Below are 72,089 nucleotides of genomic sequence, written 5' to 3'. Positions count from 1 at the left end.
CTGAGCTGCCCAAGGCTCCTCTGTATTTAACCATACATCTCTCATCACACGTGTGGGATTTGCCTTCCTAAGGTCCCCTCCAGTTTGACAGCAGCACTCATATCACCATCATTCTGGCTAAAAAGACCTCTGAAAATACATTGATTACAGGTTTTTTCCCCACTGATAATTTGCCTCTCCAAGTGGCAGGGAGTAGTCCTGTTTGCAGTTGGTAGGTCTGTCTGGCATGACATATAAACCACCTAAGATGTTTGCTTCAATTCCCAGCAGTCAGGACAGGGTGTATTTGAACTTCTTGGAACATGCCAGGCTTTCTTGCATGTAATGGTAAGTGAGCTTCCTTGCTTTGATTTCTGCACCAAGTCATGGGTGACAGAAATACTCTTCATTTTTCACTTACGTAGGTAGCTCCACTCTTAGATATAATTGCATAAGTTTATTTGGACGATTCAGACAGCCACTTTGCTCTGTTAGCATCTCTGCCCACACCCATCCTCATAAGTTTGTGACTTGGCTTGGTCTTTTCTAAACAGACCATTAAGGATTTGTTAAATCTAGTCTCTCAATAAAAAGATTATATATGATATTATAAAAATCAACTGCCTGGCTTTGGTTTTTTCCAGTATGTTGATATTAGAGCTACATCATCCAGTCTACTGTCCCTTACAGTCCGAAGGCTGTCTGGGTGTAACTGATGCTACAACTTGGCACATGGTCTCTGTTACCACTGGCTACTGCAGAGGAGGGTGCAAGTCAGTTATAGTCTAGAAACGCCAAGCCTTCTTGCCTTACCATTAACACTGAAAGCTTTATTATTATAAAACATTTTCACTACAGCACTGCCAAAAACCAAGAATGTGACTCTTTGGGCATTATACATCACAGGGAGGTAGACAGTCACTGCCTAGCTTGTAATTTTGAAAAATAAATTAAAAAAAGAAAAAAGAGACAAGGCAGGAGAAGAGGTGTTCTGGGTCTAATTCTGAGACTATACAAAATATTTGTGAACTCCTCTTCCCCCTGAATGTTTCTTGAATAGCTTTTACAGGAGATCTCTATGTCTGTATGATCTATAATGGGTAATAATAATTAAGGCACATCTTAAATAGAAGATAAGAGTATACTTTTCAGAATCCCTAGCAGGAAATAGGATGGTTTGGCTTGCCAGAGTGGGAAAAAGCCTGGCATATTGTGTCAATATCACAGGATCTGCCTTTCTTTAAATATATAAAATCTCTCATGGTTACAGTTAACATATAACCATTCTTTTTCAAATTCTGCTTTCAAAAGTTTCTCAACATTGAAAACCAGCTTCTTCTATTCCAGTCCTTTTCACAGCAGCCAAGTCTACAAAAAGATTTTAACACTTCACATTGATAATTACTTTAATCAGAGAACTTTCAAGATCTCTGCAAACATTCATTAACACTTGCAATAGCTCCCCAGGCCTTTTATAGGGGGTTCTGATTTTATCCCCAATGTATAGACAGAGTAACTAAGGTAACAGCAGGCAAAAAGTATTTGACTTCCCACTTCCAAGCTGTAGTGTGTTAACTATTAGATAATTATTCTTCTACTGAGAACAGCTTAATGCTGTAACGTACAAATATTGACTGCTTGTGCTCAAGTGCCGCTCTCAAAAATCTTCTTCAAAGGTGGCTGCATCAATCTAGTTTCATGCAGAAATTATGGTCTATTTGCAGTTTGTACAGGGATTCTGTCTGCCAGACTGTGGAAGACCAGACTGAGAATGTCAGTTCAGGCCCTGCACAAAAGCAGTCCTTAGCTTTGAGGTTCAAGCAGTAGAAGACCTCCCTCACTAAAAAACAAGGACTCCATACTCCATGCTCCCCCCAAATTAGTACGGGGAACCAGGGCACGGAGGGGTGTCACTCGGGTCACCGTGCCCCTCTCCACTGTCACCAAACACCCAAAGGCCCTTTCTGAGCAGGAGGTGTCGGGAGGGGCAGCCCCAACCTCACCCCAGTACCTGCCCCTGCTCGCTCTGCCGCCTTTGGAGACACGGTTTTCTGACAATGGAGAGAGCTGTGAAAACCACAGAACTGTGCATCTTTTCCAGGCTGGGAAAACATCCTGGGCTGTTGCCACCCTTCCACCCATTACTAATCACTGGAAACAGCTGTTCCCTTTTTGGTTTTTGCTGCTATTTAGTACCATTCTGATCAACTGTTTCTGGAAAAGAGAATAAGAGAAAGAAAAATCTACATAGCACTCCACACAGCTGAGAAAGGTAAAGGCAGCTAAGTGTTGTGATTCTTCAGCTCCCTAAAAACTGATCTGAAGCACCCTAAACTCATCTCGGAAACTGCGATATTCAGAACATCCTGTATTCAGATACACACCACTACCCAAGAAAGGAAAAAACTATTTTTCATTTCCAGTCCTCTGACCCATCCAGGTTTCATGAAGTAATACGTTCAGATTTTGCCAGTACCCACTAGGGTAGGTCAACCTAGAACAGCTTGAAGCTATTAAAGCAGTTCTCTATATGTCTGTGAACACATGCATCAAAGTCAAAATGACGGAATGCCTGGTACAGATAGATTTTTTAAAACAGTCAAGAACTGTTTGTTCCCAGCTCTGGAGGAGTTATGGATTCCTGAGATGGACCAAAGCTGCCAAATGAATCTAGATATGAGAACGGCCTTTCATCTTCATCACCTTCAAAATTCAGGGGAAGATGAAAGTCCATTTTGGTGTCTCAGTAAAACCTTCAAAGCTGAAGGTGATGCAACCCATGTACTGTCTAAAGAATTAATCACCACACAGATGGCAAAATAAATGTAGAAAGGAAGAGCCAACTGTGAGTTTGCATGTATACAGGCCAGCTCCTCAGCTGTTAGGAGTGAGCCCAGTTTATACTAGATGACAGCCCAACTCCCTGCTTAGGGGCTTTTTTTTTTTGTTTGGGATTTTAGAGCTGTTGATTGGTTTCTTTTGTTGTTTTGGGGTTGGATTTTCTGTGGTTTTTGTTTGTTGGGTCTGGGTTTTTTTTAAGATTATGCTAAAGCTATTCAGAGGTATTTTCTTTTCCCCCATTACATCCATTCTCTTCCTCCCTTGATTCAGTTCCCATAAAGCTGAACAGACCCCTATAGTCTCAATGGGAGTAGAGATGGGGCTTTACACCTGATGGTGGCAGCTGAATCCTGTGGTGAGGAGCAGGGTAGGTTGGCAGTCCCATATGTCTGCCCTTCCATACTCTTCAGCAGCCTCATCACCATGGCAATGGATAGAAGGAACATCAGTTGGAGGAAAGCCTGGGGCAGTAACATAATGCAGGGATTCAACCTGGGAACGCTGCCTGGTTAGCATATACGCAACCTAAATCCTCCTCCACAGGTAATCCTCAAGCAATTTCTAATTAGCCTGTTGTACCCAATTTCTGGGATGACATAGGAGATTTGCGTCTGCTATCAACCACCACAAGCACTGTATGCTAAGGAAGACCAGGCAGGCTGCACCAAGCAGATGAGATATAGGTGAGATACTTCCAGGTGTTTGAGATATAGGTATACAGGGAAGATACTTCCAGGTGTTTGAGGCATGATCAGCTTTTTAAGCGTCTCCATATTGCTATTTTCACTCCTAGGAGGACAGTGAAAGAGCTAAGTTCCCCTAATAAGTGTTGCCACACCAAAATCGGAATGATTTTGACTAGATCAATCCATGTCCCTGAGTGCACAGTTAGATTTGCTTTGTTCCCATTAATGCTAACACTACATAGCTACTATGGCTGAACCCACTCTGAGAGTACTATTCAGTCAACCAACATTGGCTTATGATGACACTATATTTCGACATAACTACACAGACAAATGGAATGAAGGAAAATTCGTATGACACACTGTTTTAAATCAATTCTTAAATTACTTGGTCAGGCCAGCACATTGGCCCAGAAAGGGAAGAAATCTGTTCAAAGAAGGAACTGTGAGACCTGTTAGAAAAAGCACGACCTCTAGCTCCTCTGCATGAATACATCTACCAGGACAGCACCATTGGTGGCCACTGTTATGAAAAACTTTGCAGAAAAAAAAACGTATAACAAGAATGAAATATATTTAAGCAATAAATATAGCCCAGTTCTTAGTTTTACTGACTAAGCAGGACTCGTGATTTCAGGTCAGCATTAGAACATATAAACCCTTATGTCATCAAGCCAAACAGCCTTCCAAATATCAGTTCTCCTCCCACCACCTTCTGGGTTTTGCAGGAACCGTCTCTTGATGGTCAGCCCTCGATTCCATCTGTTGTATCATGACAGCCCTTTGCACACAAGAATAGAAAAGGAGAGTCTGTGTGTGAGCCAATAAAGGAACGTGGAGGTATTTGAAAATGAAATAAGCCGAGTTTCAAGATCAAGCCTTGCAGACAGGGGGCACTCAAAAATTACAAAGGGAGCAGAGCTCCTGAGGGTCCTTCGGGCTTCTGTTGGTTGGCAGTTTTGGGGTTGATTGGGGATTTTTTTGCACTGAGCAAGGAACAGGTGTTCAGCTGTTTCACAGCCAGGAGCATCATTCCAGTCAGAGATGCCTCTCCAGCATCAAGGGTTTTCCAGGAACACATTTGCACTCATTAGCAGTTATTGCCACAATGGTACAAGTCAGCACAAGCTCAGGGTGCTGGCACAAATATAAACTTGGTTGCTGTCCAGTAAAGCATATTAAGTTTGTTTGAATGAGGTAAAGGGAGCGATAGTAGAACAAAGCATCCTTCAGCTAATCATAAAAAAAAGTAGAGGAAAAGGGAAACAAAAGTAATTGTGTATTGACTTGCATGTCCAAATATCGTCATTAAAAATACTTCGCCAGGCCTAATGCTCACACTCACACATCAGACTTGCCTATTCAAGCACTGGGACTATGGGTATATACCAGGTTCCAGTAAGGAAAATACACCTAATTAACCTTTTGCACATACCTCCACATTATGTGCTCAGACTACCAGCCCTTGTGCTCAGAAATATTCCTCCCAGTTGCGCACTCCAGACTATTTCAACAACTGGGCCTGTATTTTCACAGATCTTGATGTCTATTCAATGACACCGTACATATCTCATACTCGCCAGCGGTTCGCTTTCCATAGCTTTCAAACAGAAATCACTTTTCAATGCATATCCGAAGTTATCATCTTATATCACTCCTCAGCATACTATATTAACTAGGCTTTAACTAAGTTTATTTAAGCATTAACTCATTACATTAGCAAATCTGATCTATGACAGTAATTACTCTCCAGCAGCTACTGTCTGGCCACCCTCAGCTCTGCATCTCCTCAGCAGCAGCCTCACGGGAGAGGCTCTGATCCTGATGGACATCAGGACCAAACCTTCCTTTCCTGCCAAGAGGAAGCGTTTGTCCACATCTGCCAGCTGGAAGCTAGGCCAGGAACTATAATGTAGAGTGACACATCAGAAGTAACCAGACTTTCTGGAATATTTATCAAAGAAGAGTTTGTAAAACCAGCCTTTGGGGTAAATGAACGAACCACTTCTGGACAAGCTACTGGTTGAGAGCGTTAACTCCACGTTACCTGCAGCAAGTACTCCTGTTTTCCATCTACATCCTGCTTCTGAACATCAGCTCAGTGATGGAAACAACAGCCGCATCTTTCACCTTCCTCAATGTCCAGGGAGATAGCTTGCTTTCCTCGGTCCCTCTGGGACTTCAGCGGTACCAAATCCTGACAGTAAGAAACAGGGTTGATTTGTCCCAGAAGCCTGTGTCCAAACAAGCATTTTGTTTGCCAGTCTGCTTGCTGTTGTGATGGCACATGTAAAGGTCGTGTAGAGCTTTGTGAGAAGCCAAGCAGAGTGTAGCAAAATGTCTATGCTCTTAATTGTACTTTTGATGACACAGGAGGCACGGAGTGTTAACGTTAATGGGGACTATGAAGGCAGGAAGGAAATATCTTGCTCAGAAGCTCAACAGCTTCCTGCAAAGGGCTGTGATGGAAAAGAGCAAGACCTCCATGCCATGGTCTGATGATACACTGAGTCCAGTTTGTATTCTGACCAAAAACGCCACAGCCACATGGAGCAAAATGCAGCACAAGAATAAGCTGTGCTAGTTCAAATTTGTTGCAAACATTTCAACATGTCAGCTTTGTAACAGCAGGCTTTATTCTAGATCAAATGTCACTTGCCTGCACCACTTCATCCTGGATCAAGTATTCTTCATCTTCCTGCTACCAGTATAAAGCCAAAATATAATGACAAAGCTAGCACGAATTCTTCATCTTGAGCTCAACAGGGAGGCAACTGCATTCCCATCCTTGGCCTACAGCAATTTACTACCTCTGAATGCACGTATCTGGTACTGTGAAGATGTAATTACACGACCACCTTTCCAGGAACAAACAGTTTAAGAAGTTCCCACTTTCCTGCCTGACCCAGGTCTACCGTTCCCATCCCTACCTCAGTGTACCTCATTTACTTGTGCTGATGCAACTGGTTGTGGGGCTATGCAGTAAACTGGGTCAGGGAAACATTTCTTGGATGGCATTCAGACCGTTGTTGGGTTTTTTTAATTTTGATGCATTGCATGTCTCCACAAAGAGCTGCCCCAGCACAACCAAGGGGGCAAATGAACGGTGTGGTACAGTGCCAAGAGCAAGTGGCCAAAGATGGGGGCAAAACTTCTAAATTGCCTCTGCTGCTGGGGAAAACATTCATGTAACTGCACCCAGAGTAAGTTAGCTGCCAACCTCCTGAGCAAGATATCAGCATAGCATTTGCATTTGAATTGAGAGAAAAATCCCCAAGAAACATGTCTAGGCAGGTGCTTAGTCTAGAGTTGGTCAAAGGTGGGATGGAAGGAGGGCAATCTTCATGAAAACTGGGTAAACAGCTCCCCAGGCTGCTTCACACTACAAGGATTTTAGGTTGTTTCCAAAACTTTTGCCTATCTATTTGTACCTTTGCCTTGGGCTTTAATAGATAAATCTTCCCTTTGCTTTGCAGTGAAGCCTGTCTAGGGTCATGGAACCAGACTCTGTGTAACGGAAAAGCTCATCTAGCTAATTAATTACTGCTCCTGCCTCCCTCAGCATCAGTGAAGGAATCCAGCTCTCTTGGGTCAAGCTACACAAACTAATAGGAAGGCACTTTAAAATACAGCTGGGGACTGCATCCTCTGTGGAGTTTGCAGTCATCGAGCTTGGTCCACAGCAGGGAATCTTCCCTGCTGTAGCTTGTGGAAAATTGATGGGAGCCACAGGAGTGGGCCAGGCTGTGGGAAACCTGCACTCCCAAACAGATCCTGAATCTTGCCAAGGGTGGTAAATGCGCATACCTGCTGCCAGCCAAGTCTGCCTAACACTGCGTTTGATACTGTCTGCTGCTGGATTTTTATTTGCTTGCCTATTTCAGGGGGAAAGGGGTGAGAAAGGTGAGTGTGGTAGCAGAATTACCCCATATAGTCATTATAACCATTAACCACAGCGCACTAAATGAATCACTGGGCATCGCAACAGATCCACACATGCTTTACTTAAAGCTTCCTGACTTGAATCTCTGTTTTCTGTACAAATGCCCAGCGATTGTTTCAAGCAACCAAGCACATTTCCAATGTTACTGCCGCAACTCCTTCCAAAAAAAATTACTAAACAGATGCAGCTCTGCTGAAGGAACAGATCTGTTTATAGAACATACTTTTCTTTCACTAGACCAAATATATTCAGCCCTCTCAAATAAATGTGTACATTAAAAACTTCAGAACTTGCTAAATCAGAAAAAGAAAAGAAATAGCAAATGGGAAATTATGTAACGTAGAGCAACTTCAGCAAGAACGTGCATTTTAAAATACTTTATGCATGCTCCTTCAAGGCTAAATCCGAGAGTGATTTTTTAAACATTCGAATATCTAAGACTGAATAAATGGTTCCGTTAGGGACAGACAGGAGTGAAAATGCAATGAAAGAGATTATATTTTTTAATTAAGTCTCCAGTCTATAGCATTACAACCTAAATGTTGTCTTAGCCTGGAATTTAAGAAACTGAAAGAGAATCTAACTAGGCAAATAAAGCAATACTGACTTGTTTGGTTTTATTATCCATGCTAAAAGAAATGAATAAATGTTGTAAATCATAATTTTTCAAATCCTGTTGTTCTTATTACTCGAGCAGCTATTTCCACAATCATATGCTTGCAACAGTACCTGGCAGCAGTTTCAATAAGTTATCTGAGTATTACAAAACGGCTTTACGACAGCAGACAAAACCACTCCATTCAGCCCTGCTAAACTGATCCCTTTTTGGCTTCCATTCTGAACCTACCCCTCTGGAAGTGCCCTCCCCATATCACAAGGCAGCTGAGATCATGCCAACTGAATCAAAACCCCAGGAAAACACAATAGGATTAAAAAATCCTGAGGAGAGAAGCCAACCAGCAGTTTTTCCATGGACATTAATAAAAGCAGGATCGGACCATACACACAACACTATAATCTCCCAACCTTTACTCAGGTGTAGAGGTCTGGACTGTGGCTTCACATATGTTTGCACAGTACTTAGCAGGCTGAAAGAAGCAAGTAATTATGTAAGTAACAGTTGGCTTCATTGATTCAGCTTCATTGAATAAAGGTTGCAGGAGCAGGCTCGAGACTGTGTGTCATATATTCTTAATCCTCTATTAAATCCTCTGATTTAATAGAGGGGACACGTGCAACACACATCAGCAGAGCCCTGAGTGCGCAGGTATGCCAGCAATAATCACTACAGCTATATTGGTCCAGATAATATCATCTTATCTATCAGCTGTCTCCGCAGTTTATATGAGCTGCTTATCTCAAAGAGCTATTGCATCTGAACTTTAGTTCAGGCTTTTGTTTGATCTTGTTTTCTTTTGCATTCATTTGGAGCTCTGCATATCATGCTTTCAATTTTACACTGAAATGCATCAAGGCCTTTAATTCTGTTCCTGCTACTGATGCAATATGGTCTTAGCAACAATGAGAACAGTGAGCAAGTCATGAAAATAATAAACCATGCTAGGTCTGGAGGCTATGAAATCAGTTCAAACATACTGCGGGGAGCTGTACTGCCTGCACTGAGACACATGGCTTTCCATGGGCACCAGCCCATTTATGAGTCATGAAACATAATGGAGTATTGTTGAAAGCTTTGGGACCATGAGAAATTATCTACTGCCCGGCATGGGGAATGGTATAAACTGGCAAGGAACTGGAGTGACATTCTTTTACAGAAATGAAATCAGACAGCCTTGGCCTGCTTTCCAGTGTACAAAACCACAAATCATGAGGACAACTCCTTAATTAGGACTAATTTTTTTTATTTTTTTTTAAAGCCTTGCCACTGTACTAACCAACCAGGGAAGCCAACATTTGCTCTGCCCCTAGCCAGGCTATAATGAGGCAGAGAACATAGGGAAGACAAAAAAGAGGAGGGGTGAGGCTAGTGTCCCAGCATGAGCTACAAAAGCAGAGTACCTTTCTCTCTCTCACACCAGGTGAGATCCCCTTATGCCGAGGGATTTGGTACACACAGGCAAGTAGAGCAAAAGCTATTTGCTTAATATTAAGGTGTAATAACAACACAGTGCTATAGGTGTATATATCTCCATGCAGAGGAGAGCTGTCAGTGTGGGAGGCAGTGTGCTCCATAAGGGAGAGCACAAGGCTGGATGTCGTTTCTAATCCAAACCCCACCCTCCTCCTGGTTCCTGTGGCTTCAGAGTAAATATGTTACATGGCCCTCTGACTGAGAAAGGAAAAATCCTATTTTTAAATGAACAGTGAAGTGCTTAGGAAATCGCATAACTGCAGGAATACAGAGCTTAGTGGAGAAATACCTGATGGGCAGAGAAAAGAAGACAAAGTCAGAACCTTCTCAGTGGTATCCAGTGAAATCACCAGGGTGGGACAGCCCACCGTGTCAGTACAACTTGCCTAAGTCAGCTGTCTCCATGAAAGCATGTAAGGGTAAAGCCAGACCATGACAGGCATCTAAACCAGATGTTTTGCACAGACTAAATGCCTTCCTAATAAAAAAAAAATTACATAATTTAATACATAATCCAGGAAAGGTAAATGAAGAGTTAACAGTGTGAATATTCATTTGAATATTTATATAGATTTACTCTTCCATGCTTACACATCTTTTGTGCTAGCTTGCTTGGAAAGCTCAGATTTTATTGGCAGAAATGCTCATGGAAAGCCCATTTGCATTTACTTTGGAAATACTTACACACTCATCCAGTCAAGGCGACAATAACAATATTATGTTTTCTCTAACAAATCTCAGTTAACTGATATAATCTGGATATTGAGTTTTTATTATGTGTTCAGTGAACCCAGAAAGGTAAATAAAATCCCAAAGATTAACAGCTCTTAACAAATCACTTGCTAACCTGGAATTAAAACACGCTAGAGGAAATTATGGTCTGTGGCATCAGCGATGAATGAGCAGAAAAGGACAAAACTAAATGGATATTCAATTAGGAATCATTCAGCCTACAAGTGCAGCCTCATTTTCCATTGTGTAGCAGTTGCAGCACGTTACACACAGCCAATAATAAATCAGGAGCTTGCTTCCCTCCCTCTGCCACAGATTATCTGAGATGGGATCAGGAATGGATAGGCTCCATTCTACTCCCTTCCCCCAAAGAAATCTCAAATTGATCAAAGACTAAATGCTGCCTGAAGCATTTGATTACATTGAACATTGGTGATATTTTTTCCAAGTTCAAGAACATATGAGTGGCCATTAGAGACCACAGTTTGGCTCCAGATTTTCAAATCCCCATGAGATGTATAGGCACAGTATGTCTGTGAGGCTTCAAAATAGAGTGCATGCTTTGCAAAGGGGGTGGGAAGGTGCAATTCTGGAAGCTGAGGACAGACATAATTTCTGAAAATGACACTCCTTAATATGGAAAAATATAAATGGATGCATTTCACTTCTGGCACCCAGGTTTAAAAAGTTGGGTTTGAACTACAGTTTCAGCAGAATGTTGTTCTTTTGGGAGATCATGAAGTCCTCTACCTTTCTCTAGAAGTGGGAAGGAAACAACAATAGGCAGAGCATTTCACTGGGAATCAAGAGACATGGACTCAATTCCTCTCTCAGTTCCAGCTGTCTGTGAGCCCCTGAGCAAGTTGTTTCAGCCAGCCTGGTTTTTGGCTCACTGTAAAGCAGAGGCTGCAAGTCAAAAACTATCAGGACCACATGCCTAAAATAGAGATAAGGTATTCAAAGGTCATGGTCCCAGCTAAGTGGGCAGGAGGGGAGATATGATCTAGTGCAACACCTGAAATGAGTCTGAAGAAAGATGGAAGAGAAACCGCTATGAACGGCTTCAGCTTTAAGCTGAGGCACTGCCATTCCATCTAAATCCACAAAAAATATCTCTCTGGGAGGTTGCATACAATCTTTGAGGAAGATCTCCATACGTGCCTATTACTCAAAGCAGTACTGCTTTGATCCTAGCTACAGGAACTTCTGAAGATGCATTTATAATACAATTCCAAGTACTAGCTACGCTCTTTTAGACACCCCCAAGGTAGTGTTATCGATAGCTGATCTAGTTGGCATAGAACTATGGCTAACAGCAGTAGGAGTTTCAGCTCAGGTTCAGTATGCTTGCTGAAGACCTGGTGAATATATTTGGCAATGAAGCATCTGCCAGTGCCGTTTCACCACTATTGGTATGGATACATGAGGTGGAGCAATCACACCTTCAGCTGGATGACAGACATATTCTGCAAGACACAATAAATGCTGGAGACCCAGCAATCAGGCAACTATGAAAGACAGAAAAAGGAGAGTGTGAGTTCAGGGAGGTCTTAAGTAAATTCTTTGGATGGGTGAATGTCTGAGTTTCACTCCAAGAGTGAGATATCTTTCCTTTTAACCATCACTACATAAAATTTTATATTCTACCCATACACATACTTAATGAGAACTGAGAACTCTTGCACATTACTGTTGTTCCTGGATAACCAAAATGTCACCTTCGTACCTACCTGTGGGTTGTAGTTCCACCTAACACTGCCCAAAAGGGCAGCTGGTCCATTAAAAAAATTAAAAACCTCAGTATCTGTGACAATATCATCTACCTTCATGTCTTCCAGGTTCTTGGCTGGGATGACGCATCCCAGTAACACTGCAAAAGAAAATGCCCTCTTTCATACAAGCTAGACTTTTGTTTTCCACAAAGCTTTTCTGAGTCTTGGACACATGGTCATAGTAAATTCAACCTTTCTGACTTCACCTCTCTGATCCAGCAATAACTGGGAGGCTAGTTTGAAGCAGAGTTTAAACCACTTCACCACCAACCATCTTTGAAGAAAGACTGAGAGAGGATACAGAAAGGATTTGGTCTCTAACCTACCAAGTAGGGTTACAGAAAAAAAAATGAAGGCCTAGAACTCTGTGAATTTGAATAAGTGGTAAGCTTTGGCCAAGGAAAGCAATGAAGGTGAAAGCAGGACTTCAAAACAAATATTTTCCTGCATTCCTAAAAGGCCTTTAGTTTTAAAAAAGCACTTGTAATAAAACCTAAAACAAGTTTTAAAAACTTCAGAAGCCAAAGACACAAACAAGTTCCAAGACAGTCGGAGAGCTGTACCATTGCATAAATTGTGGGGAGAAAAAAAAACACATTAACTTAATGACACTGGTCAAAAAGTAAAGTATGAAATGTGTGGGGTTTCTTTATTTGTTTGAAGAGGGCACACACATTCTAAAGTGGCTTTGGGATTTTTTTTTTGAAGGAGGGGAAAGGGCGGTGGTATCTTCTCTTTTTAACGTCTGCCTTCTTTTTCTTTAGCTATTTTGTGCCACTGATTGTTCTGGAACAAAATCTCACCTTGCTGAATTATAACACTTTTATTAGTTATGCAACATAGAAAGTAATAGCTCAGTAATTGCCAATATTCATCCCATCTTGTGGGAAACCAAAGAAAATTATAAAAGTGAAAAGCAATATATGAAAAGAATGTCCATTGCATCAGCCAGTCCATCTGTGAAATCTTGTTCATTATGTAGATTATACCACTGACATATGGTAGAAACATTTCACTGTTGTAGCTTAGATGAAAGAAGTTTGAAGTGCTTTATTTCTCAACTAGGAAATCATATGGAGAGCCTCACAAGTTTGCAGGGACTCCTGATATGGTTTTGTCTTTGTCCTTTTGTATACCCTTTTTTTTTAGCCCTCTCCATATGTAGACTAATCAGAAAGATAAAACTACTCACGTAAGGTGTGACTCACCCAGCCCTTTAGAGAACAATACAGTACTAACCTCAGACAGGGAAACAGCCCAGCTCACAACAGGCAATAACTTCAGGCCTGGGGATTATTCCCACGGATGCTTAGATATCGAGCATAATTACAAGGTCAGGTTAGGTAAGTCTAATTTTAGATTGATTTCCTACCCACATGTCCAGGTTCAAACCTACTTGGGAACTGCAAATAAAAATGGTTTTGTGCTTTGCATTTGTGTGTGTAACACTGGAAAAAAACAACCCCTGGTGTTTTCGAGAAAATTCTGGCCCTGGGTGTGGCTGCCCCATGCCTTCTGCATGGAATTTGCCCAGAGATATCAACCAGACAAGATGTAACTCATTCAGTTCTTAGAAGAGGAATACAAACTGTAAGTGCAGTGCATATGATTAAGATATAACAGCTTGGCCTTGTTGAAATAAAGATCAAAACAGGCTAACAACTTAATGAGTAATAAAACCCAACTGCAAGCATTAGCAACAAAACTAAGATGGTCTCAAGTTCTCTTTTCCAAGCCACACTCCTGTCTTGTCACAACAGGATGACTATTCCAGTGCATTAAGCCATCTCCCACTTCGGGACCATGCTGGACCACCCAGTGCTGAGTCTTGTGATCATTCCCTGTGACAACTGAGGAACGGCTTGCACAAGTGGTGAGCTTTGTACCTTAGTACAAAGTACCTTAGATCTTGACATACTCCCTTTTGTGCATCCATCCCACCTTTTGGCTGCTACTCCAGCACTAGTATTGCAGCCCACTCATTTGCGTGTGATGTGCCAAGTGCACCTGCTGATAGCTTTTCTTGATGACAAATGCATGGGGAAGTGTCTCTGTGTATCATTGTGAAAGGACAAGCATGCAATTGTACTGGGGAATAGAAGATGAAGAAAAGGAGAGAGCTGGAGTTTACGTAAGCTTAATACACTACAAAGCAAATCACACTAAATTACAGGCAGTATTTCAAAGCCTCTCATTCCCTTTGCTGTAGGCCTCAGATGACAGCTCACTGCCATTTCCCTCAGTTCCCATCCCAGCTGTTGAACAACCCACTTGCTGTCCTTCTGTTCTGTGACATGCAGAGCAGATGCCAACAGCCTCACATCATAAAAGACTTTAACCTATGCAGGGTCTGAGCCTTCCCTGCTCAGCTGTCACAGCCATAGTTCAATTTAAGATGAACTAGACAATTCTTTTCAGAAATGTTGTATTTCACCCCATTTCTGAAAGAGCTTTCATCACCCTCTCAGAATGAAGCAACTGGGTTAAGACGTCAAACCCAACTTCTCTGCACATGTGTTTACCTAACTAATGAGAAATGAGGAATGTCTGACTATGCAAAGTCAAATTCCTCTAGAGATCAAGTATGCTTAGATCTGGCCATGAGAGTAACTTGTAATATGCGAGTGTTATGAACTATTTACAGGCTTAACCCAACTGCAGTGAAGTCAATGGTTTAACTCTCCCTGCCTTCAAAGGGAAAGGGATCTGGGCCTCAGTGCATACTTGTGGCACAGCTCACTGCTAGGCTGGCTTATTGCCCTGCAAGGAGTTTAGTAGCTGTAGCCTTTACAGGATAAAACCCCAAATTATACCTACTTCCCACTGCAGCATTCTGTTGATTCTGTGCCTTCCCACTCCCTAAATACTTTTATTTGAGATAGAGGTACTAAATTACATAACTAGATACATATATACACTTCAGGCTGTATAAAAGGACTAAAAATTGTGAATCTTTTCTGGACTGACAGATGGAGGTTCAATCTCAGTCATATTGTTAATCAAGCAAAAGTCATGCTAAAGCATCCTGTGAGCTCCTGCTCTCCCCAGACGTCACTATAAAGAACAGCAAACAAGAAACACCACTGCAGCACTGTATTCTGAGAAGACACAATTAAGATGCTTTGCCAGCATGAGCTCTTTCTACACGAGAACAAATTTAATTCGGCAGTCGAGCACAGGAATGGCATCCAGAGCTCCTGAGCCTTGCCAGCCATTTGTCCCATTTGTTCAACCAACTTGCACAAGCCACTTAATCCAATTTTATTTTTTTCAAGCTGGTTACCTGAAATAGGGTCTGATTCAATCCCCAAAAAGGCAAATGTGAAATTTCCAGTCCGCTTCAATGGTACCCATGGGCTCATAGGCCTCTATCTCTATATTTAGACACTTAAACATAGTAGTCTGGACATCAGAGATTACTGAGTGTCCACAGCTGCCACTGACCTCAGAGAACGGAAATGAAGAACAAATCTCTGGTTCAAAAAGTTTTGCAGCTGTAGACTACTGCAAGCCGGGAAGGTATAATCAAGGGAAGCATCACTATTCTTGCTGTGTTACAGATTTCTCCTTACACAGCTCATATAACCAAAATCAGACCAAAGCAAGAGGACTACTTCTGAGATGACACAGTACAGCTCTTTCTCTTTCCTGTCCCACAGACTCAAGGACTAAAGATTGCAAGTCATTGCAAAAACACTGCTTAAATTCTTCAGTATATGGCCACACTGTCATTGTGAAGGTTTAGAATTGTTCACACAGACAAACTAAGCAAATTCTCAGACAAATTAAAGAAACCCCATTCTCCAAGACAGTCCAACCCAGTTCCATCCAGTTAGACTAGTATTCTGCACAGTATGACCATAATAGCAAAGTTGCAGAAATCCAGTCAATGCTACTATGTAGTAGTCAAAGCACATGCCCAGCACATTAGGTAGGCAAAGTTAGGGCACAAGTGATTGGCGCGTGGCTGGAAGCACTCCATTGCCATGAGAACCAGTACAGCAGAAGAGATATGGGCACAGGTAAGGCAAGAGGCAGGGCTCAAACTTAACTTATTTGTCCTATTCTTTAAGGCTGAAATAATGTGACTTATTGGCATATGTCCTTTCATTTGTGGCATCAAGAATTTCACTACTGAAACAATTTCACTAACTGTTTTAGTTATGGAAATATAAGTTACCTTAGATCCATCCAGATTGTCTTTGCTCCATTCTGGGGACTTAGCAGAGGTGGAATTCATCCTCTATTTGTGCCTTGGACAGTCCCTAAACATAATAAATAAATAAATTAGAAAAAAACTAGTCTTGCTTCTTACTGTCTACCTGCAAAGCTTTCATTTGGGTTCATCACAGTCCTCAAGTTCACATTCACACTTCTTCCTCATTTCTGAGACTACTGCCCAACTTCAGCAGCAAAAGAGAATCCTGAATGCCTGGTAGTCTTCAAGAGCTGCTTGTCAGACAGTTTAACTACCATGAATCTCTCCTTGAATCCTCATGCTTACATTTTCAGACATACATTTACAACAGTTTACAGGCGTCATTCCTGAAGGAGACCATGGAATTGAAATGATGGCATGTAAAAATCACTCCATTGTGATTACATATGATTACATATCCGGGAAGGTATGTAACACAGAGCATAGAATCCCAAAACCTGACACAGAATCAGATGCACAAATAATGTTGGAATATGTCTACAAAACCAGGTTACAATTTGTTCCTATGTTTACTCTCCTTCACCTGCATGATTCAAGTTCAGTGAAAGGACACTCCAGTTTCACTGCAAATCAGACATCAACACAAAATACTTAAACTGCAGTCTCAAATGGGAACAAGCTGCATTTTGCAAATAATACATGAAATACAAATATGATGTAGTAGTAATAATGACATCAACTTGCAGAACTGTATTTGCCCCCTATACAGGGCAATTCTATTGGCAGTTCTGCCTATGCATCTAGTTATATCTCTCTTCAGGAGGACAGTGGACGCAGCAATCTCGTTACAACTGGGTAACATAACACCTTATACATCTGCCATTTTAGGGAAAAGGGGAAGACAACAAAAATCTTATTAGAAATAAAAACAGCAATACATCTCTCCTGAAAGGGCATTTTGAAGCTGATGGACCTGGAAACCCAAAATTTAGCAGCTTCTTCTAAACTGCCTCTTTGATTTGTGTTATTTCCATGACTGTTGCGTCCACAGCAGCTAAATCACAGCAGTTCCTGGGATACGGCATGACTTCTAGGAAGAGCTTTGAAGGGCTAAGAAACCTAAAGCAGCTCCTGCCTGGGTCTAATGGAAACTGGCAGAACATGACAGTAGGTATCTTTGACCAACTACATAAAAAAGGCAGGAGCCAAACTGCCTCCTGACTGGGTTCACAACATAATTGAGCCGTTCCATTCACCACTAGTAGGTGCAAAGCTTGCAAATCTGCTCCCTGGCTCAAGGGAAAATGATGTTGCCACAGGGACGGGAGGGCAGGGAGGCAAATCAAACCATATGCCCATCTGGAACATGAGCTCTGGGTAGTGGTGGATAGACCAGCAATTTCACCTTGTCTGATCCAACCCTGCCTCACAGCAGCGATGAAAGGAGTGGCCTTGTGATAGGATTGGCTTTGATGGGCAGATTAGGTTTAATGCCAACACAGTTCTACTGAGGCAGGGGAAAGAAATAATCGTGAATGAAACTGTGATTGATGTTCCCTCTTTGTTGTACAAGAACTTTGATTGTCAGCTATCTGTCCTTTGGTTAAACACACCTCAGACATTAGGCCAAGGTGAGCACCTGATTTTTTCATTTACAACTAATAACAAATTATCATGTGTATCAAGATCCTTTAGCTCTTCTTGTGTATTTCTCCCTTCCCCCCAAAAGCCAGGCTGGAGAGAGACATATATAAACAAACTCCTGAGAAAAAACCCTAGCAGCTCTCAAGGGCAGAATGAAAGTCTGGACTTGTAAAAATACTTGGGCAGCAGTCCAAGTGAAAGGCCCAATCTTTAGAACAACTAAACAAAGGAGAGCAGGATCTTGTCCCACATCAGTCTTTAGACGACAGTGAGAATATGCAGAACTGTGGTCCCGAAGTATTCAGCATCAGAGGGTGTGAAGAATGGCCTCCTCCAAGAAATTTGGGAGTGCTGCCTAAGAACCCGCTGCCAACTTAAAGGAGACGGAAAGAGAAAGGTAACCCAGATACAAACCAGTGAATGTCAACATACTTTAAACCTACTCTACAATAACTGCAAGCTGAAATGCACCAAGCAGGAATGTGTCGTACTGTGGCTTGTGTCGCTTGCCTGTGATTGTCTTAGTGCACTGTTTCATCCCCTCAGACAAGGTAGAAGATACTTTCTTAGCAAAAAGGCTGAGGTCAAGTCAGATACAATCAGTACAACCCACCAAATCCAACCTAAACCCAACCACTTTCTAGTGAAGGGATAAAGGCACGTTGTCCCACTACACAAAAACATACTGGCCATGACTGGTAGATGGATGTTCTAAACCCTGAGCTGCACAACAGAAAGAAAGGCCATACGCAGCCAGTTCTGTTAAATTCTCATTTGCTGGTAACCTGCGTTAAAATACTGAGCCATTCACTTTCTTGGGAGTTTATTTTTCCCTTAGGAGAATTATCTGTTTCTGTGAATCCTCTTTATTTTCCATTCAAGTTCCAGATTGTGCAACTTCCCTGATACACCTCCTTTTATAAACTAGAGCAGACCAAAATTACTAGCAAAAGTACAGACATCAGTTTCCTCATCTGCCCCTAGCAATCTCTTCAGCTGTTGCTCATGTTGAGCTCTTATGACTGATTTCATTGATGCTCTTTGCTAATTGTTTTTGTACAACAAATGAAGAAAGATCTGTAAAATGTTCACAAGCAGATGACAGGACCATTAGGGCTGCAGAGCTAGCTGTAGCCAAACACTGGGGAACACAAAACAATGCCTGAACTTCAACACCATCTTGAATCTTCCTTCACTTCTTCAAGCCCCCTCTAATCCCTTTAGCACTACCAATGGCTGCAAAGGTCTTGGTGGCTGTTCCAAATCACACATCAGTGCAAGACCCAGTTTGAATGTATTTGGACCTCTCAAGGCACAGTCAATGCACAATTTCCCTCCATCATGAGCTCTCAGGACCCTGGCCACTCTCAAGGCTTTTCCCATCCACCCACCTTCAGTATCAGGCAGTTCTCTCCACCAAGAAGTATGTAGAGAAAAACTGTTCCTTGCAGTGGGTCTAACAAGTCGAAAGAGACCTTAGGAGAAAGTCCTGGAAATGTCCTTTTCCCCTAGTCTGACCTACATCCAGCCCACTGACACGTTGACTTTCCTGGCAAATGGAGAAGGGGAAAAAAGAAGAAGTAAATGGCACAGAATATCAGTCAGGAGTGGAGAACCTCTTCAGGAAGGAGTTTCTTGTGAGCAGAGGGTCTCCATGAGGCAAGTGGAAAGTTACTGGGAGCCTTTTCTGTCCCAGCGTCATGCCACAGTGCACGACTGCAATGTCCCAAGAAGATTTAGTGGCACCAGTGCAGAGTAAGGTCTGATGTCAGAACTGAGCTGGAGTGTACAAATAAATATGTAGTATTTTGTTGCTATGTCACAATGGCAGCAGCCTCTTTTCCATATTTATGCCTGTAAAACGTTACTCTGCAGGACAGAGAGGACTTCTGTGCAGTTCAGGCACCAGTGACAAGCCTCATTTAAATGCATTCAGAAATATAATTTTAAGAATAAGACCAAGAAGTCAACACAGCTTCCTCCTTGTTAAAAACTAAAATAAAAATGTACAAAAGTCTGATGGGCTGGAAGTGAAGAGAAATGCAAGTGTTGGTCAGCTCAACAGCTGGAAAAGTGACTGCTGGTAAAAGTAAAACTTAAAAAACACTGTTAATATTTTAAAGACTGGGTGGCTGGAAAAAAAAAAAAAAAGCAATATTTTTTGGTGTTACTGTTAGGGATTTACAGCTGTTGGAGAGCCGGGTTTCCATAAAAACCTATCTACCGTTTAATGTCACCAAGAGCCTGGAAAATTAACTTCTTAAATATTTAATGTTTATAGATATTTACTCACTGGAAACCCAACAGATCTATAAAGAAGATGTGATAGCTACAGCAGGGATTTTATCAATTTCAACATCCAGGGGGGTGTGAGGGGGGCTGAGGGAAACAACTGGTTTTCTTTTTAAGGAGAAAACCACTCTTGTCCTTGACCCCACATAGCCTTCTGTTCTTACCCCCTACCAACAGGGAAGAGCAGGCTACAAGACAGAGCTTAGGAGAACCAGGAAACCGGGTTATTACAGTTGTTTCAGCTCAACCTACCCTCAGAACACAAGTGAGTATGTCAGATAGGCTGCTTAAATGTCTCCTTGTTTTTAATGTCTAACCTACAGGACGAAGGAGGCCTGGTTTTCCCAAATAGCCACCTTTTCTTTTCCAGCTAAAGCCAAGTGAAGCTGTCGATGCTCTCAATGTCAGCTCACATACTTCAGGTTAAGCATTTAAAAAGGGAGGTCCATGAAATCAGAGGCCAGTTCTGAAAAGGACTTCTATTTCTCTGCAGGATCACACAGAAACATGCAAGATTTCCAAAGCATTTGTTTTTAGAATTTTAAGTCACCTTAAGCAAAGCTAAATGTCAATTTTAAGATTACAAAACCTCCTCTCAATTCCAGTGCCAGAAGTCAGAAAAACTGTGTTGCCAGCACAACTCATCCCTCATTTCTTCAGATCAGAACCGTAAATTTCTAACTTTACTGTTAAGTACAGTTTTGGCTGCTTTTTTTAGCAATGATAAACAGCTGATCCATTTGTCTCAGTCAATAATAGTAAAAAAAAAATAATCATAAACACAGCCTAGCGATGTTGAACTCCCATTTTCTTTATTTCTTAAAGGAGAGAATTACTGCAGACAAATGACACATTCTCTCTCAAATACCTTAACCTGCAGTTAAGTGCTACTACTTTTCCTGGCTGGCATTTTAGACCAGTCAGAGAATCCAAGCAAAAGAGCCATCAGAAAATAATGTAGGGTTGGTGCTGGGTTGCTGGGTTTTTTTTCTGTGCCATTTGTACGTGATTTATATTGATGATGATCAGGCTAAAGCAAGAAACAAGGCAGATTGACTCAAACACCACAATGGTTGCAGCACTGGCATTTATGAAAATTATTTTTCTTACCTTTGAACTTAGCAAATTCACTCCAGGCTCCACATCACAAAAAATGAATGAGAAAAGATGGAAGACTGATGCCAACTACACATGGATCATTTCCAGATTCCAGCCTCCATTTAACATCGCTTTGCCTTTGATCCTCAGGTAAGTTCAAAAGTACATGTTTATATCAAGGTCATTACAGCTGACTCAATAATTCGGCAAGACAAAATGTTTGAAAGAAAGTAAGTGGTTACAGTAACTATTGAGGGTTTTGTTATCAGTTTGTGTCATGCCATAAAGCAGAAAATGATCTTAAATATTGAAGGAAAAGGCACTCATGAGAGATAAACCATAAGCAGCCAAAAGCACTGAGACTCTGGATAACAGTTTACAGCAGCAAATACTCCTGAACTGTTTAACTTTACATGGTTTCAGAGCAGGAGAAAGTCTAACTCTGCAGCAGGCAGACTTTAACCCTAGAAAAAACTGTTCAAAACCATGAGGCTCTTTCATCATCCCTCACTTGATTTCACCCCTCACCCTCCTTAGTTCTTTTCTGTGTGAATTATGAAAAGTTTGAGTGTTGCGTTTTCCACTCCCCTTCACTTGAACTTTGCAGGCTCCTTCACGGGCATAGATCTTCCAGTTTTGCTTAAAAATGTGTTACAAGGTTAAAACGACCAATGGCCCGCAATAGCTTCCTTTCCTCGGGGATATTATACTCCATGAGCTAGAATAGACACATGTAAGTTGTCCCCCACTCCCGCTGAGGTTTGAGTGACCTGCACTTGAAGGCAGCATTAAGTCCTAACAAGGACTAGTCTGTTTGGTGACAGAGCTTCTCAGTAACCCCTGCAGGAGAGCAATGACAGGGATAGCACCAGCAAGAGCAATTAAGCATACATTGCACAGGAGGAGGGAAACAGGCCAACCCACTCTCTGCATATCCACTGTGGGGCTGCAGGGTGTTGATAACTTGATATGCCACAGCCATAACCTGAGGCATACAGAGCTCAGATTGCCATAGTTCCATCATCCCTGCAGCTCAGACTCCAAGATCCTGGCAGGAAGGACCTTAGGGCCATCTTCTCTGCTTAACATCAGCTGCAAAATCCCCAGGCAAGAGCAAAGAGATGTGTGATGGTAGGGATCCTTTTGCCAGGTAACTTCAAACACAGAAACATCACAAGTAGTAATGGAGGTCTGCATTTACACAGTTTCAAAGTACTTCACAGCCTTGAAGGCTAAAGAGATGGCCTCTCATCTGTAACAGTGGTCACCTTATGGGACACTTGCTTCTGCAACTATGTGGGGAGAATGACTCTTCTTGCATCACACTGGCAATCTGTGTGTGGCATGACCTGTGCACATCTGCTTCTCTACTGTGGGAAGAAAAGAATACAAACCCCCTCTGTTTCAATTCTGATCAGATTTCCAAAAGCTGGGGAAAAGGAAAAGAGAGCACAGGTTTAAGAGCTAGCAGAACAATTCAGTGATTCATCAGAAACTACACACGTGCTATAAGAAAGGAGTTTTCTTCAGTTAAAATGACTGTTTTGCCAAAACTCAGCTATGTGCTGTTTTGCCAAAACCTCCTCCAGTCCCAGGTTTAAACCAGGCTTATCAACCCACCATGGAGCAGTCTAACCTTCTTCCCCATTTCTCATGCTTCAAAGCATACCCCTTCCATAGTCCCCATCTCTTCACTGGTTTTAACATTTCCCTAAAGCCAGAGTTACCCTCATGCTCCATACCTGAAACCAGTCACAAATGTCTCCTCAGTACGACGGATGACTTGGCTTCCACTAAGGTTCTGAGCTGAACTTCACTGCCTTGGATGAGATCCCTTCTCCTGCTACAGCCCCGATCAGCCCAGCTTTAACCTCTAGAGATCCTCCATGCAGACATCCTCCCTCCTTCACCATGTAACTGTTACTGAGAAAAATGACATAATTCATGGTGAAATTACCTTTCTGGCTTTGGAGCTTTCTAGGATTAATAAAAAGACTCATTGACTTCATCAAGTTCCTAATGAATTGCTGTTTTGTATATCACAGTACTTAAACACAACAGAGCACCAGCAACTATCAAAACCCCTTTATAGCAACTCTTGAAAAGCAGCTGAGGAAGTTACACTACAGTCTAAACCAACAGGAATATTACCTTAGGTCACACTCACCTCCCATCCCAAGTAGTCACATTTGGTCACCTGATTTAGCATCAACTCCCCCATGCTTATACTTATCCATCTGTTTAATGGACAGGCTCCAACAATACAAATTACCTTCACCTGATTCTATTAAACCCATAGACCTGCACACTCCACTGGACAGGGGTTTACCCCCTAAAGGGACTCCGCAAATCAGATTCCTGCAGTTCACCCCTATCTCCACATTTACCCAAAAAAACAATGCTGTGATGAAGAATAGCAACTACCAGCACGTGTGAGATGTGGCAGAAGGAAGGGAAGCAGCTTGCAAAAATTGTGGCCACCCTGGCAGCACCTACTTCTATTAGGTGGAGATTTAAAGTCAGCCAGGTCTTGTGTCATCTTTCATCAGTCTTCTTGGCTTTCCCTCTCTGTGAGTAAATGATGAATCTGACCTTCTTTGTTTGAGTTCTTGCGATGAAGCACTGTTTGCATAAGGCTCTTTTTTATTTATTTTTTTCCTGTGGCTTGTTGACTTTTATAAGACATTCATAAATTTGTTCTGAGCGCCAGCGAGATGCTTAATGGTGCTAAAGGGAAGGTATTAAGGATAGTCGACTCATGTTAGAACAAGCCACTTGAAAGTAGCTATAAATATTTGTCTGGATTTAATTTTGCTAACAAACAGCTTCTTTTCTTGCCTCCATCTCCCCCCCCCCCCCCCCCCCCCCGACTACCTCCCTCAAAGAGTTGATTTCATAAACAACAGACGAATTTTCACATTAATAAGAAAGTGCATGTCTGGGTTTGGTTTTTTTAATAAAAATTTTCCTATTGGGGACATTTGAGTCCTTGTATTCTGTCTGCATGAAATCGTCTCCCTTTTCAGGAAAACCTTGGCAGCTTAAGACCTCCAGGGTGAGCTCATGTTCTTTTGCGCTCCCTCAAACTCATCTCTGCTCTTTCATTGCTCTGGAAATTAGTTTAGGCTAGACTTAGGGACTACAGTGTCCTAGAATGAAGCCAGTAGCTACACATTACTCCTCAATTTGCTCATAGGCACACTGGAGGTTTTTGAATTCCTTCAGGACTGTAGCCACTGGCCACATAATTTGGAAACTCCACCCTCTGGTCCTATTGCTCTAAGGTCACATTGACACAGACAGACACAGAATATTCTGTTCTTATTATCTTCAGTACCGAAGTCCCCCTCATTGGGAACTATGACTGGTAATTGGGGGCTACCACTCATGTGCGGTCACCCTCCAGGCAGGAGAGGCAGCTTTTTGCACAAAGCTGCTTCCTGGAATCACAGGCATCAATGATGAGGACTTGTCTCTGCCTCTGGACAAAGAGAGCCCTTTCCTTCCCAGAACAGTCTCCACATGCATTTCAGCCCTGAAAGACCCAAAATTGTGCTGGGATGCCGTAGTCTGAAAACCTCCAAATTGCTACTGCTGGGATAGCTGAGCAGGGAGTTCAGTGTTCAGCCAGCATGAGGGAAGGACAAGGGGGTGCCCAGAGGAGCCAGGTGGAGAGGAAAGAAAGCCCCCATCTTAGAACAGGAATTAGGGGACCAAAAGGAGTGAGAGAGCAGGGTTTAGGACAGTCTTTTTGTTTAACTGTGTGGCACCATTGAGTTGTCAATGCTTTTATATATACGTATACACACATATATATATATTTCATTTTCATGGTACTTTCACCAGCTATAGCTCATTACAGCAGTCTAGAAAGTACCAGCAAGGAAATTATGAACACTGTCATCTCAGACCACTCTCGTAACAGTCAGGATGACTTTTACCCCAGGAAAGACTGTCAGCTTTGCTCCAAGCTAGCAAACAGACTAACATTTTCAGCTTAAAGTCACTTCTAAAAATACACAAAACTAACACCTCCCAGAGAACTTCCCCAGACAGCAGGGGAAGCACAGGGGAAAAATAAACTTTCTAATACAGATTTCTAAACTGCTTCTATTGTTTTTTCTGGATACTTTTGGATTTTCTGGATACGTGCACAGCTACATCCCAGTACCCTCCACTATAACACATCGTTATGTCACAAACCCCATGCCTCTAGCATGCTAATGACAAAGACCTGACAGATGGTCCAGATCAACAGAGATAAGAGTAAACTACCACATAGCTAAGGCACCTGCCCAGGGGAAGGATGCAGCTACCTGCCAACATGCACCTCACTGCTTCTGTTGCTCTCCCTCCTCACTTTTTAGTGCAAAATGCATGTACATCACTTAACCAGGTTTTCCAGTACATGCAAATGCTAATTGCCATGGTCTGAAACATTCTGTACCCCACTAGAATTAAATGGCAAAACAGCAGTTCTGATGATATCATGGTGAATGATTTATCTGGTGATATACTACATTCCTGCAGTGTTCTTAAGCAATAAGGCACGCTGGGGAGAACGCTTAAATGATTAATTTGCCTCTAGTGCGGGCTACAGTCAAAGGTTAATGACCTTGATCACCCCAGAAGTTCAATTAATGCCTTGAAATGGTCTACCTAGAAGGCCTGACAGCTATTATTAAATGGAACATTAACGTAAGGAACACCATTTCATTCCTTTGCAAGGCTTTGTAAACAAGTACTTTACTTCTCACATCCAAAGCACTCTAGCCACATTTCTAAGGTAGCAAGCACCTGAAGAACTATTTGCTGAGAGATGGGCCCCAACTGCATTATGGATGCACACTTCCACCACTACCACAAGTCCAGACTGTTTATAGAACAGTGTCTGGGTCAACAGACTTAGAAGAAGCTGTGGTTTCTGGTGCTATCAGGATACAGGCAACTTGCAGTTATGTACCACCTCCTCTATTTCTTCAGCATCCACTCCCACCTAAATGCCCAAAAACCTGAAAAAAAGCAGAAGTGAAGAACATATCTTTCAGAATCCCACAGGGGAAGGCAGCAGAGTGCTGACACTCCTTGAAGTACCCTGCCAACTTCAGCATTACTAATGACTACAGGGACAGACCTGTCCCATCCACCACAAAGATGTCACATGGACTCATTGCTCTGCTGCATCCTTCTTGCAGTGTTTGTGCAGGGAAGAAACATACACACTGGCAAGAACCAAGGACTAGTTTGGCACGATTTATTAAAAAAAAATTCTCTGTAGAAAGGCTATCTTATAAATCCACCTCAGCAACCCATCAATACTTCCAGCTGATGCCAACAACCGTCACGTTCTTTCAGACCCTGAGAGGAGAGCAGAAAGAAGCAGCTACCTTATACAGGGGCCAGAAGAAGCCCTCTTAAGACATGGCACTAGTAAGAATGAAGGTAGGAAGAAACCTCCAAAGACAGTGACTTGCACAGGAACCACCCACCCCCTCAGTACCCTTGAAGTCATACACACATGGCTCTGCCTCTAATTGCCCAGTCCTAGCTCCTTCCTCTGCTGCCAGGCCCTTTCTCTACAGGGTATCCATCCATTTTAGTTCATTTAAATACCTTCTCCTACAACACCTTCTTGGCCAGGACCAAGCCAGCTGTGATGCCACAAGACAGGAGTATGCTACAAGACAGCCAGCCCGGGTTTGCTTTTCTGAGGCTGCCCAACACCGCTATAAAACTCCCTGCTAAAACAAACTGGATTAAGCTCAGATCAGGTTATTTGAGACCTGGGCTGCAGGGACTTTTCACTGTAGCCTTTCTTCAGTAAAAAGAACTCCACAGTCTCAGCATTACAACAAGAGAAGTGAGAAAGGATAAAGACTGAAGCCATGAAGAGAGAACTGAACTCCTAGGGAGAGAAGAACAATGAGAGATAAGATGCAAGGTAAATAAAAAGGCACGAAGGCTTACTTGTAACTTCAGAGAAAGTGGAGGGCAAGGGGTCAAACCTTACACTAATTAACCTTGCAGACTTTCAGTGTTCGCTGATGCAACCGCCTAAATGACTACAGCATGGGCAGTCAGGTCTGGCCCATCTTCATCTTGAGAACTAAGGATGAAAAAGGTGACAAAGAAGTGACAGCTCCACCGTTAGATCCCAGGCAGTTTGCTGTGCTACAGGTCTGACCTGAAAATGGGAGTTTGCTCTGGAATCTCCCGACAGTGTCATTTTAACTGTAAGAAGCAGCATTGTGAAAGCGTGTACCTGCTCCTTGATCCACCAAAGCATAGACATACAAGCTAGCCTTTAAATACAGAAGCCTCTGTTAAGCAAGCACAACTGTTCACAATATGAATTTATTAAGCATTTACTTACACACTTCCCTGGATCAAGAAAAGTATTGTCATGGGTGTCCTCTAGCTGCACAATTAATTGAAGCAGTACCTGATTCTGTCAATACTACTGACAGAATGATAAAAATCACACAGTGAGTAACAGAAATGTAGGAACTATGAAAACTCATACATAAAATGAAATGAGTATCCACGTCTTATTTTTTTATATAGCTCACACACAGAAAAATGAGTAGTTTCTATCACTATCCTCAACGGCTAATAGAAAAATAGCAAGCCTGGTTTGGGTGTTCTGGCAAGTAGAAATATAGCATCATTGCCATTTAATGCATTTGTTTGTTGGCTTAGAAAGAGACTTCAAAATCTTGGTGTATTTACACTGAAAAAGCATCATAGCAAAAGGTGCTTTATTCAAACATTTTGCAGCCAGCTTTATTCTGATAAAGACAACCAATTTCCATATCACAAGTCTGTCTTCCTTGCTGCATTCCTGGAGAGCAGGCTATCCCCAAAAACACTGGGAGATCCATTGAGGTCTTCTGCATACAGCCTACAGAGAGATGATTTTTCTTCATTGTTGGTGCATTGCAATCATATATAGCTATAGTTACTGCAAAACAAGATAACTGTTATACAGTTACCAGGAAGACCTGCTGCCGCTGAACACCCCCATGAACAAAACTGTGGGGACGCCTCTTTTTCAAGCTTCTGTCTTGAAGTTTTGCACACCTTTTTCCTCCCACTACAGGATTTAAATACAAATTCTGCAGGATGTGGGGAAGGCAAGGCCAGCTCTGCCCAGTCCCTAGCACACAACTTATTAATAATCACAGCAGAGGAAGAACATAGCTGCATTCCCATTCTCTCAGTATAATAGATCAGAGATTGAGAACTCCTGCCTCCTGAAAGGTCTCTTTTGCTTCACAGTCCAGTTCATATTTGTTTAAGCCTGAGGCAAGCAAACAAGACACAAGCTCCCAGGAATCCATAACCACCCTGATGCTTCTGGGTTGCAAATCATCTCCATTGCCATCTGTTTTCAGTCACTCCAAAATGAGTTCTGAAGAGTCAATTGTTTTCTTCTAGGAAAAATAAACATGCAAGCTGCTATTCTCCTGATTTCCAGCAATTTTCTGCTGTGGGTAAATGTAGCTTCAGATTTTAGAACCAAGTCTCATTCTCATCCAAAGAATTTTGCAATATAATTACCTCATTTTTACTGACTTGGATAACTGCTTTGGATAAAAAAGAAGAAAGGGTGTAAAGTCTGCAAGACTAATTCCTCCTCCTGACCCTTTGTTATAAAACCTTGGAACAATTGATAGTGATTAATCTCAGTTGATATTTCTTTGGTTCCCTATTTGTTGATTTAAAAGCATTTTATGACTGATTGTTTTCAGTTGCTTGGAGAGCCGTCAGATCTGTACTGTGGTTTGATTTGGTTTCCAGGGAGTAAAATTATTATTTTTCTTATTTTTACAGCTCTAACACATAGTAGCTGATGGAGGTGGCCCTTCAAAAACCATACTGTGAAGCCAAAGCTACCTCCAGACTGAGAGAAGATTGCCTAGAGATTCTGCAGGCAGAAGCAAGATATGGAAGGCAATAAGATAGGGCTTTTTTTTTTTCGGTCAGGGGGTTGTGTTTTGTTGCCTGGGGGGGGTTATTTTATTACTAGTTTTTAACATGCCCAGTTTATACATTGAGGACACACAGTCTCAAATACAGTAGCTAAATCCATCCCTAGGTGTAACATCAGGAATGTGGCTTTCCAGGAATGATGTCAGCCTTTGGAAGGAACAGTACTGTCAGAGCCGGTTGGGGGGCTGAATTTTCTGCTTGTTTAGGGCTGGAGTGCTCCAGCCCAAGCAGTGCCCCAGTCTATGAGTGCTTGGGAAAGGCTGTGCTCAGTTGAAGGGGTGTGAAACAGGGTTCAAGACTCCAGACCACAAGACAAGGACAAAATGAAACATAAAGCCCTTCTTCCTTGAGTTCTGCTAGCTCTTTTAACACTGAACTGCTCAATATCAATCGGCTTCACCTTCCATCTTCAACCTCCTGACCGTCTCTAACACTGACCTACACCCTTTGACTCTGAACCTTCCTTACCCTCAATTCTAGCCTGTTATAATCTCTGCATCCTCCTTTTCATCTGCATCTCACAGCCGTGTCCACCCTGTCTTTCCTGACTCCTCACTTTTCTCACGGTCCATCTACAGACATGACCAACACCACGTGTATGTCATCCCTGGCTCACCCTCACATCTCCTTCCAATTCCAACTAAAACCTCACCAGCCACTATCTCAAACAAGTTCTGAAGAAAGAGCAATCATCTGTCAGAGTTCCTCCTCCAAATTATGCAGAATAAAATTTCATTAAAACAGAAGTCTTTGATATTAGACAGTGCTTTGATTGCTTCCACATATAGTACACCCAAGTTTTCCTTGTTTTCAGAAAGTATATGAAAATCAGGTTTTATTCTGGAACTTCAGGGCTCTGCATGATCACAACTGTTTTTCTCTATAGCCTGCTGTGCTCATTTATACACAGTGTCAGTGCTAACAACTTGACCTAAAGCAGAACTTACATGTGAGCTCATGTGTATGGAGAGAACAACTGGCTGCTATTGACCACAGTTTGTTAAAATTTAAGCACTTTTGCAAAAAAAAAAAAAAAGAATGCTCTTACAGCCATGGTGTCTTACTGGACAGATTATGTGATCTGCTTAACACATGTTCATGTTCATCCCTGTCCAGTTAATAAACACTAGGAGGAGACTGCTTTAGGCCAAGCACTATATGGTAGTGGCTGCGGGACATGGTCAAAGCCCAGGGGCCACATTTGCTTCCTCCTCCTTCTTTGTAATCTGTTGTTTCCACTGCCCAAAGTTAGCAACATGTAAAACCAGTGCTCAGAAATGCAGTAAAATGAGTGATAGAAGTCATTACTTTGCATGCCCCCACTACCTCCAAAGGAAGGTGTCTCCAGTTCTCTCCACCACTCTCTCCTTCCACTGCTTACATTACTTGTCTGCTGTCACTGCCCTTCCTAGTTGGCTGTATTACTACCAGTTCTTTTTAAAAAGAACAAGAAAAATCCAACCAAACACTAAAAACCAACCAAACCAAAAACCCACACAACTCTTTCAGTTGCCAGATCATTATTCACCATTTCAGCCTTTCTGAAGCATCTTAAATAATTTAGATGATGCTTCTCTGGCTCTCTTCTTGAGCCTACAGCCCTGCTACTCTTTTCAAGCCGCACACATTTTCTTGGATTTTTACTTTTCCTCTTCTAGTCCCCTCCTCCACAACGCATTGCAAGAAGTGGAAGCAAGTCCCATATTATGCCCCAAGAGACCATTTATAACAATGGACTTGAACTTGGTTTTACTAAATCACTCATACCAACATCTTTGCTTCTTTGCTTTCTAACCCATGGCCATAAATTGTTATGAAAACAGTACAGCAGTTGTATCTTCACATTTATGTCCTCGTCAGCTTCTCTAATATACTGCAAATACAGCCTATCAAATACACCAGGCCACATTGAACCATGACTAACACAGGTACAGCACTACAGACTGTGGGTGAAATTTTCCCCACCTTTTCTCACATACAGATCTTTGAACACAATTGAAAGATCTGGAAATTCATTTCCCCTTCATCTCTGGTCATCACCTTAGGATACCATCTTCTGCAGACATGTTTATCACTGCTTCAGCAGTACTGTCTGCTTGCAAGCCTATTGGATGAAGGATGGATTGAAACCATCCTAGAAAAAAAATCATTTTTATGTTCACATCTCTTCTGCTTCTCACCATTCTGGTCTCATTCCTGTCATCCGATTCCTCTTTAGCCACACTGCCAGCTCCCATACGCATTCACATCACACATTTAAGAAGGTGACAAAGAATGTCAAATGTTTTTATAATCCAACTAAACCTCATGTGCTGTTTCAACCACCAGCTTAGTTCACTGTTCTCCTTTTAAACAAACACAAACAATTCCAGAAGATCTAGCAACAACAGAAACAGGCAGGCAGCAGCGCAGTACACACTGAAACTCAGCATGGTCCCCCATTAGGAGGAAAATTTCAAGTGCTTTAATCATGACAAACGGCACCACAATGAGTCAGTGGATATGACGGGTCAACCTCTTGGCTGGTGCAGCGCCAACAGCTTCCACAGGGGTTCATCAGGCATGAATTGGCCCCATATGTGAAAACCCGCTATAATTTGTCCAGTTTCTCCCATCCCTGTGGAGCAAAGATCTCCATATGCGAGATCCCACAGAGCTGTCAGCCAATGTCACATTTCAATAACAGCAAAAACAACCAGGGCTGCATAAACCAACAAAGCAATCCCATTGCTCATAAACTGGCAAGTGACCTAGGTTGGCAATGTTTTTGTTGATCACAACCCTTTCTATGGAACAAAACATAGGAACTATCACGCCAGAACAGGCTCAGTGATCCATCTTCTCTTTGCAGAGGCCAACATTGATGCTTTAACAGGAGATTAAAAATGGATATATGAAGCCTGCAAAGCACCTGGGTCAGTTGTGCAGTATTTTGCCTTTGACCCAGGGCAGGACTCTGCTGCTCTTATATACAACTGTGCAACATTATACTGTGTTATCCCAGATATGAAAGACTGACATATTTCTTCATGACAGCACCTGACAAAGTCAGAGGATTGTCCTTTCTTCTTTTCTCTTCCTTTTTATTTCAGCTTGATTAATATAACTGCACATCCTCTTCTTAAGATCAAAGCTCTGACTTATCAATAAACTGGACTTCACAAATTAATTCAACTTTGTGTCAAAAAAGCAACATTGTGATTATTTCTCATGTTAATGTCTGTTCTAACAGAGGAAGAAGCAGTCCCATAGCATTCTCTCTTGAACCTTTCCCTGGTGCAGAGCTCTAATCTCTTTCCTTGCTTTATTAGACATCAAATTAATGTTGGTCAATTCAATCACTTTTTAGAGAGATTCTCTCCCCCCAGACTTTGTACACTTTTGTTCTTTTCTACCTTTATTCCACCTTCTCAGGCAAGCTTTATATAGTTCAGCTACAAAAATATTTAGCTCTACCTCTACCCTAAACCAAGACTGCATTCTCTGCTCCTACAAACAAACCAATAGAACAGGTGAAAAATACAAATGAGACAATATGTTTTGGCCTGTTGCATCTGAACTAAAGTTCAGCAAAGTTGGTTCCAATGGCACTGACAGCTATACAATGAATCATATTCTCTCTAAACCATTGATATTTAAAGTACAAGCTGTGTTTCATTGCTAAAGTGGAGATTATGATCAGGGTACTGTTTTATTTGCCTGTCTTGTTTGGTCACAGAATGATTGATTTTGCAAATATTAAATCAAAAGAAAATACAATCTGTTCTATTATGTCTTCTATTTTTCCCATCTCTGAAACAAGCACTTTTTAAACACTCTGCCAGTGAGCCTCACAGAGCATACCACATGAGGAACTTATAAATCAATTAGAAAAAGAGCATAGACACTTTTGTTTCAAGCTACTAAAACCAAAAGCATTTGGCTCACTCAATTTATATATTATTAATACTTATAGCATCTTCTGACTATAGAGCATGAATTATAGAGGGGAAACACTTGCATCCGTCCCCAAGCTAAATATTTTCTGACGTACCAACTGCCAATTCTGGCAGCCCCGCCACCCTGGTTAGGTGATAAATTAAAGCTCGCACTCCCATTGTGCCCCTTGCCAAGCCAGGCAGAGTTCAGCCAGCCAAAGCCTCGCTTGTCCAAACTGCACCCACCCTCTAGTGGGATGAGGAAAAAGTGCTGCTCCGGGCTGCAGTTCTCTCCTGTGTGTGCTTGATCCTGCAGCACAGGACGGTTTGCCGTAACACTGAAAGAACATTCGCATAGGATAAGCATGCTAAGATTTTTCTTTCTCTGCTTCTTTCTAACCCCCCCCCCCCCCCCCTTTCTGCTGGATACACATTAGTAAGGCACTTTAGCTTTAAAAGATGATTCAAGTCCTGATGAGTTTTACCAAGAAACTTTATGGGCAATCTTTTCTTTCTAGCTTTGCCTGGCACTCTTCAGAGTCAGTGCCATTTTAACTGCAGTTTCATAGGCGACTAAGCAGTGATTAATCCAGTGAATTAGTGGCTGGTAACTATCATACCTTTCTTTTGTTATAAAGAGAAAACAAACACACCAAAAAGTAAAAATTCTTAAAAAAAAAAAAAAGCTCATTTTCCTCTATGTTTTAAATACAATTGATTGTAAAAGGTAGAAAAATGAATATTGTTGCTAAACAGTGAGCACTGCAGCTGTGGCACAACCTGTGAAAAAGCAGCAGAGCTGTAAGGAGGTTTTAAACCCTGACCTGGGTCAGCTGTACAAAATAGAACAAGTGAGCAATCCTCAGAGCAAATCTCTCTAGAAAGCAGTTGCAGCAACTGAAGGTCAAATCCTGCCAGGGAGGAGACAGAGCAAGATGCTCTGCAAAGGACAGAAAAGCAGGACCAAGGATGAGAGCAGGACAGCACCCCAGCTAGAGATACAGCCCCCCAGTACCTGGAAGGAGCTGAGCAACTCCCATGGTCACAACCAGGATCAGCCACAATGCAGAGCACCAAACAAGCTCAAAGTAAGGCATAAGGCCAAGAACAGCAGCCCCATAATATCAAGGGCTAAGCCTAAATACAGGTCAGAAGCAGCAAGCACAGAACACGAGTGATAACCCAGGTGAAACTACCCAGGGCAATCAGAGTCTGCAAGCTCTTACTGAGCTCTGGCAAACCTCTTTATAAACCCAGACTAACGATCCCCAGTGAATTCAGGTGAGTCAAGCTAGGTTCAAAAGAAATAAGTACAGACTTGCAGCAAAGACGCAAAGTGAAAAAACGGCTAAGAAATATATTCTGTTCTTAAATATAAAGACATAACTTGCAAATAAATTTGCTTCCTTTATCAGTAAACCTTGATGAAAGCTAGAGATGAAGAACTGACTCTACAAACAGTGATACCTTTTACCAGCCTATTTTGTCCACTACAGGTATGACAGCAAGGCAAAGGACAAAAATAAAGCAGCCAAGGCCATTAAAAGCAAGAAGGGGCCTGAAACAACTGAACAGGACTGAAGACAGTATGATCCCTTCCTCTACATGATGCAATCAGCAGCCTGCTAGACAGACTCAGGTCTAGAATGGAAACAGCATGAAGTGAAAGGCGGGAGGAGAGGGTGTGTGGAATAAAAATAAAGCTATCTTTCATAGATCACATGGTCCCACCAGGAACTATGGAAACCTCTGACTTGTCTGGCTCTCTGTCTTTCCCTCCCTATGGGTCTTCTGCAGAAAGCATAGCTTGTGTGCCCAGGAGGTGATGAAATCCCTAATGTTGTATGGCACATGGGGAATTTGGGAGATTGCAAAACAGGATGTTTCTTGGAGGAAATACAGTCTCAGCAAGCAAAAGGTTCAAGTACGGTACATCTCACAATGATGTAAGAGCTTGATTATGCATCTCACTTAAAGCCCAGCTTAGGGTTTTAGTTCTAGTAGAACTAATAGGCAACACCTGCTGCGATGAAAACAATTTCCGTCCCTGAACTCCAGCAGAAGTGTTTATCTTTTGAGTTAGAAATGTTTCTCTAATGTCTGAACAAGACTCCAGGGACAAGAACATATGCCCAGAACTGACGTTTCTGCGCATTAGATAGCTTATAAAAATGAGAATTAGAAAAACCTGGTATCATCAGATGTCTCATCCAATAAAGTCATTAAATGGAAAATACAGAAAGGTTCCTCTAACGTTTCCTCTCTCTGCCACTGTAGTCCTAGTTTCTCTTTGTAGAGCAGAAACAGAGGCTACTGAAAAGCTTGCTGGGGTAAATCCTGAGTAAAAATTCAGGGCTTTTCCAGACCTGTCCTTGGCAAAATTACCATTGACTTTAATGGAAACCTTACCCTCAGGACTTGGCCTCTTGGGTTTAGTTACTAATTTTACTATTAAAGGTTAAACAGAGCTGTTGACAGTACAAACGATTTTCTTACGTAAGCAGTGAGGGTGTCAGATATAAAAGATAAAACAATACTGCCAAGTGAAGGCAATATAGGTTATGGGTGAATGTCCTTTCACAGAACATACTGCATCAAATCCCAAGTTTCACCCTCTTCCTCAAGCAAATCTCCCATTTAAGTCAATGTGACCAAGAAGCAGAGTTAACCCTAAGAAAGGACCTCGGGGTTCAGCCATGCTTGCTACAAGGACTTTAGGAGACTGTAGCTGTTGAAAACACAAAGGCTCTACCTTTACAGAACCAAACCTGTGGGCAGAGAAAGTTCATCAAATAAAACACATGCTTTCCTTTACACTGAGAAAGGAAAAGGCACAGATGTCAGGCTTGATCAACAAAACTGAAGGGTGAAGTATTGCTTCGTTTTGAACTTAGGGGGACTATCCTAATAATGTTCTAGGATGATAAGACAGACCTGCCCTGCAGATGTAACTGTTGTACAGATGCATTATTTAATAGCCATTAAACACTACAACTGCAAATTAAGCACTTCAGTCATGCAGTTGCACACACACAATTCTTAACAATAAACCCCTTGATGATAGGAATGTCAGGGAGGGCATGTAGGGCTTTCCTCACATACTTTCTGCTATGATATTCTTTATCTAAGGCTTGGACACAAACCAGAGACTTGTTTTTAATCCTTGACCAAAAATAATGAAATGATGCGATCCTTAAAAATAATAACCATCCAGTCAAGGGCAAACTGTCTTCAGCTCAGTCTAACAACACTTCATTAGTCTGGTGATTAAGCAGCAACTCAAAAGTTAACTGCCTGGAATATCTGTTGTTGTTATGCTGCAATCGTGCTGTCAGAGCCATAGGATAGTTCTGTCTTTAATAACAATGCAACAGACACTGAGGGAAATTCCTGTGGTTGTCTGTCCTATTCAGATACAGTTATCATCCAATAGATCATCAGCTGTACAATAGGCAATGGTGTCGTAAAGTTTTTGACACAGTTAACACATTAACACATTAGACAAATGTCGGATTTGAGCCAATTCTCATCAAAGCCAATGGAAAACTCCAACAGAGTTGTACTGGGCACAGGGATGGTGTCACACGTATTGTCAATCTCATAGGAAACAAGACAATCACAGCAGCTTTCTTCTGACATCAGCGTCTGCCTCTACTTGAGGCTTTGGCAGAGCCTCATGGAGGACTGGCTCTCTTTCTCCTGCTTCTTTTAAACAGCCTGAGAATCACCGAGGTTTGGTTTTTTGGCACAGGGCACTCAAAAGGACATTGTCAAGGTTTACAGAACTGAAATCTAAATCATTTTTCTCTCTCCTTCTCAAATTACATGTACTTTTTAAGTGTGATTTGGTGTTAACCCAATGCTTTCTTAAAGCAAGAAACCCTTGCTTTACAATCAACCTCACTACCATAAATCACATGCCAGCTCTGACCATGTACTATTGGAGCGTGGTCATATCAGCAAACATGCCAGTATACCTAACCACGGAATGTATTTTCTGAGCAAATGTTTGGTACAACTCACATCCTTTGCTGAGTAAGAGTTCATTTGGATTGATCTGCTCAGGAAAGGAACATAGCGGATGAAAACATACTGTTCCTTTACAGTCACAATACTAACACAGCAATAAACACCATCTCAACGGATAAACCAACCTTAAAACAACAAAATCCTTGTGCAAATCATGCACAGAAATACCAGAACTCCCAGTTTAAAATAAAAAGCTTAAAAATAATTAAAGAGAGAGAAGGACTATAATAATCATTATGGCTCTGCTTCCTGCTGGGTTGAAGATCCAAGTGAATGAGAGGGCAGGAGAACCTGATCCTGGAAATACGCTCACAGAGACATGAGTCTGAATCCAAGGTAATTGTCCCCTTTTGTAAAGACAGGGCTTCAATAGCAGACTAAAATCTGTATTTTTTCCTATTAATACGGAAAGACATTAGCCCAAGGCTGAAGAGGCAGAGACAGAACAGGCAACAGGTGTCAGTGAGGTCTAAATGAAGCCTCTCTCCCCCTTCTTCTCTATTCTTCCCCACCCCTAATGCTACCCAAATTTGCTGCTATCCTCGATTTCATGCTTTAGCAGATCTGCAGCAGCCAGCCTCAGCTGCAGGGACAAGGCTGCTGCATGAGCAGCCCAGCAGGGAGCTTGTTGCTCTCCATCTCTCCACCCAAGAGCTTGCAGAGGCAGGAGCTGTGCAGGTGGAGCAGCAGTTCAGCAGCTCAGTTTGTGTTCCCTGCTGCTGTGTGTTCCCGTAGATGCTGCACCAGAGTCAGCCCCACAGCCAGGGAGGCTGTGGCACATCCTCTTCTGCACTGGCCGGTCTTCAGGGGAACATCCTAACAGTGGGTATAGTAAGCAGGAACAGGCTTCCTTTCTCCAACATACTTTCCTCAGCAGATGTTTGCTGTCTTGTATTTTTTTTCTGACAGAGATCTTAGTTTTTGGCCTAATCTAGTGCTTCAACAGCACTTGATTAAGTTGCCCTGAGAACACAACCTGTCCAAGCACTAACTAAAGGAGGCTTCCAGTCTCCTATCTCAGAGCCTTCAAAGGAAAATGCTTGAAAAACATGATAAGCAGGTAAATGGCTACTTAGTTGGTGACAAGCCATCAGGATCAGCCACATAACACCAGCATTCATTACCAAACTTTGCCCAACATAATACTCTTAACTCCAAAATTTGTCACCACAAAAATAATCTCTTTCAATAAGGTGGAAATGTGTTCTGAGGGACTTCTTTTTATTTCACTGCAAAGAACACAACGTATCTTTTTTTTAGCTGAAATTCATAGAAGACTGCCTGGTTTACATGGGATAATGGGCAACGAACATTCACTGCAGTGTGCCTGCAAAGGGAAAGAAACTTCTCAGAAAGGACCAAGTTCAAGATTTCAGCCTGCACTTTAAGCAGGGGCTAAGAGTAAAGTTCTGCCTGCTGGAGTTGTGAAATCTCTGTAACCAAGTTTATAGGCAAGTATTAGCACAGCTGGCAAAGGCTTTCAGCTAGGAAAAAATTATTCTAGTGGTGAAGACGTGCAGTAGGGTGCAGATGATGCGCAAAAGCACATCAGATGGGGGGCTGTGTGGACTGGAGGGCTGCTGAGAAGCCACTGCAGCATTTGTGAAGGATTTTAGGTGGTTGCACCAAAATGCTTTAGCAATTGCTCTTACAAAACTATTTCTTTTTCTCTGTTCGCTGCATTGACCCTGTTTTGCAGACAGCTACAATGAAAACCTTTTGAAATGCCAGAGAGAGGGAGGAGGTGGACCTGGCACATAATGTGAAATGAGGAGACTGGGTTGGTAGGTCCTGATGGAGCACTTCAGCCCAGTGATGGATTTGGGAAGCAGCTTTTCTGAGCTGAATGCAAAAGTCGTAATGGGAAAAGATGCCTGTTCTTACAAGGGATCCATTTAAAAAGCTTTTTTGAAAATCAGGTCATAAACAACTGAAAGAAAGAACTTCAAAATCTATATTGGTGAAGAAAAAGAAGGTAAGGAATGAACCTAACTTGGACAGATTTCCCCAGGGAAGCAGAAATAGGGGTCTTGTTAAAGCACCAGCTGTTAAATCCCATCTGTATGTAATTTCCATTCCTATCATCTGTGTAGAATAAAGCCCTTCCAAAAAGGATCGTTAGTGAACTGGCTAAAAATTGGAGGAGGCCCAAGAGCAAGCTTGTGGTAGGTGTCCCACAGCTCGGAGGAGACCGTCTGTTTCCCACGTGGGTTTGAGGCCGGATGACATTTCTAGGCAGTGTAGAGGCAAAGGTCGCCAGTGACAGGATTGCCCAAGTATAGGGAAACCGCATCAGGGAAAACTAGAAGTTGCTGAAGCAGCAAAGTCACCATCAGAAACTCTTCCCAAGGCTCAGGCAAAACGTTGGTCACTGGGCTGCCAGTGGAGGTATGACACTGGCATCTTGAAAGCCATGCTGCTGATCAGAAATGACTCTGACCCATAGAAAGCATGCACGGCTGAAGTACCTGGGAAGTGCCAGAAGTAAATAAATTGGAACCATCAGCTACATCAGGAGAAATCCAGCTTAGTGAAGTTCATGTCTGTATAAGGGTGGACTTTTAATAAAATGATCATTATCTCTAGTGCTGTGGGTTTTGAGCGACCTTCATCTACCTTGTTTTACGACTGTGAAGAGCAGCTAATTAACTGAGATTAAGATGCTGTTTTGGACTGAGTTCATCTGTCTGTTAACTGTGCTAATACGTTTGCTCCTGGACATTTTTCAGACATGTCTACTGGATGGGAATAAGAACAAGTGCTGACTCTGGAGATAGCTCGTGGTTTCCCCACTGTTCCTCCAGGGTGACATGATGAACTACTCCCCGTGTGCACTCCGAGCAAAACTGTGGTGAAGCCTGTTCATGAAACTCTGTTCATGAGAAAGGATTGCCCATGTGCTTGTGCCACTTTTTTACTGTGTACAGTTCTGGTGTCCTCAACATAAAAAGGACATGGAACTGCTGGAACAAGTCCAGAGGAGGGCCACGAGGATGATCAGGGGACTGGAGCATCTGCCATATGAAGATAGCCTGAGAAAGTTGGGGCTGTTCAGCCTGGAGAAGAGAAGGCTGAATGGAGACCTCATAGCAGCCTTCCAGTATCTGAAGGGGGCCTATAAGGATGCTGGGGAGGGATTCTTCATTAGGGACTGTTGTGACAGGACAAGGGGTAATGGGTTCAAACTTAAACAGGGGAAGTTTAGATTGGATATAAGGAAGAAATTCTTTACTGTTAGGGTGGTGAAGCACTGGAATGGGTTGCCCAGGGAGGCTGTGAATGCTCCATCCCTGGCAGTGTTCAAGGCCAGGTTGGATGAAGCCTTGGGTGGCATGGTTTAGTGTGAGGTGTCCCTGCCCATGGCAGTGGGGTAGAACTAGATGATCTTAAGGTCCTTTCCAACCCTAACTGTTCTGTGATTCTATGATTCTGTTTCTACTGCCTGGTGGCAATCAGCTGCTGGACCAGTTCATGCTAGACCAAAGACCATATTCTGCCAGCTGATGTTGGTCCAAAGACCATATTCTGCAGGAGAACAAGTAGCAGGTACGTCTGGTGGAAAGTCACGTCATAGGGACAGAGTTCAGTGTACCTGGTGTCACAAGAGAAGAGATTGGCTCTGAAATAGTTCAGTGAGTTAAAGGCTGGCAGACATGACAGCAGAAGGAACAGAAAGGGCATAACAAGAAGAGCAGCTCTCATGACACCTTAGTCCCTTCTCCAGAAACACAGAAGTTAGGACCTAGCCCTCATCCACAATCAGACTATGCTTAAACCAGAGCGAGCTCTCTGGTTTAAGAGCTCTCTGGTAGACAGAAGGCCTATTACCATCACACTGGTCAAATGGTGATAAAAGAGAAACAAAATCACATCCTGGAGCACAGCCAAAGGCAACTATCTAAGTTGCCCTCAGCAGGCTCAATTGGAGCAGTAAGAAATGCCAAGAGATACTTAGGCATGTGCATTGGCTAGTGAAACTTTCATTTACAAACAAAACTACTGTTATCCCCATGTAGCAGACACCCGTGATAAAACACCAAGTGAAATGTTTGTCGTTTAGGTATGGTGCCATCAGACTAAAACAGTACTCAAACATCAAGGCAAAGCCCCTGTCTATTGAATGTCATTTAAACCCATAAATGTTCAAGAGGTGTGCCAGAGAATGACACACAATCTAATCAAAGATTTGAGAAGTGACAACATCTTCATTTATATTATGTTGTTTGTGTCCTTAAAACACAGAGGGAACTTTTGGTAAGAGAGTAATGGACTCCAAATCACTTTAATGAGATAAAGTGTAAGTTTGCATGGACTAGACATCAAAAATACCCTCCTGGTCGGATGTTTAATCATCTGATTATTTCAGGAGACATGTTTTGGCACACTAAAGGGATGGAGCTGTTTGTAAGCTCAATAAATTGTACAGATTTGCTCAAAACTTCACAGAAGAGTCACAGAACTATTATGTCAGCTAATTAATAAAGACTTTTGACTGGAAAAAGGAATACTCAATACATTTGAGACAGTTAAAATTGCCTAAAACCAATCCCTTTTCAGTCACCTGAATTCAAAGGACTCCAAAACCAAGCTGATCTCAAATCACTAATCCATCCCATGTCCTTCAAAATACCTTCAAGATGCTGTTGATCTGCATTTAAACCAGTTGAGATGATTGATAAGCAGTGATTGGGTCACCTGAGGAATCTATAAAGGTTTTGAGAGCAAAATCAGTGTTCCACTAAACTGCAAGATGTTACCTGTGAAGCCCAGGAGTAAGCTTGGAGCTCCCTGGGATGTGCTATTCTCTCTACTCCCCCTGGTTTCTGCAGGGTGGATAACACACACAAACCAGCTGCATTGAGCCTCCCAAGCCTGACTCTCTTTTGTTAGGTCTGTTGATACACAAAATACAGTTCAGGCTCCCTGGCTCGTTATTGTGTAACACTGTCACAAGACCAGCTTGAATCTATTCTCACTGCTCCTTAGCCAGCTGAGGACATCTGCACTGAATGCTGCTTTCCAGGCACATGGCAAGGAATGTATACACACACAGTATATACAGACATGTATACCCATATACTTCCAAGGGTGCCCTGGACTGTACAGTGTAAGGAGTGCTCTGGTGGGGGTACGCTCTGGTTTCCATACCTAATAAATCTTACCCAGCAGTGAAGGAACCAAACAGCCTAATTTTTTTGCAAATGAAAAATGAAAGATTTTGGCCTGCTTAGTACATCCAGCCTGCCACACACGTTCATTGAAAGAAAGGCTGAGGGAACTCCGTAACCCTCCCAGACAGATGCAGAAAAGAATTTGGAAATACCCCAGTGTGTTCCAGCAGCCTATAATGGGAGACGGGTTGTGGAAGAAGAATTGCTGGTATGATCTCAGGACTCAACCCACTGTAGTCAGACAGTCTGCCCACAATGATGGGCCCAGCCAAGACAATACAAGCTCTATACTCACTGATAGTCTAGACCCAAATACAAACAACATCCCCATGCCTGACCATGCTACTCAAGTTGTCAGATGAACATGGAAAGGTAACATAGATAGCAGGCTACCTGGTCTCCTAGTTTCAACATCAGTGAAATTTCTTTGCTGATTTCAAAAACTCCTAATGGGACCAGTTGAAATGATGGATGTAAACAGCTCCTCCAGCCACAGGCAGTGCTGTATATTCCTATGAGAACTAAGGTTCTGTGTGTATTAACACGGCTGCCTCTATTCAGAAGACTAAAAAGACTAAAAAGAAGTTCAGTCCTGCTTGTATATGCTGGAATCATTACCTACAGTGTTCCCATAAATCGTATAAATAAGTATTACTATGTCACTAGTCAGGATGGTTGCTGTTACTGAAAAACCTTTGGCAATCTAATCCTAGTCCCATCCAAGCCAAGGTTGGCTTCAGTGCAATTTATACCGGTTTCAAGTCTGTGACCTGCAGCTTCCCAAAAAGACTCTGGCAGCTGGACAGTCAGTGTTGAGGCTGCTGTGCCCATTCTCCATCATATTCCCCAACCCAAGGGTGAGAGAGGTTGACACAGAGCCATGCTACACCACCAGCAGCTGCATCCTCCTCCAGGCTGCCAGTGCTCTGCATCCCTGGAATGGGGTCTGCTCCATGGCCACTACATATCTGAGTCAGGGACAGCCCATTTTCCACTTGGGATGAAACACCTCATGTGTCACAGGAGACTGGGGAGAACCAATTCCTGCTGGGGACATTATACAATACACGCAGATGAAGCTCAGCAGAGACTCTCAGGGCACCCAGCAAAGCTGCTGGTGAAAGAAGACACAAAAACATAGCCAGCATTTACCTCAGCCAATGTGCCATCAATTATCAGAATAAAAACTTCACTGAACATGGAGATTTGAAAAGGCAGAGGTTAGTCCCAGGAGGCAGCAAAAGACTATGAACACCCTGCCTGTGGTCTCATTCTGCACATTCCACCCTCCAGACAGCTCTGAACCACTTACCCAGAATCTAATTTATTCCTGTGGATTTTCAAGAAATATGAATCCTAAAACAAGATGTACTGAAAGTTCAGTACATGGCATTAAAGCTACTATCCGTAATGTCAATTCTGCCTCTCCAATTTATTCATTCTGCTTGTTATTATCATCTGCCTATAATCTACTCAAAAAACAATACCCTTATGATTTTTTCCATGCTTATTTATTTCCTCAGTCATTGAGTTGGTTTCCTGAGGCTATCAAAAAAATAAATATAAATATTTATATAAACACATCTCTATTTTGAAATTGTCCCTAACTACTTATAAATGCAATATGACCTCAACCAAAAATCAAAGTATATTTGGCACATGGGACCCACTCCTGCCTATGAAAATGGGTGTAGCTGAAATAGCCCCAGGAAAGAACTCACACAACATCATACACAGAATGCATTTAAATAAATATAGAGTCCAGTCTTAGCCCATAGAGAGGCAGAACTCCTAAGCAGGTAGTAGAAGAGCCATCTGAATGACATCACAGGGAGACATCTGTGCAGCAGCCAGATGTGCAGATTCAGTTGTGCAGTACAGCAGCACCAAGTTTGTTTATAGCTGGACAGGTGAAAGAATGGAAGAATTGGATTGCATTCATGGACACATTTCCAGAATAAAATCTGATTACACTAGGATAGAGAAGATGGCAAATATTATCTCTGAGGGTTTTTTCTCACAGAAAGCAGCATCCAGCAATTCTTCCATTCTGGGTTATAGATTTAAAGTAATTTAGAATAAGGAGAAAAAACTCTTCAGAAATAATCCCTTTGCAGACATGAAAAACTACCATGTACGGTCCCATGCTGATGAGCCCAGCTATAATCCAGTCTTTGCTTTCTGCTGACTAGCTGTGCTCTCGTGGTTTATTATGTCAGCGGAACCCCTCAAAAGAATTATAGCCTTTTATTCGGCTCCGAACCATGTATTATTATGAATACTAAACTGGTTCAAATAGCCTATTGGTCCTGCTGTAACAAAGTCTTAAGTAATAACCTATCTCTTCGAAGAATGTGTTTTCGTTGGCGTCAGATCCCACTGAAAGCAGGCGTGCATGCTTGTGGATACACTGTGCACAATGTCCCTGGAGCAAGCACATGGCAATGTATAAACAACAGGACAGCGCTCCCGTCACCACAGCATTGCAAAATCAAAGGCTTCCACAGCAAGCAAAAATCTATCGTAACAAAAACACGCTAAATGATGCTCGGAACAAATACAGATATGAGTGATGCAGCAACATGCCCATCATAGTGGCAAACTGCAAGCTATTTGTGATAAATAGTAATTAAAGGTATTAATAAAGTTGATTTGAAAATAGCTGCTAGGATCAGCCCTGCAAAAGGAGAGGCTGAGGCAGGTTCCTGCATGCAGGTGGTCCTACTGGAATCAATAGACCCTGTGAGAGCGGCAGGACTTTAATTTGTATTTTAAAAGTTGCATGTTCCAGTATTGGTAACTGCTCATCCAATGCCCACAAAGCAGCAGGACCAAGGCTCTGCTTGCTGCATTGAGCCTTGGCTTTTCTACGTGCTGGCTGCAAGTCCTGTTCATGACTCTTAAGATTTGAGGAATCTTTTTAGTCACAACTCTTTGGGCTTGACAATTAACTATTCACTGAAAAGGCAGGGGGTTTATGTGAACTTAAATTCACAGTACCTAGTATTCCACAGGAAGAATACAAACCCATAAACTCTGTCATGTATGTCACAAATGCAAGTATCTCGAAGCCAACATGATTTATGGGCTGTGCTGTGTCAGAGCATCTGCCTAGATCCCATGCAAATGAAATGAGAGATCCATGCCATGAGAACAGTTAGACCTATGGGTTAGCTCTTGTCATATCTGCACTGAGAAGTCCCAAAGCAGTGGTAAAACCACCTGTACGTACAAAGTGAAATGTGGTTATGAAAAGTCAATGAGAGACTCTGATGAGACCGTAGATGCGATTTCTGTCTCATTGCTCTGACACACTCTGCATTGAATTTGTTGGGTCCAACATGAAAACAAAACCAGACCCTTAATCTCAGCATCAGCTGTTGCCTGAAGTGAATCAGCAGAGAGAAAGCATAGGAGAGGCAGGCAAACCACCCCTTCGATTTGTGTTTGCTGGTGTCCACATGGCCATTCACAGGAGAGCCAGATTCATTTTCAGTCTGAGGTCAGTCGAAATGAGGGCCAGGACAGGCAATTTAAGAGCATTATATTATTTGGACTCTGATTCTGGAATCATTGTACTCTGCAGAGTCGTACTTTGTGGGTGGTGACTACGGTGCTATAATTACCACTATAATTACACTGGCATGTTTCCTTCTTGGCGAGCCCCATGGAATTACAATCCCGTTACCTGACCTGGGTTTCTGATAGTCCTAGCACGATGGGCTATAGCTTTTCAGTTTTTTGGCCTGGCCACAAGCTGGTAGGGTAAGTATGAATCGTAAGGCCAGGAATGTTGAGTCCACTTTGACTGCAAGTATCACCTGCGGCTTCTTCAGGAGGTGAGGTGGAGGAGGAGCCAGGGAACCAGAACATCGGAGGAATCTGGCACTGCAAAGGAGAAGGACACCATGGGAGTAGCAAATCTCACCCATCTTTAACTTCTGCCTCATGTAACTGCACCATAAACATATATAAGCTGTGTGTATCTGACAACTATGCAGCCGTGACACTTAATTATTCACATTGGGCTTTGGCATTAATATCGTAGTGGTCATTCTCATCACTCCTACAGCTGTTGCTTCAGGATTTGGTGGTTCAAAGGCACAAAAACATCTTGCATTGCAGGTGGAACCCAGCTCATCTCCAAGTTTGATCCTACCTGGAATGAAGCACATGTTAACCTTGAATCACGTAAATAGAGGAAGACACTTTATATATCAGGTGATCTTCAGATGAGGGACCCAGGTAACTCCTTATTGCTTTATAAAAAAACATGGTTTTCCCAAAATCAAACACAATTTCTGCAGAAGAGCTGTGATGAGTTTCCATACTCCTCCAAGCAGGCTCTGACACGACAGCCCTTGGATGGGAGACGGAAATGACTGTGTCCCAGCAGGCCATTGTCTGGATGAAACCAGAGACTCCACTGCAAATCTTTTGCAGATTCTTTGTAACACACAGGGGGATTTGGTTTTGGTGACTTTGCTCTAAAATTCTCTAAATCAAAGCTTCTTCTTGAAACTCTTTTCTCTGGTTTCTGCTGTATTTTTCTCCCTGCTGATTTGGAGTCCGACCTGCGAATATGGGGGTTACAGGATGTTCAGCACCTCTCTGCGTCAAGCCGCAGCTGACTGAGGTAGCCACTTCACTCAAGGCAATTATTTGAGTTCTTCTGAGAGCCTCTTGACAGTAGGTAAAGATTGTTTCAGCTTGTGGGAGTGCCAGCTAGAACCCTTTATAACCTGAGTGACATGTAATGTCATAAAAACTCCTGCTAAAACTCACTCTGTCCTTTCAAGATGGCAATTTTGATGTCAATGCCTGTCTTTTCAAACATCAGATAGCAGCTCATCTGAATAAGAACTGGCAAGTCAGAGATTGCCTACAAGTATCTCCTACCAAGAGTCCCTTCTGCACACTGTTTTAGCTAAGAATGTAACTCAGCATGTTTTGCAGATCTCTTTCCCATTCTCTCAGGGGTGGGGGGGAATGCACTGATGTGAGAAAAGGGGAGAAATAGATGTTTTAGCCAATGCTCTTATCTGATGACTAAGCAGATTGCAGCCTGATACGTCTCAATCTGAACAGTCACATTTTGACAACCCTTTTGCACATAATCGCCAGCAGAGCTTCCATTTTGCTTTAGCTAGTGCAGCAGTCACAGAAATCATGACTGTTTGGCATTATCTGCCTTATATTACTTGTAATCACATCACATTTTTGTTTATATCCACAAGTAATAAAAACCATGCATATCTTTAGTTTGACTTAAAGAATAAAGCAAATACATAATTCTGGCAAATTGCTTGGAATTATAGTTTAGAGGCATCTGGTTCAGATATTCCCTAGTAAATTGTTGGCACTGACATTGCCACTTTTTGTTTTTTTATTAGTATTTGAACCAAAATGTTCTCAGAAACATGTGTTTTTCATCCAACTTCCATGTAATCCATTTTATGAAGGCCGCAAAGCTTACAAAGTTTGAAACTTAAACTACCTGGGCAGAAGGGATTGTTTCTGGACACTCATTACACAGCTGATTAACTGAGGGATAAACAATCCTGGCATGCAAGCTAGCGTGTCTGTTGGTTTGGCTTTTTGTCTCAAGGAGTTGTCTTTCTCAAAATACTTCCCCAGGTACAATGTGTACATTCCAGCCTGTTTTGCTCACAAATTACATACCTGTCTTTTACGTCAAGTCCAATACAGTTGCACCAGATTTTCTTATTCCACATAAAAAGTAACCAATTACTTGACTAAATACCTGTTTTAAAAATATCACAGAGCGGTTTCCTGCTGCTCTAAATACGAAAATGTTTGGCAGGGTTTCTGACACTCATAAATCTTTCAAATAGTTCATATTTTATCAAAGAAGCCAGACCATCTTTAAACGTGGTGCATAAGTCATTGAAACCCATTTCTCAAATACTTGATTTTTACACAAACAATGAAGAAAAAAAATAAGCCTGTATAATTTTAAATATGATTAGCTCTGACTTTTCTCACATTTCATTCTCGGTGGCTTTATTGTCAACTTCTGCTCATTCATCATAAAAACTACATTTACCAGAGATTCAAAAATACTAAATCAACGATGATGGGGGAAAAGTGGCTTAAAATACAACCCTTTGAAGCTTCCCAGCAGACCTACATTTACTGAGCCTAACAGGTTCTCCAGTGTCAAATCCCATTTCAGTCACTGTCAGCAGCTTTCTTCGCACCATCCGAGAACCAACTTGTGGGAATTAAATCAACACGTTCCCAGAGCAAGTCCCACACCAGGAGGAACCAAGTCCAAGAGGCAGCTTCCTCTGCTCTCCCGACCACTTTCCCAGCAATGCTTTGCAGCTCTGGGCTGGCTTCGTAATGATGTGTCATTTGCAAGTCAGCACCTTGCACTAAGCCCTGAGGTGGGGAAATTACGCAGCAGAAGAGGCAACAGTAAATTCCCCTGCCTTGCTTATTTTCTCAAGGCTGATGAAATCCCATTGTGCTGTTGGGGCTGCACAGCACAGCTTACTCCAACTCTACTGTGAAATGTGTTTAGTCACAGATAAAAAAAAACAGAATCCAGACCTCAGCACACCTTCCCCACAGCATCCTCTTCCCTTTTGAAGTCATCAGCCTCTCCATCCTTCATAACTGGGAGTGCTCGTTCTCTCCCTGTGCGCTGGAGCCTCTTGCACAGCATTCCTCAGCCTTTACCTGCCTGCAACGGCCTTGCAAGGACACAGCCCTGTTAATAAACATGAGAGTAGCTCATCTCCCTAAAAACCCCAAACAATTAAATGCTTCCCCTTTAAAGGCAGTTGCAAAACGCTCATGTTACTGCTTCATCATGCTACTGCTTTGTCATACAAAGTTTTAATCAAATTATGAAATCCTCTTAAAAAGTAAAACCTATGTATGTTAGCTAAAGGGAACTCAAAAGTGTATTCCTAAAAGCCAACCAACAGTCATTCAAAACTGCTGGAAGTAGTTGTGGTCCTCTCCAAAGTGTTACTCCACAAACACGTCACCAAACGCCTCGCAACCGGACGCCATCCTGCAATCAGGCGCTGGTGTCCACGCAAGCTCCCTGCTGCTGGAGCAAAGCTGCAGGCACAGTGCCTAGGGATCCAGGCATCCCAAGTCTCCTGGAAACCAGCCTCTAAATCACTGGAATTGGTAACTATTCTATAAAATTACCCGGCACGCAGATTGGCCATCAATTGTGCTGCCAGGGAGCAAGTTATGCCACGCTCCAAAAGATGCCAAATTTGCTGGAGCATGACTTGTGTATCATGCGCATTTTCCCTGCCAGCACTCACCTTTAAAATGCAGGCACAGCTCATTGCCTTGCTAAGGAAGGGCTGAGTGGGATCAGATCCTCTAATCCCAGCAGCACCCTGATGAGTGACCTCGAGGGACAAAGGCAGGGAAAAATCCTACCGTGCAGAGTCCACCCACCACCCAGCAATGCCTGCTGAGCAGGAAAGGACGGGGAATGCCCAGCGTGCTGACAGCCGGCAGATTTCTTCACCAGTGACACGAGGGGGTGCTATTTTAGGCACGGTTTTGGTAAGGAAAAGATGTGAAAATAACCTTGGATGGAGCAATTAATACAATATTGGCTGAAGGAGAGGATGAGCTGCGCTAGGGCAGCCAGGGTTGTGTGGTTTGAAGGACATGCTCTGAGAAATGATGAGACCTGAAAAGCGAACCAGAGGGAGGAACCCGGGGTCTGGCACATGGAGGATGCACAGAATTCCTTTCAGTCAAGAGGGCAAAACCTATCCAAAAACTGTAACTTTAAAAGCAAGATTGATGAGAAATGGCTGCAGGAGGGCATCAGACCTAAAGCAGCAGGGAAAAGGCATTAAGAGGAAGCACAATTTGTGAGGCACAAGAAAAAAAAAATGAAATATATGTGTTTAATACAAACTTGCTCGTTAGGAACAGTATACTGGTTGTTACCTCCTCCTTCAGAGAAAAACTGCTGTCCCTTAAATCCCCCTGCCTGTACTCCCTCCATGCTGCTCCTGAGTTCATTCAATCCTGATCTTAAAGTACTGGAGATGGGAATTGCTAAAGTCAGCCTAGTTAGACCTAGCAAAGGCAAATAAATGGCAAAATCCTTCAGCAGTATCATAGTAAGAGACCACGAACAAAAGAAGGGCCACCGGGCACTCAGGGTGAGGTAAAAATGAGGAAGTAAAACCTATTCCTTTAACAGCCCCGCTGTCTAAAGTGGCAGAGCCCAGGCACAGGGGCTTTGCAGCCATCCACACTGGCGCAGGCAGTTCCTTAGAGGAAAGCTGCAAGTTGCACTTCAGCGTATTGATAAAAGGGAATTTCCACATGAGCTTGGCACCACCGCGAAGAATTTCAGCCTTAAAAAAAAAAAAAAAAAAAAAAAAAAAAAAAAAGATGTTTCAAAGTGAAACCCTAAAGAATGACAAACAAACTTTGCACCGCTCAGACCCAGCAAGCAAACCGCCCGGCCTGGGACTAAACCAGCTGAAGGGCCGGCGGGGATGTCTCGGGGGATGCGGGAAGGGAAGGGGGGCAGACGCGGAGCCATGGTCCTGCGGCGCGGTGTCACGTCCCGCCGCGGAGACCCTTGCTCGGGGAGGTGTGAGTGGATTTCCTCAAGTGCATTTTGACAGCTGTGAGGAAGAGGGGCGGCAGCAGCAGATGGAGACATTCCTGGCTGGGCTCCCCCTGCTTCCCCTCCCCTCGGCGGGACCCCCGGCACGGCACAGCGCGCCCCGGGGCTGCGGGGGGAGGCGGGACCCGCGGGTTCTGATGAAACATCTGATGTGCATTACGGCAGGGCAAGGGAAGACGGCACGGGCACTTCCCATCACCTGCTCGAGATTTTCCTACGTGCCCGTGTCCCCGTCCCCTCGCCCCGCTTTAGCCACCGGACAAAGGGAGCAGCCAGAGCCGGCCGGGGGGGTTGCTCGGGGGTGCGCTTTGCAGGAGTGATGCTTTCCCCACGTGGTGCCGCGGGGGGGTAGGGGGACTTGGTAAGGAAGGCAGCGCTCGGCCCTGTTCACTCGGCCGGGTCCGCCCTCAGGTACCACGACCCCCTTCTCACCCCCCAACCCCCCTCACCCAAGTGATGGATTTGGCCCAAATCCACCCAGAGCTCGCAGGGTACAAAACCCCAGGGAAAAAAAAAAAAAGGAGGAAAAAAGAAAAGGAGGCGCGGGTGGAGGGTTTCCAAGAAAGTCAGTGCAATAGCTGCTTCGGAGAAGGATTTTTTTTTTCTTCCTTTTCTTTCAAATCAAGTCTTACAACCAGACGGCAGTGCCGCAGGACGGCCGGCGCGGGCAGCCAGCTCTAGGCACGGGCACCCCCGCTGCTTCCCCCTTCCTCCCGAAGTTCCCTTCCCAGCCCTAGGGCTGCGGGGGACCGGCCGCTCAGTGCCTCCTCCCCCGCCTCCCAAGCGGCGCTCTTGTCAAAATCCCGCTTTTCCACCTTATTTTCCGCGCTGCCCCCACCCCGCCCATACCACCGAGGGGAAGCAACTTGTGTCTCACCACCACCGCCACCATTCCCCTCCCCGCCGGGTGCCCTCCGTACCCGCTGCCCCCCGCACGCCCATCCCCCGCGACGCGGCGCGGGTGGGGCCGGGGGAGGCGGGCGGCTGCAACCTGCCGGTGGAGCCGGGCCGGCCCCCGGCGGGCGGGCGGAGCGGGGCGGCGGCTGCCATTGGCCGCGGCGCGGAGCGACACCTGCTCGGCTCCCTCATGCGAGTGACACCGGGGCTCGGCGGGGATATTTGAGGCACCCTCCGGCGCCGCCACCGCCACTCCGCGCTCGCCGCCGCGCCGGGCACATGCGGTTCGCGGGGCCGCGGCGAGGAGCGCGCTGGGCCGGGGTGCGGCACCCCGCGGGGGAGGACGCGGCGGCGGCGGGGGGAAGGCGCGACCATGTGCGCGGAGCTCCGCGGCAAGCTGCTGGCCCTGGCCCTGCTGCTCGCCATCGCCCGGGCTGCGGCGGGCACTGAGGCCACGCACCCGCCGGAGGGGCCGCAGGACAGGACCCCCCAGCAGAAGGGGCGCCTGTCCCTGCAAAACACAGGTACGGCTTAGGGCTTGAGGGGGATGCGAAGGTGGGGTGCTGGGGTGTGTGTCCCTCACCCACCGCTTCTGGAGCGCCGGGGAAATGGAGTTATGACAGGCGTTTTATTCCGGCGTCCGACTGTCAGGCATAAATCATCAGAGGAAATAAGATCTCCCTTCTAATTACCTTTAAAGCCCGGCTTTGCCAAGCACGTGTTGCCCTTGCAACAGCCACGGCCGCGCTCCGGGCGAAGCGCCTGGGCAGCCCGACCCCGGCCCGCGGAGGCGAGGGGCTGCCGAGGAGAAAGTTTCTCGGCGCAGCGTTTGAAACCGGGTCGAGGAGGGGAGGACGGGGACGGACGGGAGGGAAGGGGAAGCGGCTGGAAATGACTGGTGCTTTGCCTCCTCCGTAGGGAGTCGTGCAATGATGCAACGGGCCGGGGGTTTCTCTCCTCCTCTCCCGCCCCCTGCGCTCCCTCCCCCGGGTATTATCTGCCTAGAAGAAAGAAAGCTGAGGCGTGCACTTCGCTGGATCGCTTCCCAGCCGTGCAAAGAGAGAGCGCGGGATCCAGACGCTTCCCTCCTTTCCCCCTTCCCCTTTCTTTCCCCCCTTCCCTTTTGCCTTTTTTTTTCTTTTTTTTTTTTTTCTTCTCCCTTTAACACTCTCAGTGCTGCGAAACGTGTTTAAACACACACGAGCAGGAATGCACGAATGCCCATTAGGGACTGCCACATGTGAATCACGGCACTGTGCAGTTCTCAGCACGCTGGAGCCAGGACATGTGATCCGGCAAAGGGTTTGCATCCGGATGCCAACACAAGCACTACAGCTGAGCTCCCGGCCCCAAAAAAAGCCCAGCTCCGCGCTCTGCAGCGCTCCACAAAGAGCTCCATCCCCCTCCATCCATTCCCCCCCCCCCCTCCAGTGCGTGTTTGCGCAGCTTTTCTCTTGTGGCCGAGACAACCCCCGGAACCGACCCCGTGTCCCTCCCCCAGCGCTGCACTTCGGGGCAGGTAGAAGAGGGGGAGGGAAAAATAAATGCAGCGGCAGTGATTTGGTTCTGAGCCGGGGGGAGGGCATGGGAACTCCCTCAGACTCCGCATTTCCATCCGCGGCTCCTCTCTCTGCCTTGCAGCGGGTTGAAATTAGACCGAAAGTTGCTGTAAAGACTTGCAAATGGACCGCATGGCAAAGGGGGGGGGCTGGGGACGTCTGAAGCATGCTGCGGTTCGGAGGGGGATTAGGCAGGCTCCCAAGGGCGAGCTTTAATTAAAGGTACCACTAGGGCACAGAGTACGGGAATTCTTAGCATCCTCAGTTCTGGTCTAAAAACTACCCCTGTTTAACTTTATCCCTAGGCTTTTTCAGCAACCACCTTCCCTCTGGCAGTACTACTACATCAATTTTTTAATTTTTTTTTTTTTAAGGACCAGAATGTGTCTGTTAAGAATCAGATTTGGGGGGGGGGGGGGTGTTTGCTAAGTGAGTATTAGGCAGCATTTTTTATTTATTCTTTTTTTACAGTATTACATAACATCTGAAAGGGCAGAACAAACACGTGTAATGGCTGGCTCCAGTACATCTATTTTATGTTCTACATATATAAATATATATGTATTTTCAATTCATTTCTGCATAGTTGCAGCTCTATGCAGCACTCAGTGTAAAGGACTGTATCAGTAGAAGTTTTGCCATTAACTTCATAGACATCACCACAGGGGAAACCCAGTGGTCTACAAAAAACATTATGCTAATAGCCAGAAACTAGCTCAAAGTACCAGAAATTAGAAGTTTTAGCTGGCTAGGTCCTGGGTTTCTCATTTGGCACTTGGAAGTTGATGGGGGGCTTTGTACAAGTCAGACAGCAAAAATCATGCCCATCCTTTGCTCCTGAGGAATGCAAAAGCATTAGACAGCTCTCAAGTGAAATAGCTTGATGTAAGTATAGTGGATTTGGCATTTACTTCTCGGGTATCACTTTCATAACATAATACACCCAAGTTTTGGCCTAATTTCTGTGAGAAGTGGGCATGCTGTGCGTACAAGAGCTGTTGTTGCGTGTTTTTACTTTCAAACTGATGATGTTGGCAAAATAACTCCCTCCCCTTACCCACCACCAGCTTCTCTGAACAGTTCTTCAAATTAACTGTAATCAATGCTCATTTTAGCTGAAATCCAGCACTGCCTGGTTAATGCTGGCGATGTGGGATGCGGAGTGTTTGAATGCTTTGAAAACAATTCTTGCGAGATCCGAGGCTTACATGAGATCTGCATGACATTCCTGCACAACGCTGGAAAATTTGATGCCCAGGTAACATGGTGAAATGTCCAACGTATCTGCTTGCTTCTAATACATACTTGGCATGTATCTTAGTTCCTTAACATATCTTTGCAAAAAAGAGCTACCGTTACAGGGCAAATCTGCTTCTGCGCATGACCTAAGAATATTTCTGTTGAAGGGTCCAGAATCAAGACCCCGAAACAGTAACAGAACAGGGGTGTGCAACCTGTCCCAGGAGACAGGCTGTATCTAGCTACAGCGCCCTGGATCACCTCCACCTACTGTACCCAGAATAACTAAATAGGAATGCTGAACATGGTTTTCAGAAACATTAGGCAGCTTAAGCTTCTACACCATGTTTGTTCAAAGCCGATTCTGAAATGCAGCTTGGGCTCCCAGTTCCTTTAGACATATCAAAATATTTCCCAATGTGCAGTTACTAAAGTTGGCTCTCAAGACTCGCACACAACCAGTACAGGCAACCTCCTAAAGCTGCTCTATTCAAATAAGTCTTTGGTTCAAGCACGTTAAAATACGTTACTTAGATGGTATGCGGTATTAAGTCTCCTTCATTTTCTCCCCAGACCATTTATGCATCATTGAGACATCCTGTTATTATGTCTTGTAAACCTACTCTCCCATTTCAGTGTGGAGGGAAGAGAACATTATGACGGGCCAGCAGCATTTGGCTTGACCGTGTAGTTTACAGTTTAACTTGACTAAAAGCACCAGCTACATGGCACTATTAAAAACATGGCAAAAAGTTGAGCTGTGTTCAGGATTCAGCCTGTTCCATGAGACGTGGTGGGACCACCCAGTAGGAAATGCTTTTGAAGTGCTGAAGTTTTAGGCTCAATTTCTCAAGGATGCATGAAGGGTCTGGCAAGCCATTGAAATGGGAATGGTTTCTTCTGTGGGTATTTGAAAATCTTCAACTAAATTTCCAAGTGGCTTCCAGAAAACACTGATTTATTTTTGCACCACATTCTGTTGGTGAACAGAGTTGACCAAAGAAGTAAGGCCTGTTGGGAGAGGAAATAAAAGGGCCTATGAAGGCTGAGTGTAGCCGTTGATGCGCCTATTCCCCAGTTGCTGCTAGTCAAATACAGCCTGTTTCACATCCAGGCTGTCTCACTACAGAAGTACTAAACCCATGGAGTTTTAGTCAATATGGAGGTGACTTTAGCCTCTACAACACAACTTTTCATGGTTCATCTCTCTATTATCTGTAGTTATTTCAGGCTGCATTAATGACAAGACTAACATTGGCCACTTTGTTCTCTGCTTTTCTGGTCTCCTTCCCTCACTCTGAAACCTTAGAACTGATGTCAGGTTTGGTTTATACAAGAATGTTCTTTTTTTTTTTTATCCTTATTTGCCTACCATGCTGAGTATGTTTATTACTGAAGGGAAGAGCAAGTGCCTTTGGTATGGGGAATTGAAAGGGATGATGACTGAAGCAGTTCTGTGTTCAGCAAGAAACATTTCTGGCTTGAAACAGTTTGGGGACATCTGCTTGCAGGTCTGAGTGAATCTTAATGTCAGTGGAGCTGTGCCAATATACTCCTTGGATAAAGGATAACAAGAATTTGGTCTTCATGAAGCACTTGTGTAAAATAGTCCAGAGCTAACAAAGGGATGTATGCAGTGCAGGAAGCTTCCGTACACCTATTGCTCAGCAGCATAAAGGAATTCTGAGCAGAGCTGTCAGACTGTGATAAAAGCCCTGCATATGGCTGCTGTAGTCTCATCAAAGAGAAAAGAAAGGGATGGTTTTGATATGCTCTAAAGAATTGACTGAAGAAATCCCAAACAGTGGTTAAAGAGGTGCTACTAAAGCAGCTTTCCTGCAACTTACTTTTATAGTTTCTTGGTTTGATTTTCTTAATCTCACAATTTCTTGGAGCAGGGAGGCATCAAGACACTGTAGGATTATTGCTAGTGCTGATTTGAGTCCCTCACTGAGGCAGTGGTCATAGAGGAAAAATACAGCTGGGGAGTGGGGCAAGTGCATATAAAAGGTGCATACATGTGTATGAGTTTGCAAACTGATTTTAAAAATTTAAAGAAATCCTTGTTTTCAGTTACTGAATGTGTATCTGCTTTTGGTCCTGGGGACTTCAACCATGGCAGGATGCCCTTTCCTTTGTGTGAGCCTGCTGCTACCCCAGAAGTGAGCAAAGCCAATAACTCAAGCACTGAATCAGTTCAAGGTGCTCACTTTTGCCCTTTCCCTTGTTGGGCATTCAGCTAGTGGAGCAAAGGAAACCTCAAAGTACCAGTGGGGAAACCCTGTGTTCAACTCCACTGTAGCAAAGCTGGGTAACTTGGCATGGTCTTTAAGGGCAGAGAAACAAAGAAAAGAAGGGGAAAAGCTATTAAGTGATACCCTTAACAATCTAATAACTCTTGACATTGCCCTACAGAGGAGCAGCTGGCTGGGCATAAATCAGCTGCTGTGGTTAATGGACAAAAATACAGACCTACTCCATTTCTTTCCTTCTCAGGGAAAATCCTTCATTAAAGACGCTCTGAAGTGTAAGGCTCATGCCTTGAGGCATAAATTCAGCTGCATCAGCCGTAAGTGCCCTGCCATTAAAGAGATGGTGTTCCAGTTACAGCGGGAGTGCTACCTGAAGCATGACCTCTGCTCCGCTGCCAAGGAGAATGTCCAGGTCATTGTGGAGATGATTCACTTCAAAGACCTGCTGCAGCATGAGTAAGTGCCTCCGTGCTGGTGCAGTCAGAGGCGTGGGAGCTCCTTCCAGGAGCATGATGGTGCCAATGGGCTGTGCATCTGCCCAGGAGCTGTTTCACCTCCTTCTGGCCTTAAGCATGTCTTGTTTTTCCATGTACAACACCAAGGTAATGCTTTCTTTGCAGGGGCCTTGGAAGGCTAGGTTATTTACAAGGGCTAGATGTGACTGTGAAAGATGGTATGGGTTGAAGTTGGACCTGGCTGTCTCCTTGGTTCTTTGGCAAATACAGTGTCAGTGTCTGCCATTTCCAGAGGCACTTCACAATGTCTCTGTGTTTTCTGAGCTCCAAGACACTGTTCCTGACCCTAGGATCCTGTTAAAGATGACAGCTAGAAGAGAAGGGGGAAGAGGGTCTATGCAAAGTTGTCAGCCAGATAATGGTTTCTTCTTTAAATACATACTTTCAAATATCTTGTAGCTAATTGTCCCTGAAAGAGCTGCAGTCCCCCAGGTAATCTCCCATTCATCTTATTCTCTGTTAATCTCAGATGCTTTTTAATAAAACATGGAGGTGTACGAAATGAAGGCACAAGTCAGATTTTGAGGCGTTCATCCCTCTGACTGGGAACAGAGCTGCCCTCTGAGGAATGGCAGGCATGAATCCTATTTGGAATTGATCAAAGCTGCTACATGACAGTGACAAACCAGGCACAAGCTGTTTGTACCAACTCTTTGTGCACAAATGCGAAAATTGGAGCCTGTTTTTCTTGCAGGTGAACATCTCACTCCCAAACAAGAAGGCTGAGCCACAGCCTGGCACCAGGCTTAACCTTAGAGCATCTTCCTACCACGCCTCTATGCCTTTTTATCCCTAGTGGAATTAGCACAGAAACTCCAAATCCCAGCAATCATGACAGATAATTTATTTTTTCTTTCCATAATCACTAGCCTTGCATTTGCATTGGTATCCAAAGGAGCTGTGATCCATTTCCCTTACTTTCTATTGAAAACTACCCTCCTAATACTTAAGCTGTAGTTGCAGACACTTCAATACCAGTTTACTTTCACATGCAGAATCATTTGCTGTGGTTTGTATGAGCTGATGGCCTGAAAACAAGGCCCTTTCCGTGGACATTCCTGACACTGAGATGAAAGGTACAGCTGGTGGCAGATCCAGGCCTCGCCAGAGTGAAGGGCAGCATCCTGCAGGCAAGGGGGAGAGGGAGAGAGGGGCTCCGTCCTGCACAGCAGCACCTCTCTGTGGGTGCTGCTCAGACTGTGTTAGTAGGCTATAAATTGGCTACTTGGCACCTATTAAACCTCCCTTCCCCCCCATCATTTGGGGATGGGAAGAACTATGAGAGCCAAAAGCCTGTCCAAAGAGGAGTAAGTGATCCTTATTTTACAAACAGTCTAAAGCAGGAATGCTCAAACGCAGCTGCTTATTTCTTGGGAGCATAACTAGGGGGTCTTGTTTTGAGAAGAGACCGGTCATTCAGCTGAACACCTGTAATTTGCATGATCTCATTTAATGCTTCTGCACTTCAGCATCTCACTGAGATGGAGCATAGCTTTTTTATGCAGGACTCCCCAAATAGAAGCCAGCCAGCCTCCTCCCCTCCCCTAAATTTAGAGGCCATGTCTTAAATCTTGAACTAAGGAACTTGTCTGAGCTCAATAGGCAAGTGTGGCAGAGCTGGAAATAAAATCACGTCTGCTGACTTGCAGCCTTGTGCTCAGTTCAGGTACTCTGGTCAGGCCAGCTGAAATACAGAAAGTAAAACAGTGACTGAGAAATGGGCCAGTATTAATCCACAGGGCTCTGGCAGGCTGAATACCTGAAATTTTTGGCAGCTGAGCCACTTTTTAGTCATACCAGCAACCTATTTCTTACACAGATTTTTGTAAAGGTTGTGCCAAATTTCAACTACTGATTTCTCTATCTTTTTTTTTTCCTTCCTTCTGCTGTATTTCTCTGTTCTGCAACATGCTCGGTTCTCTCATCTTCTATTTTGCATTTAAAGCCAACCCTAAGAAGGAAGTGGGAGCTCTCAGGCTTGTTCTCTGATTATTTTGTTCTGTTTTCTCCCGATGAGTGTTGAGGAACACGACTGGGGCACTGAAGTCTCCTCCTGAGTCAGCTGTGGTGGGGTGGGGGTCAGGCTGATTTGCTATGGTGGAAGTGGTGACAGGCCCTGGCAGATCAGTCAGTGCTGCATTCCAAGTAACTTTTTCTAAGCAGCAGAAACAATCCAAACATGGGAAATATTGTGAGATAGGTGGCTCTCCAAGATTAGTCATTCAGAATGTGTTTAAGCCGTTGGGCAAAGTAAAACCAGGGTAGCGTCAGATAATGATCATCATCTGTTTTCTTCTGTCTAAGTTCTTGGGAATAGATTGAGACTGGTCCAGGGCCACCAGAGCTGGTGCCCAGAAGGTGCACCCCAAGCACTCTATACAGCCACAACTGCTGGCCCCAGCCAGTTCTGTAGCACTGTGGATGGTTCCTGCTGTGGAAGACTTTGAAGCACGTCCTTCTGGGCCTGCTAGCAGCTGAGCGGTTGTGTCAATAGACAACATCAATATTGACCCACAAAACTTGTGACCACAACTATTTTAAAATCGCTGCACTCGGTGACCTGTGGCTGAGGAAGTGCCTGTGCTCAGGCTGCGTTGTGCTGTGGGGGCACAGAGGGATGGGGGGAAGCAGAAATGGTATCTGGCCATAGCTCATTTGGGCTCCTTGTTTGGCTGGGAAAAAGTACGTACTGAAAGCTGTACTCGACTGAGGAAATGAAGGAAAAAAAAACCTTTGGTGGCACTGCTTCTTCCTACACCAAGTGAATTCCCATGTGTCTGAGCTCTGTGCAGCTGGATCCTGAGTCCAGATAGGATCTTGCTTGTGATGGAGATCAGCACCTGGTGCTCCAGGGAAAGCTAAAGGTTATGAGAAAAGCCAGGGAACCTCTAGTTGAGTATCTTCTGCTCCTTGCAGAGGTGAGGAAATGCCTCCCAATGCATAACAATGATCAGTGTATGCTCTGTACCAGCTGTGCACCTGGAGATAAGAGAGCTGTTCCATCAAGTAGATGGCTCTAAACATGAGCAGGTTTCTTTTCTTGTGTATCCTGATTAATAAAAATGATGGCCATGGAAAGAGAGAGTGGCAGAAGGTGTGAGACAGCAGTTCTTCCATTTGGCAGCCCCATTTGCCAGGCTTGTAGACCTCATGTATTCCTGTGGTGGACTCCCAGAGTATCTCCAGTGGGAAAGAAATGAAGGCAGATTCAGCACCTGAGTGAAGCTTCATTTGACAGAATACCATCATGTGCATTTCTCACAGCAGTATGGCCAATTAGAATATGATATATTGCATAATAAACATATGCTGGTTTGTAGCAGCAACTCTACCTTGCCAGGTCAGTAGGTAGCATGGGAATAACACTGCTGAACTGTGCTGTGCACAAGGGAGGATAAGGCAGAGAGGCCATTGCATTTGTTCACTGATAGATAACCCTTATATATTATTTTGACCCTTTTCTCACTGTTTCCTTCCCTTCTAGGCCATACGTTGATCTAGTGAACATCCTGCTCACCTGTGGTGATGAGGTGAAAAAGGCAATAACAAGAAGCGTCCAGGTCCAGTGCGAACAGAACTGGGGAAGTCTCTGCTCCATCCTGAGCTTCTGCACCTCTTCCGTGCACAGTGACACCATCCTGGGTCCAGAGAAGAAGGCAGGTGAAGCCAGCAAAGCTGGTGCTGGCCGTGGGGACATGCTGGCCCACTCCGACTCCGACCACAGGGAGACCTCACGAGCATCTAAGGCAGAGAGAGGTACTAAGGGCCACTTGAACGCCCATGCCCGGGTGAAAGCTGGGGGCCATGGTCCCAAAGGGGTACATGGGATCATGGACCGGGCAGACGAACTGTCCGACTTTTCTGACATCCGGAGGTGAAAAAAAGGCACCAAGTCCCCGTTTCCCCCATCCTTCCCCTTCACTGGAAACCTCCTCCGTTGAGTCCCATCTTCCCGTCTATGGACATTCCAAAGCATTTCCCATTCAGAGGTCAAGCACAGGGCATTGCAAGATATATACGGACCTCGGCAACAGTGTATATAGTAGCAAAGGGAGAGCAGTGGCAATGGGTTATAGATCCAGCAAACTCAACACTTGAGCAGCCACCAAGTGTGGCAAAATGTCTCCAGCTAAATTCATTTCCCCTTTTTTATGAAGTGGATATCAGCTGAAATTTAGGATCTTGTTTGGGGGTTGTTGGGTTGTTTTGAGGATTTGTTTTTCTTTTCGTTTTGTTTTGTTCTTCTTTTTTTCTTGGTCCCCTTGTCTGGGGAGAAGGTTCCAAGAGGGCTCTGCCAGACTGCATGTGGCTGCTTGTGGCTTAGCACCTCTGAAGGTTTAGGGCACAGCCTTACAGCAGATGGCTGAATTCCAGGGGGATTTGGTTTCTTGTCTGTGGCTGAGAACACAAGAGTTCAAGGCTCTCTATGTGACACTCTCTAATGAAATAGCTACCCCATCTCTTGCACAGGAACTGTGGGGTCTGGAGCTCCACCGCTTTCTCTTAGTAACTTCTGAGCCATTGTTCCCATCTGGGTGATGCTGCCTAGTCTAAGTGCCCCCGTTTGGTTTTTAACCACTGCATAACTTGACACTTGCTAATCCAGTCACTTCAGCGTATCAAAGGCAAGTTGTCAGCTTCCAGGCAAGGCAACATGACTGTTAAGACTTGCACAGTAGGGAGGACCCCCAGGAGTATACTGGTGGACCTCTAAAACCCTGTGCACATTCTCTGCTTACACCTGTCTGCTCAGTGATACAGGTCCTCCAGCCCAAGCTTAAAAGGGTGGGCACAGGCTCAGACAGTGAAGGACCCTATATACATGTTTTTTCTGCAGGACTGCATTGAAGACCCATCATAAATCTCCTTAGCAGCAGCACGGCATGGTTTGCTAGGATGTGGACCCCCGTTCTAACCTGCCTATCAGCTGTGGTTTATCCAAATGCCAAAGATAAGGAGAAGGGGTTGACTTGGGTTGTTGGTTTTTTTTTTTTCAATTGTCATGCAAATAATGACCACCAATCTCTGCAGAATGAGTTAGTAAAAATGAAGAGTGTCAAGAGCTTATTGCCTCTAACCAGTTTTAAGTGTGAATGAGGTGTTTGAACACATCTCTCGTACCCCCTATGCAATTGTAATTCTCAGGTTGCAGATCTGCAATCCTATATCCCCAGATATTGTAGTGGAAATGGAGGTTACAGCATCCACAGGGACAGAGGGGTGAACTCTTCAGCTTCCTCTAGAGAAAAAGCAAATTTTCTTAGAAAGTGGGAATCACACCAGGGATTTGAGCCTTCTCATTTAGAAAGTTTGGGAGGAAAGCTGTGGGGGCAGGAAGGCAGTTCAGTAGAGACAGAACGTACCCAGTGAACTAACGTACGTCATGTCGCATGGTGGGAAGGAGCTGTATAAACAGTAGAGGGTGTTGGAATTTGGCTACGATTTCCAACTCAGATTTTAGTTACTGCTAAGTGAACACAGCTCCTAATAGCTATATTCAGGGTTTAATGCATGTATCCACCCGCAGAAGTTATAGGCATTGCTTTTAATAGAACCCACGTAGGAAGGAAGAGAGGACAGTTAAGTTGAAAAGGTGTGTCTCTATGTGATCACCAGGTCTTTGTTTACGGACATGACCTTGATCCCGCCTCATTTTAGCTAAGTTCTGTGATAAAAATTTTCATTCAACTTAACTGGGAAGAGGTGGGATCAGGCCAGGAACTGAAGCAGTGAAGACTGTGCTGACCTGCGGAGCGGAGCTCTTGCCAGTGCAAGTGCTAGCTGCCCCGTTGAGTAGTAGAACAGCTCTGCCATGGATGAGGCACCCAGCCTGTCCCACAGAGGAGCTCGCTAAGGTTGGTTTGGACCTGCCTCTGATGGCTAACTCCTCTGCTCCAAAACTGAAGTGGCTGCTGGTGGTACCATAAGAAGGTTTCTAGCGTGCCTCCATGGGTTTCCTGTGAGCATCCTCTCCCCCTTGGTGGCATATAGCCACCATGAAGAACAAGCTCAAACCAAAAAGACATCCAAGTGTTTTCGAAAAAAAAAAAAAAAGAAAAAAAAAAGAAAAAAAAAACCAAACACAAAACAGGAACAGCTCACTACCAACATAATGCTCTTGCATTGAACTAAAATAAGATCCCTCTCTCATTAGAGGTCTGATTCATCAGTGGGAACCAAACATACAGATCTACATCCTTGAATGTCTCAGTCAACGTATCACCTCAGCATGCATACAGTTTTACTTGTATTCATTTGTTCTGTGGGGAAAATTGTATATTCCCCTGGTTTAGTCAATAAAAATTGGGGGGAGGGAGGGAAGCTGTGGGTGGGATGTTTGTGTAAGGCATAATATTTTTTTCCTCTGTGTGTGAAGATTTTATGTGTTCATCTACTGATTCCACATATGCTATTATTGTAAATATTTAACATTTCTATTTATTATAGTGTCCCCATTTAAAAAAGAACACTGCTGGCTATGATAATTTAAGCGTATGTCATGACCTGTGTTGTATATATTCATGCCACTAGTATGGGTTTTTTTATGTTTAAAGCTGCGTAAATATAGTTTTATACAGTTCCATAATGTTATTGACAGCATAAATCATTTATTTATTGTTAAACCTTTCATATCTAACAAAAAGGGTGCGTTTTACCTGAGATTATTTTATTGTGACATCTACATAGCCTTAATTCTTTATAAAAAAGGAAAAAAAGTCCATTTAGATACTGTATGATGCTTTAATTAACATTCCTTATGAACTTGCTGTTCATGAAGGAGGTTTAGCTTAAAAGCCAAGATATGAATGTTTCCTTTACGCTTTGCATCTGGAATGAGCCTTGTTCTGGAATGAAAATAATGGGAGAAGCAAAATGCCTACTGGAAAACTATAGCAGAAAACCCTGGAAAATGCTGTCCTAACTTAAAGTGCTGAACTAAAAGGAGAAAAAAAGAAAAAGGAAAATTAAAAAAAAAGTGAACTGTCCTTAATTCCAAATCTCTGGGAGAAAAACATACTAGTTTTATCTCGTGTAGAATTTGCAGCCAAATAAGCTTGTAAAAAAACAAAGAAAATGCATATGACTTTAGACAAAGCTCTGTACCTTTCACACTATTATTTTCCTTAAACACTAATAAATGTTTTGAATAAGTCTGCGGCTGGGTTTGTTAGCTGGAATTTCAGCTGATGTGATAAGGGGTAAGAAAAGCCCTCTGAAGTTGGGCCAGCAGCTTCAGCCAAGAGGGGCAGAGGTAGTCTGCCTGCTTGTCCCCCTGAGCCCATGCCAGCCCGGCAGCAGCAGAGGTGCCATGGCTGGGGCAGATGTAGGGATGGAGCCAGTCCTCACTCTGTATCCTGGGGAGAACTGATGCAAGAGCGGAGACTTCGACACCAGTGTGTTGTTCCCCTGGGAGATGGAGACCATGGCTGGTTGGCTGGGACCTGGCAGATTGGTTAAAGGGGAGATGTGGGACAAACCAGAGGATGAAAAACACAGCTAGCAGAAGCTCCTGCCTTCCTCGGGATCAATAAAAGCCCATGCTTGTTCTGGGAGGTTTCCTTTAGCAGGAGCCCTGCACTGGGTTCACTGTAGCATGCCAGAGCCACCTCATCTGCTTTAAATTAGGCTGTATTTAGGTTAGGAGTAGGGGGATGCAGGTACTGATGGGTTTGTTCTTCTCACTGCCCTGATGATCTTGGATTACAAAAGTCCCTTAGGAGGTGGCACACTGTGGTCAGACAGGTTGGCTATAGGAGCAACTCGGCATCCTGTAAGCACGTCCCATCAGGTCTGGGAAAGGGATCTGTGGATGACTACAGCACCTGCCAGTGGCAAGGTGGCAGCAGCCCCCAGCACTGGACCCATTAACAAATACAACAGCAATGCTTTCCAAAAGCTGTAATAGCTGGTAAGATTTGACCTGCACGTATAAAAGACCTGCTCTGTGTAATAGCAAGAGTTATCCCTTTAGGATTCTACCTTAAAAACAGGTTATTCATTTGGATCTCCACTGTCAGTTGTTAATAGCGTATCAATAAGTGCCAGCCACTGGCTCTGTACAGGGATGAAACAGGCACATACAATTGCTGTAATTCTCCCTCAGATCACCCCATCACCATCCTAGCAGTGATCAGATACCAAATTTTAAATGCTTCCTGGAGTTTCAGCCAAGGAGAAAAGCAAAATCCTGAGATGCACAAAAAGCAATTTGCAGAAACAGCACTTTGTGTTGTCTCCAAAGGCATTTTCATACAGCATCGGGGTGTAGGCAGCAAGGGGATGGGGAAATTATGAGAAAGCACCTCAGAACATAAAGCACAGGGTTTTTTTAAGGCTGCATGAAAAAGCACATTTTTAACACTCCTTCTGTGGGGTTTAAAAATAACTAAGCCAGTTGAAGCCTTTGGATGAGATGGGCTTCACAAGCCTAAATGTGTTTTGCAGCAATCTAGGACCTGTGGCATCTCTTTGCCTTTAGGTGCAATAGCTCTTTATAATCCTGCTTTGGACTGACATCAAACACCAACGGGAAAGTGTATCTTGCCAGCAGAGATGTCACAGAGTTTGGTGGATGTGATCTCAGATCCAGCTGCACTCAGGCTACTGCTAAGGAACAGCTTGTGCTGGTGTTGGACCACACAAGATCCCATTGTGTTTTTAAGCAGGGCTGGTCCACATCTTAGCTGTGATGCAGCTAAGGTAACTGCATTCTGCTCTCTACCATCCTCCCTGCACTTTCAGCTAGAAAAGTTATTTTTCACCTCCTGAACCGTGAAGTGGTGAGACTGCATTCTGCTCCAAACAGTGGCTAGATGTTAGTGATAGAGAAGTGACCCTTACCTTCCCTTAGGGCATCTCATCTCACAAAATAGCAAGGTAAGTAACAGAGTGCTGACATTAAAAGTACAGAAGCACAGAGAGAAAAAGAAGCCCTAAACCACACTGCAGAGCAGGGATTCTGCATTGCACAACCCTCGGAAGTTTACAACTTAAAATATGCTTAATACCAGCATATAAGTCTGCTTCAAGACTGGGGTGATCTCAGTTCAATTTGGTCTGAGTCACTTTACAAGTGAGGTAAGGAAAACCAAATCAAGGCAATTCAGATTGCAAATGCACATCCATACACAGGTTTCATCCAATCAAACAAATCCCACCAAGATTCATACATGTGGTCCATTTGGATTTATTCTCCTACAGGCTCCCTGCTAGCCTCCCAAAAGAACAAAATTAATTCCAGATATTGGCTTGCTCAGGCATACCAAAACATTTACAAATGTATATAGCAATTTACATATGTCAGCCCACATAGTGAGCTGAGTCAAACCTACTGCCAGTGCTTCTGTGTTCATCTCTACTGCTTCCTCAGCACTGCCCTTCGCTCTCCTCCCTGAGCCCACGCCTGGAGGTGCCACGAGAGCCGAGGCAGCTCCAGAGCAGCAATCTGCTGCGTCACCCTGATGAATTCACTGCAGCGATCTTCCCAGGTGAAGGAATAGTTAAAACTTGTTGGGAAGCCTCCGAGCAGTGCATTTTTAAAGCTATTTCCTGACACCTCACCAGAAACACAAATCCCACTCAGTTTTCACTGCTAGTTATGTTCGTGTTTCCATGCTCTCCTCGCAGACTCTCGCAGAAAAGGCTTCTCTCACACCTGCTAAAGTCAGAAATTGCTGCATGCTTCCCCAGCGACAGATACAGCAGATCTCAAGCCTTGAGCAATGAGCCTGCATCACCCATCATGGTCACCTGCCCTGTGACCAATCAAAGCTGAATCATGGAGAGAGGATGCAAAGGGGTGCATCTGGACCTCCCCAGAGGCAGCAGCTTCACTGATGCCTCTCAAGGTCCTTTGCAGGTCCTTTCCTGCAGTCCCAGCACTAACAGGTCCTGGCACAGGGCTGTGGCTAAGCATAACCATGTAATTAGTGAAGTCCTAACAATCCTTGTTTCTGTACATTTTCTTTAGGGAAAAAACATCCCCAGCCAGTGGAGCATTTCGTTCTGAAATCAAAACCTCATGTCTTTCTCGATCAGGAATGTAAAATGGGGACTTGAGGGTTTAAAGACATGACAAATTATGGGAAGCTGCAGGGGCTGAGAATTCCTATCTCCAAGGATGCCGACTGTTATAGCCTTGACCTTTTCTGCAAATACCATCCTCCCTTATAAAAATGTGGCTTGGAGTTTATTTAGAAATTCTTTTAAAATAAGAAGGAGTTCTAGAGAGTCTGCCGTGGAGTTCTCCACGTACTTGGGGATATAGGCTTTTATAAGGGCATTCCACCACTATTGGAAAGTAGTGCATGAAGGGCTGTGCCACTGCAGAGAGCGTGCTGGACATAGAATCATAGAACTGACTAGGTTAGAAAAGACCTTGCAGATCATCAAGTCAAACTATTGCCATGCATCTCAGTGGCTCTGGTGACACCGCAGAGATCATCCCTGATGCATGGTTCTGCAAGACGAACCTCAACTGCATTGAAATAAAGCCTGGGTTGGTTAAAGCCTTCCACCATGCAAGAGCGAAGTGCCCCCATGGCACAGACAGCAGCAGTTTCCCCAGTGTCACAGCTTATGGAAAGGCTAAACCCAGGCTGCATTTTAACACAGCAGAGAATCAGCCCTCCACTGTATAAGACATTATGGCACGTAACCCCCTCTAAAAACCCCACTCCGCTTCTCAGATTTTCTGCAGTTTGTATCTGCTTTTCTCTGTCCCACAATCACACCGGGCTACATTTGTCACCCATGAATAATCCCACTTACATTGCAGAGTCTCTTCCTACCCTGGAGAAAAATGCAGTGGGAGGTGTAGGGAAGCTCAGTGAAAGCTGACAGCCAGGAGAGACTGGGAAAGGCCTACAGAGTGCCTTATTTAGATGTCCTATTTTAAGATAAAATGAGGAGGAACTATGCACATTCAGCATTTTGTTAAACTGAAATGAAATCAAGCCACTATGAAATCAGTTTGCAGAGGGGTACAGTGCACATCCTTGAAGCCTTCTTGAATATATTATTATTAGTATTATTATTTATAATTGTGGTAGCAATCACCTGGCTGTCAGCAAGTCCCAACCTTGGCAAAACTGATGATATACAGATATATATCATAGGAGAGAGACCTGGCCAAAAAGAATTTCCATCACTGTCGATAGAAGGGAACACTGTCCTTTGCTTCCACATGCAGAAAATGAGATAGTGTCTACCTGGGCCCTCAGCATTATCTCACTGCACAAGATGCTGTGAACAGTAATCTTGGGAATTATATGGTTTTCCCTCATATCTACCGCCTACATGTGCTGGTCCAAAGCTAACACTAACTGATGAGGAGTCTGCAGATGCCCATTAAAAGCATTGTAGCCAGGATGCCTTGGAGGGGGCAGAGGATGCCCAGGGAAACTGAAACTGCTCTGCAGCAAGAAAGGGCTCCCAAGGGTCTGGACAGCCCATGGCAGCAGCCAGCTGACTCTGCAGATTCCTGGAAAAGGAGATGTATTTTGTGGCTATATGCATTACATGGACCAGTGAAAGCTGGCCACAGCTGATGATCCAGGACCAGGGAATGAGTCTTGGATAATAATTAAAGGCCCAATCTCGGGTTCACCAAAGTCTCTGGTAAAACATGTTACTGATACTGATAATAGCAGGACATTCGGATTAGGCTCCTGCTGGAGCTGGAAATCACTGAAGCTTTCCTGACTACATAGGCTTATCAGGAATAGTCTTAAAGTCAGAAAATAGCTGAGGCTGAAAATAATCTGTTCTCAACATCCCACATTCAGAAATGCCTGGATCTGAGGCACGGGGGGTTTTTTGCAGCACTCCCTAAGCACAGACCATTTGCAAGCCATGGAAGAGCAGGCAATTCATAGCATCTTCAACAGCATCCAGAATTGGATGACATGTAAAATATGAGAAAGATAAGACTTGCATGCTGCTTTTAAAAACCTGAAATAAAGTTTACTAGGCTTTATGACATATATACCAGATTGCTTGAATTCTGGCCATCCTGCACATAACAGCCTCTCCTCTTCCTCTGATGGTCACACAGCACAGCTCTCGTGCAGCCTGGAGAAGTGGTCAGGCTGTCTCTTCAGGGAAAAGACCAGCCATTCCTGCCCTCCCAATGAAAACGGTAGCAGGATGATACCATTTATTCAGGAAAATACAGCAATTATTCTGAGCAACAGCATAGAAGTCAGAAACTTGAAAGGGTGGAGTAAAAAAGGACCAGGAGACGGTACTGAGAATATGTGATGATGCCATTTAAGTACATATAAACTCATTTAGGAACTTGCTTGGAACAAGGTGTTCTTACAGTATTGCCAGACTGACCAGAAACAAGAAGAGCATTAAGGTCCAATTGACCAATAAGTTGGTCAAACCCTCTCTCATGAGACTGTCAGCCAAATTTGTAAACATTGAAGGTCAGATAAACATACAAATGTCGCAACTGACTGGATTCACATTCCTCTGGCGATTCACCTATGTTTTCTTCTGTCAGGACTAAGGGTTCTAGTGGATGGTGGGCAGCTAACAGGAGGATCTCTACCAGCACAGGCAGAGCAGAGGCTGCAATGGAAAGTCTAAGCTCTGTAGGAAAAATTAATCCCAGTCCCGAAAGCAACACCCACCCTTATCTTTGTAAGAAAAACACAAGCATTTTTTATCTCTCAAGGATGAGCAAATGAGCTAACCTAAAAACCCTCAGGGGCCATAAAACCTACCAAACCATTATAAACCAGGTACTACCACTGAGGAATTGTTTTGGAGCAACATCAGCCGGAAGGGAGGGCCTATCCTGAGAGGTGGCGGGGACAGCATGTGCCCAGCAGCCTGAAAGCAGCAATGACAGTGTGACATGCTGGAAGGATGCTACATAAAAGGCAAGTGCTGGTTAAACCCAAAAGACTGTCCCCAGCCCCCATCCCTGCACTTGGACAGCATGAGGCACATCGGGTGCCGCAAGCACTCTCTGTCCTTAGTAACTGGCAGAAGCCACACTCTCTCACAGGTTCTCCACGGCTGCGTGTGAGCACTGCAGGTATAGCTGCCCCATGGTACACCCTTAGTAATGCTTACGCAATCCCGGCTCTAATACGCTCAGTGACACACACCCCCAGAACACAGCTCACTCCTCTGGCAGAAGTACAGCTGGGACAGTCTAGGGACTGTCCTTTGTGACTGGCAATGCTGCAGCCGTGTGACACAAGAGCTGGTATTGAATAAAACAAAAGTGATTCTGACTGCGATCTGACAACCCACCAAAATCACTGCAGAAGCATAAAGCTGGCTCCAGACTGTGTGTTCCCGCTGACCAAAATGTAAGTATGTTGATGTGGTGCATCTCAACTGGTAGTGCAGGGTTTGTGATACCCATGGCATCAGCTCACAGGTTACCGTAACAGAGCGTGCAACTGGCTAAAATGCTGCTACTGGCATTAATACAACAGCCCCCAAATGAGGCTACAGTATCCTTATCCTGACTTCATATGAAAATGGCAAAAAAGGACTTAGAGTCTAACCATATCACGGGAAAAGGTGGAAAAGGGAAAATGAAGACACAGAAATATCAGCTCATCAGCTTGTATCCATAGGACTGTATTGATTCCCAATCACTACTGTCTGCAAATGGAATGAATCTGTAGCAAAACCAGACAGAGTGAGAGAACACATTAACAGCCATCCCTGCACCTGTCCTGGAGGCTGGCTTTATTAAATGATCTCTGAAGCACCAATTCCCTGCAAATCTAGCTTTTCTCTTCCATTATGACCAAGTGCCATTAGGCTTATGTCAGTATCTCCGTACCTAATATATTACTGCAACTTAACAGATCTCTAACAATGACAGCTGTGTCTCTATGGTATTGAAAAGCAGGAGAGAAAGAAGACATGCGAGTAAGAAGGCCATCTCTGCTACACATGACTCTGCTGCTAAGCTTGTCCTGCAGTTCAGATGCTCTCAAGCTTCAGAAAGGTAAGGGATCAGGGTTTATTCCTGTTGCAGAGCTTTATTTATAAGGCAAATAGAAAGATATCACAAGAAAGGGAGGATGCAAAGCAGGACTAGATTAGCTGCCTTTAACTTCTTTGGATGCCAGAGCGGGACTCTGCATCAGGAACCATAACGAAATGGTAAGAGATAACGGGTTTTAACTTAAACAGGGGAAATTCAGGTTAGATATAAGGATGAAGCTCTTTATTGTGAGGGTGGTGAGGCACTGGAACAGGTTACCCAAAGTGGTGGTAAATGCTCCATCTCTGGCAGTGTTCAAGGCCAGGTTGGACAGAGCCTTGGGTGACATGGTCTGGTTTGAGGTGTCCCTGCCCATGGCAGGGGGCTGGAACTGCATGATCTTGAGGTTCTTTCCAGCCCTAACCATCCTATGGTTCTGTGGTTCTATGATCAGATAGGTGGAACTGTCACCAAAAAGAAGGCCAGAAACATAACCTCACTGTCCCCAGACTCAAGAAACAGTTGCTAAAGCCCATCCATAGTGGAAAAAAAATGCTGTGGGAGCATTTGCCAACATCTTCACTTGGCTAGTCAGGAGCTGCGCAACCAGCCAGGAGGAGGGTGGGTGGATCAGCCCAACACTAACAAGCTCAGCTGGCTCTGCCTTGTG

The 72,089-nt window shown here is 43.9% G+C and overlaps 1 protein-coding gene and 2 long non-coding RNA genes across 3 annotated transcripts; 1 reads left to right on the top strand and 2 right to left on the bottom strand.

The window, feature by feature from the left end:
* Positions 1 to 12,657: 12,657 nt before the first annotated feature.
* Positions 12,658 to 14,070, bottom strand: LOC130600555 (uncharacterized). Its single transcript, XR_008972478.1, has 2 exons — positions 13,987 to 14,070; positions 12,658 to 13,895 (listed from the first exon to the last, which is right to left on the bottom strand). It is a non-coding gene; the product is annotated as an uncharacterized LOC130600555 (long non-coding RNA).
* A 13,835-nt stretch (positions 14,071 to 27,905) lies between these two features.
* Positions 27,906 to 34,229, bottom strand: LOC130600554 (uncharacterized). The gene is made up of 2 exons (XR_008972477.1): positions 34,163 to 34,229; positions 27,906 to 28,139 (listed from the first exon to the last, which is right to left on the bottom strand). It is a non-coding gene; the product is annotated as an uncharacterized LOC130600554 (long non-coding RNA).
* Positions 34,230 to 52,047: 17,818 nt separating this feature from the next.
* Positions 52,048 to 64,611, top strand: STC2 (stanniocalcin 2). Its single transcript, XM_057411958.1, has 4 exons — positions 52,048 to 52,418; positions 54,569 to 54,711; positions 57,189 to 57,400; positions 60,944 to 64,611. Exons 1-4 carry the CDS (start codon positions 52,268 to 52,270, stop codon positions 61,335 to 61,337), a joined length of 900 nt encoding a protein of 299 aa, XP_057267941.1. The 5' UTR covers positions 52,048 to 52,267; the 3' UTR covers positions 61,338 to 64,611.
* The last annotated feature ends 7,478 nt before the right edge of the window (positions 64,612 to 72,089 follow it).

This window comes from Pezoporus wallicus, unplaced genomic scaffold (assembly GCF_028554395.1).
Source record: "Pezoporus wallicus isolate ANWC-B61680 ecotype Strahan unplaced genomic scaffold, APGP_CSIRO_Pwel_v1 contig_6354, whole genome shotgun sequence".
NCBI lineage: Eukaryota > Metazoa > Chordata > Aves > Psittaciformes > Psittacidae > Pezoporus > Pezoporus wallicus.
The sequence above is the reverse complement of the archived record's forward strand: the minus strand, read 5'-3'. Positions and strand labels throughout refer to the sequence as shown.

Coding starts and splice junctions, on each gene's coding strand:
- STC2 (XM_057411958.1), top strand. CDS start 52,268: ATGTGCGCGGAGCTCCGCGGCAAGCTGCTGGCCCTGGCCCTGCTGCTC. Junction 54,712..57,188: donor CTGGAAAATTTGATGCCCAG/GTAACATGGTGA, acceptor TTTCCTTCTCAG/GGAAAATCCTTCATTAAAGA. Junction 57,401..60,943: donor AAAGACCTGCTGCAGCATGA/GTAAGTGCCTCC, acceptor CTTCCCTTCTAG/GCCATACGTTGATCTAGTGA.